Below are 72089 nucleotides of genomic sequence, written 5' to 3' on the forward strand. Positions count from 1 at the left end.
TCCCTAATGTAAATACACAACAGTGGGATCTCCCGAGGTACCGGCTCGTAGTCCCAAAAGTAAATATGCAACAGGGGATCTCCCGAGGTACCGCCTAGTAGTCCCAAAAGTATATATTCAAAAGGGGGATCTCACGAGGTACCGCCTCGTAGTTCCAAAAGTAAATACACGACAGGGGGAGCTCCCGAGATATCGCCTCGTAGTCCCAAAGGTAAATACGCAACTCATAACCTATGGAACAATGAATTTACGGTAAGGAATCATATAGTTAAAGATCGAATAAAAGATCAAGGAAGCATGTAATTCAACTAAGCATGTTTCACAAATTGCAAGTAGGAGTTAAGACACGTAGACATGCAATACTAGGCTAAACATGATAACTACACATGCTAAGGCAACGCAGTTAAGGAATTAAAGAAGACCACTCAACAAGAAGTGAAATCTCCACATTCAGCCTATGTACACACTCGTCACCTCGAGTACACGGTATTCACATATCACAAATTGTTACAACAGTACCAAATCCTAAGGGGATTTCCCCAACATAAGGTTAGGCAAGTCACTTACCACAAATCTCTCTCAATCAATCGGTAAGAATGCCTATCTCTCGACTTTACAACTCTGAACGGCCCAAATCTAGCCAAATGCGATTACATACTATAAATACAACTACAAGGAACTAATTTAAATAATGAAACTACGACTTTAGGAAAGAATTGAAAACTCGGCCCAAAAAGTCGACCCGGGCCCACATCTCGAAATTGGGTACAAGTAATAAAATACGAATACCCATTCGATCACGAGTCCAACCGTACCAATTTTACCAAAATCTGACACCAAGTCGCCACTCAAATCCCCAAACTAAAATCTCCAAATCCCTAGCCTCAAACTCCCAAATTCAACCTTAAATACACACAAACTAGGTGGGAAAATCAATGGAAAACAAGATTATTGATCAAAAATGAGTACAAGAGACTTACCTCAATAAATCCCTCGAAAATGCTCTCAAATATCGCAAAGACTCGAGCTCAAAATGTTTAAAATGAAGCAAAATCGCGAACCCATGTATTTAAGTGTTCTACCCAGCAATTCCGCTTCTTCGGAAATTTAACCGCATTTGTGGTCTCGCAGATGCGAGGTCCTCCCCTCTTCTGCGGCTTCTTACGCTTCTGCATACAAGAGGTCCACTTCTGCAGCCTCGCATTTGCGGTCTCCATTGCTGCTTCTGCGGAACCAGCTGCCACCCTTCACTCTGCATCTGCGACGCCTGGCTCGCACCTGCGGGCACGCAGATGCGGAAAGCTTTACGCATCTGCGATGCAGCCCCAGGCCAAGACCAAATCCGCTTTTGTGCCTTGCCAACCGCACCTGTGGCAGCGCACCTGTGAGAATAGTTCCGCGGGTGCGATTGCACCAGAAGGCAGAAAATCCCAACTTTGTTCTGAGTCCGATTTCGATCTGTTAACCATCTGAAACTCACCCGAGACCCCTGAGACCTCAATCAAACATACCAACAAGTCCTAAAATACCATCCAAACTTAGTCAAGCCTTTAAATCACATCAAACAATTCTAAAAAAATTAATTGCACATCGATTCAAGCCTAATGAACTTTAAAACTTCAAACTTCTACATTTGACGCCGAAACCTATCAAATCAATTCCGATTAAACTCAAATTTTGCACACAAGTCATAATTGACATTACGGACCTACTCCAACTTCTGGAATTGGAATCTGACCCCGATATCAAAAATGTCACTGTCAATTTTCACAAAAATCATCCAAATTCTCCAACTTTCGCCAAATGACGCTAAAATGACCTACGGACCTCCAATTCAACTTCTGAACATGCTCCTAAGACCAAAATCACCCTACGGAGCTATTGGTCAATTCCTAGAACTTAGACTCATAATTTAGAGACTATGTGTCCCATTCCACTGCGAAACCAAAAACAAATCCTCCCCGCAAGTCACATCACCTAAAATGAAATAGAGGGAGAAATAATTAGCGGTTCGGGGCTAATACTCTCAAAATGACCGGTCGGATAGTTACAACCTAAATTTTTGTCGTCCAATCAAAAATGACCTAAGGAATAATAGTCATCGTCTCGCCATGACCGCTCCTTATTTTTGGGCGTTTTAGGTTCTTAAAACTGGAATTCCGCTCGATTTCCCAGTTTTCGTGTGCTATAGCCCACTCCATCTACACGGGTCCGGGGGATCGAACCCTGATCACCTAAAATTTTGTCAGCCCATCAAAGAATGATCTAAGGAACAATAGTCATCGCCTATCTATGAACGTTCCTCATTTTTGGGGGTTTTAGGGCCATAAAACTGGAATTCGACCCGATTCTCAAATTTTCGTGTGTTATAGCCCACACCATCTGCATGGGTCCGGGAGACCGGACCCCGATCTCCTAAGATTTTGGAGGCCTTAAAAAATAACATAAGGAACAATAGTCATCTCCTCGCGATGATCGTTCCTCATTTTTTGGCATTTTAAGGCCATAAAACTGAAATTTCACCTCATTCCCTGATTTGCGTGTGCTATAGCTCACGCCAACGGCATGGGACCGGACCCCGATCTCCTAAAAACATTTCGGAGCATCAAAACTGACCTAAGGAACAATAGTAATCGTCTCTCCATGACCGTTCCTCTTTTTGGCATTTTATGACCATAAAACTAGAATTCTACCTGGTTCCTAGATATTCGTGTGTTATAGCCCACACCAACGGCATGGGTCCTAGCAATCGGTCCTCGATCTCCTAAAATTTTGTCAACCCATCAAAAATGACCTAAGTAACAATAGTCATCACCTCACCATGACTGTTAATCGTTTTTTGGCATTTTATGGCCATAAAACTAGAATTCCGCCCGATTTTCAAACTTTCATGAGCTCGCCCATGCCATATGCATGTCTACAGGCGACAAGAACCGGATCGCCTAAAATTTTATCGGTACATCAAAAATGACCTAAAAATTATAGTCATCACATCGTCGTGACCGTTCCTCATTTTTTGGCGTTTTAGGGCTATGAAAAATGAATTCCGTCTGATTCACATATTTTTGTGTGCTATAGCCCATGCTATCTGCATGAGTCCGAGTGAACGGACTCGGATCGCCTAAAGTTTTTTCGTCTCATCAAAAAATACCTAAGGAACACTAAGCATTGCCTCGGCATTTAGGGCCATAAAACTGGAATTACGCCTGATTTTCATATTTTCGTGTTCTACAACCTACGCCTTCTGCATAGGTCCGGGCGACTGACCCCAATCACAAAAAATATTATCAGCCCATCAAAAATGACTTAAGGAATAATAGTCATCACCTCTCCATTATCGTTCCTCTTTTTTTGCGTTTTGTGGCCATAAAACTTGATATCCGTCTGATTTTCTGATTTTCTGATTTTCATGTGCTAGCTCACGCCATCTGCATGGGTCGGGGCGACCGGACCCGGATCGCCTAATATTTTATTGGCCGATATATAGTCATCACTTCGCCATGATCGTTCCTTGTATTTTGGCATTTTAGGGCCATAAAACTAGAATCTCACCCGATTCTTAGATTTTTCTATCCTATATCCCATTCAATTTGCATAGGTCCGGGAGAACGGACCCTGATCGCCTAAAATTTTGCAGGCCCGTCAAAAATGACCTAAGGAACAATAGTCATTGCCTCACCATGACCGTTCCTCTTTTTTGGTATTTTAGGGCCATAAAACTAGAATTCCATCTAATTCCCTGATTTTTGTGTGCTATAGCACACGTATATATGCATGGGTCCGGGTCACCGAACCCCGATCACCAATATTTTGTCGGCCATCAAAATTGACCTATGGAATAATAGTCATCGTCTCGCCATGACCGTTCCTCTTTATCGGCGTTTCACGGCAATAAAATTGGAATTCTGCCCGATTTCCTAATTTTTGTATGCTATAACCATGCCATCTGCTCGAGGCCAGGCGATCGGACCACGATTGCCTAAAATTTTGTCGGCCCATCAAAAATTAACCAAGGAACAATAGTCATCGCCTGGACATGACCGCTCTTCATTTTATGGCATTTTAGGGCAATAAAATTGAAATTCCGCCGATATCCAGATTTTCATGTGCTATAGCCCATGCCATCTGCATGGGTCCGGGTGACTGGACACGGATCGCCTAAAATTTTGTCGTCCAATTAAAAATGACCTAATGAATAATAGTCATCGCCTCACCGTGATAACTCCTCATATTTTGGCGTTTTAGGGCCATAAAACTAGATTCTGCCTTTTTCTCAAATATTCATGTGCTATAGCCAATGCCATATCTGCATGGGTCCGGGCGTCTGGACCCGGATAACCTAAAAAAATTTCGACACTTACAAAATGACCTAAGGATCAATAATCATCACTTTCCATGACCGTTCCTCATTTTTGGTATATTAGTGCCATAAAACTAGATTTCCGCCTCATTCCCAGATTTTCTTGTGCTATAGCCCTCGTCATCTGCATGGTTCCGGCCGACCGAACCGGTACTGCCTAAAATATTGCCAGCCCATCAAATATGACCTAAGAAATAATAGTCACCGCCTCTCCATGATCATTCCTTATGTTTTAGAATTTTATGGCAATAAAACTAGAATTTTACCCGATTCCTAGATTTTCGTGTGTTATGCCACACCGTCTGCATGGGGGGCGACCGGACCCTGATCACCAAAAATAATTTCGGACCATCAAAAATGACCTATGAAACAATATTCATCGCCTTACCATGACCGTTCATAGTTTTAGGGCCATTCAACAAGAATTCTGCCCGATTTCAGAATTTTCATGTGTTATAGCCCTCGCCAAGTGCATTGGTTCGGGCAACCGGACCCACATTGCCTAAAATTTTATTGGCCATCAAAAATGACCTAAGAAATCATAGTCACCGCCTTTCCATTACCGTTCCTCATGTTTTGGCATTTTAGGGCCATAAAACTCGAATTCCGTCCGATTTCTAGATTTTCGTGTGCTATAGCCCACGCCATCATGGGTTTGGGCGACAAGACTCAGATCACCTAAAGGTTTGTCGGCCTATCTATAACAACCTAATCAATAATAGTCATCGCCTCGCCATGACCGCTCCTCCCTTTTTGGCAATTTTGCGCCATAAAATTGGAATTCTATTAGATTCAATAATTTTTGTGTCCTATACAAGACCCGAATCACATAAAAAGTTGTCGGTCCATCCAAAAAAACATAAGGAACAATATTCATCGCCTCGCCATGACCGTTCCTCATTTTTTGGTGTTTTAGGATCATAATACTGGAATTCTACACTATTCCCAAATTTTCGTGTGATATAGCCCACGCCATCTGAATGAGACCGGGCGAACGGACCCGGATTGCCTAAAATTTTGCCGGCCAATAAACAATGACCTAAGAAACAATAGTCATTGCCTCTCCATGACCGTTCCTTATTTTGTGACACTTTAGGGCCATACAACTGGAATTTCGCCTGATTTTCGTGCGCTATAGCCCATGCCATCTGCATAGGTCCGGCAACCGGACCCGGATCGTCTAAAATTTTACCGACCTTTCAAAACTGACCTAAGGAATAATATTCATCACCTTACCATGATCATTCCTCATTTTGTGGTATTTTTGAGCCATCAAACTGGAATTCCGCCTGATTTTCAGATTTTCGTGTGCTATGTCCCACGCCATTTAAATGGATCGGGGCGACCAGACCTAGTTCATCTAAACTTTTGCCGGCTAATCTAAAATGACATATGGAACAATAGTCATCTCCTCACCGTGACCTCTCCTCCTTTTTTGTTATTTTAGGGCGGAATTCTCCGATTTTCGTGTGTTATAGCCCACGCCATCTGCATGGGTGCGGGCGATCATACACAGATCGCCTAAAAAATTTCCAACCCATTAAAAATGACCTAAGGAATAATTTTTATTGCCTCTCCATGATTGTTCCTCGTTTTTAGCATTTTAGAGCCATAACTGGAATTCGGCCTGATTCCCCGAATTTTGTGTGCTATAGCCCACGGCATCAGCTTGGGTCGGGAAGACCGGACCTCGATTACCTAAAATTTTTGCGGCCCATCAAGAACGACCTAAGGAATAATAGTCATCTCTTCGCGATGACCAATCCTCATTTTTTGGTATTTTAAGGTCATCGAAATAGAATTCTGCCTGATTCCCAACTTTTCGTGTGTTATTGCCCACGCCATCGGCATGGGTCCAAGGGACCGGACCCCGATCGCCTAAAATTTCTCCATACCATCAAAAATGACCCAAGGAACAATAATTATTCCTTCGCCATGATCGTTCCTCTTTTTGGCATTTTACGGTCATACAACTGGAATTCCGCCTGATTCCCATATTTTGTGTGTGTTATAGCTCACGCCATTTGCATGGGTCCGAGCGACCATTCTCCGATCACCTAAAATTTTGTCAACCCATCCAAAAGTACCTAAGGAACAATATTCATCGCCTCTCCATGACCGTTACTCATTGTTTGGCGTTTTATGACCATGCCATGTTCATGTCTACGTGCGACCAAACCTGGATCGCCTAAAATTTAATCGGCCCATCCAAAACAGCCTAAAAACTATAGTCATCGGATAGCCATGACCGTTCTTCATTTTTGGAATTTTAGGGCCAATAAAATTGGAATTCTGCCTGTTTGCTAGATTTGCGTGTGCTATAGCCCAAGCCATCTGCATAGGTCAGGGCGACTGACCCCGATCGCCTAAAAAGATTTCGGCCCATGAAATACAACTTAAGGAATAATATTCATCGCCTCGTCATGACCTTTTCTCATGTTTTAGCGTTTTAGGGCCATAAAATTAGAATACTGCCTAATTCCCTAATTTGTTGTGCTATAGGACACGCCATCAGCATGAGTTCGGGCGACCGGACCCGGATAGCTTAAAATTTTATCGGCCCATTAAAAATGATCTAAGGAACAATAGTCATCGCATCGCCATAAATATTCCTTGGTTTTGGACATTTTAGGGCCATAAACTAGAATTTCGCTCGATTCCCAGATTTTTGTGTGCTATAGCCCTTCCAATATGTATGGGTCCGGACGACCGGGCCCGGATCACCAAAACTTTTGCTGGCCAATCAAAAATGATCTAATTAACAATAGTCATCACCTCTCCATGACCTCTCCTCATATTTTGGCATTTTAGGGTCTTAAAACCTGAATATCGCTCGATATCCCGATTTTCGTGTGCTATAGCCCACGTCAACTACACGGGTCCGGGGGATCGGACCCTGATCACCTAAAATTTTGTCAGCCCATCAAAAAAGACCTAAGGAACAATAGGCGTCGCCTCGCCATGAACATTCCTCATTTTTTGGCATTTTAGGGCCATAAAACTTGATTCGGCCCGATTCCCACGTTTTTCATGTGCTATAGCCCATGCCATCGGCATAGGTCCGGTGGACCTGACCATGATCGCATAAAAGTTTTCCGGACCATCAAAACCGAGATAAGAATAATAGTCATCGTCTCTCCATGAACGTTCCTATTTTTTAGCATTTTACGGTCATAAAACTGGAATTTCGACAAATTCCCAGATATTCGTGTGATATAGCCCACGCCAACGGCATGGGTCTGAGCGACCAGTCCTTGATCGCCTAAAAAATTTTCGGCCTATTAAAAACTACCTAAGGAACAATAATCATTGTCTCGTCATGACCGTTCCTCTTTTTTGGCGTTTTACGACTAGAAAACTGGAATTTCGCTTGATTCCTAGATATTCGTGTGTTATAGCCCACGCCAACGGCATGGATCTGAGTGACCGGTCATCGATCGCCTAAAATTTTATCTACCAAGCAAAAATGACCTAAGTAATAATAGTGATCGCCTTGCCATGACCATTACTCATTTTTTGGCGTATTACAGCCATAAAACTAGAATTTTGCCCGATTTTCAAATTTTCAAGTGTTATAGCCCACGCCATCTACATGTCTACGGATGACGAAAACCGGATCTCCTAAAAACTTTTCGGCCCATCAAAAATGACTTAAAACTATTTTTTAGGCAATACTGGTCCGGTTGCCCGGACCCAGGCAAATCGCGTGGGGTAGCACACGCAAATTTGAGAATCGGGCAAAATTCTAGTTTTATGACCCCCAAAACGCTAAAGAAATGAGAAACAATCATAGAAAGTGATGATTATTGTTCCTTAGGTTATTTTTTATGGGCCAACAAAATTTAAGGCGATCACAGTCTGGTAGCCCGGAACCATGCAGCACACGAATATTTGGGAATCACGCAGAAATCTAATTTTATGGCCCTAACATGCCAAAAAATGAGGAACGGTCATGGGGAAGCGATGGCTATTGATCCTTAGGTCATTTTTTATGGGCCGACAAAATTTTAGGATATCCAAGTCCAGTCGCTCAGACCCATACAGATATGGCGTGGGCTATCGCACATGAATAGCTGAGAATCGAGCGGAATTCCAGTTTTATTGCCCTAAAACGCCAAAAAATGAGTTTTCATGGTGAAGCGATGACTATTATTCCTTAGGTCATTTTTAATTGGCCAACAAAATTTTAGGCGATTCGGGTGTGGTCTCCCTGGCCCATGCAGATGGCGTGGGCTATAACATACGAAAATTTAGATATCGGGCGGAATTTCAATTTTATGGCCCTAAAATGCCATAAAATGAAGAACGGTCATGGCCAGGCAATAACTATTTTTCCTTAGTTAATTTTATGATAGGCCAACAAAATTTTAGGCAGTCGTGGTCCGGTCGCCTGGCCCCGTGCAGATGGCGTGGGTTATAGCACACGAAAATTAGGAAATCAAACGCAATTCCAGTTTTATGGCCCCAAAACTCAAAAAAAAAAAGGAGGAACGGTCATGGCTAGCGATACATATTGTTCCTTAAGTCATTTTTTACGGGCCGATAAAATTTTAGGCGATTGGGGTCAGTCGTACGAACCTATGCAGATGGCATGGACTATAGCACACAAAATTCTGTGAATGAGGCGTAATTCAAGTTTTATAACCCTAAAATGCAAAAACTGAGTATCGGTCATAGCGAGGCGATAATTAATGTTCTTTAGGTATTTTTTGATGAGCCGACAAAACTTTAGGCGATTCGAGTCTGTTTGCTCGGACCCATGCAAATGGCATGGGCTATAGCATACAAAAATCTAGGAATCAGACGAAATTCCTATTTTATAGCCCTAAAATGCCGAATAACGAGGAACGGTCACGGTGAGACGATATCTTTAGTTTTTAGGTCGTTTTAGCTTGATTGATAGCTCATTTCTCTCATTCTTGGAGTTGGCTTTTGCAATTACAATATGTCTCTATTTGGCTCCTAGCTTTTGCCAGCCCATCAGAAATGAACTAAGAAACAATATTCACCGTCTCACCATGATCGTTCCTCTTTTTTGGCATTTTAGGGTCATAAAACTAGAATTCTATCTGATTCCCAAATTTTTGTGTGCTATAACTCACACCATCTACATGGGTTCGGTAGCCCGGACCCTGATCACCTAAAATTTTGTCGGACCATCAAAAACGACCTATGAAACAATATTCATCGCCTCGCCAAGACCGTTCCTAGTTTTTTGGTATTTTAGGGCCATCAAACTAGAATTCCGCCCGATCTCAGAATTTTCGTGTGCTATAGCCCTCGCCATTTGCATGGGTCCGGGCAACAGGATCCAGATCATTCAAAATTTTGTCGTCCCATAAAAAATAACCTAAGGAATAATAGTCTTTGCCTCGCCATGACCCTTTCTCCTTTTGGCATTTTAGCGCCATAAAACCGGAATACAACCTGATTCCCTAATTTTCGTGTGTTATAGCCCATGCCATCTGTATGGTACCAGCGGTCCCGACCCGGTCGCCTAAAATTTTGCCGTCCCATCAAAAACTACCTAAGGTACAATAGTCATCGCCTCTCCATGAGCATTCCTATTTTTTTAATGCTTTACGATCATAAAACTGGAATTCTGCATGATTCTCAGATTTTCGTGTGTTATAGCCCACGCCATCTGCATGGGTCCAAGCAATCGGACCTGGATCGCCTTAAATGTTTTTGGCCCATAAAAATGACCTAAGGAACAATAACCAACACCTCACCATGACCGTTCATTTTTGGCATTTTAGGGCCATAAAACAGGAATTCCACCCGATTTCCAGATTTCGTGTGCTATGCCTATGCCATTTGCATGGGTCCGGGCGACCAGACACGGATCGCCTAAAAACTTTTTTCGGCCCATAAAAAAATGACCTAAGGAACAATAGTCATCGCCTCGCCATGACCGTTCCACGTATTTTGGCATTTTATGGCTATAAACTGGAATTCCACCTGATTCTTAGATGTTCATGTGCTATAGCTCACGTCATCGGCATGAATTCGGGTGACGGACCCGATCGCCTAAAGTTTTGCCGACCCATTGGAAATGACCTAAGGAATAATAGTCATCGTCTCTCCATGACCGCTCCTTATCTTTATGCATTTTACAACCATAAAATTAGAATTCCACCTGATTCCCATATTTTCGTATGCTATATAGCCCACGCCATATGCATGGGTCCGGGCGACCAGACCCTGATCACCTAAAGTTTTGCTGACCCATCGGAAACTACCTAAGGAATAATACTCATCGCCTCGCCATGGCCGCTCCTCATATTTTGGCATTTTAGAGCCATAAAACTGGTATTCCGCCTGATTCCTAGATTTTTGTGTGGTATAGCCCACACCATCTGCATGGGTCGGGGTGACCGGATCCAAAACACCTAAAATTTTGTCGCCCGTAAAAATGACCTAAGAAACAATAGTCATCGCTTCGCCATGACCGTTCCTCATTTTCTAGCATTTTCGGGCCATATAACTAGAATTCCACCCAATTTCGAGATTTTCGCATGCTATAGCCCACGCCATCTGTGTGGATCCGGGAGACCGAACCCGGATCTCCTAATATTTTGCCGGGCTAGAACAGTGACCTATGAAATAATAGACATCGCCTCTCCATTACCGTTCCTCGTCTTTTGGCATTTAAGGGCCAGAAAACATGAATTCCACCTAATTCCTAGATCTTCCTGTGCTATAACCCACACTATCTGCATGGGTCCGAACGATAGAACCCGAATCATCTAAAATTTTGCCGGTCCATCAAACATGACGGATGGAACAATAGTCATTGCCTCTCCATGATCGTTTCTCATTTGTTTGCGTTTTAGGGCTGTAAAATTGGAATTCCACAGATTCTTAGTTGTTTATGTGCTATAGCCTACGCCATCTGTATAGGCCCGGGTGAACGGACCCTGATCGCCTAAAATTTTGCCGGCCCGTAAAAAATGACCTAAGGAAAAATAATCATCGCCTCTCCATGACCATTCCTCATTTTAGGGCCATAAAACTTTAATTCCACACGATTACTAGATTTTCGTGTATTATAGTCATCTGCATAGGTCCGGGCGACTGACCTCGGTTGCCTAAAATTTTTCCTGCCCATAAAATATAACTTAAGGAGAAATATTCATTGCCTCGCCATGATCGTTCATTGTATTTTGGCGTTTTAGGGCCATAAAACTGGAATTCCGCCCGATTCCCTGATTTCCGTGTGCTATAACACACGCCATCTGCATGGTTCGGGCGATCGGACCCGAATTACCTAAAATTTTGTCGTCCAATTACAAACTTCCTATGGAACAATAGTCATCGCCTCGCCATGACCGTTCCTCATTTTTTGACATTTTAGGGCAATAAAACTAGAATTCCACCCCATTCTTAGATTTTCGTATCCTGTAGCCCATGCAATCTTCATGGGTCCGGGCAAACAGACCCTGATCGCCTAAAATTTTGTCGGCCCATCGAAAATGTCCTAAGGATAAATTGTCATCGCTTCGCCATGACCATTCCTCATTTATTTGGCATATTAGGGACATAAAACTAGATTTTTGCCTGATTCCCATATTTTCGTGTGCTATAGCCCTCCCATCTGCATGGGTTCGGGCAAGCGGACCCGAATTACCTAACATTTTGTTGGACTATCAAAAACGACCTAAGGAACAATTATCATCGCCTTTCCATGACCGTTTCTTATTTCTTTGGCGTTTTAGGGTCATAAAACTGAAATTCTGTCCGATTCTCAAATTTTCGTGTGTTACCACGCCATCTACCTGGGTCTGGGCGACCGGACCGTTATTGCCTAAATTTTTGCCAACACATCAGAAATGACCTAAGAAATAATAGTCACCGCCTCGCCATGATCGTTCCTCGTGTTTTGGCATTTTAGGGCAATAAAACAAGACTTCTATAGCCCACACCATCTGCATGGGTTCGGGCGAGCGAACCCGAATTACCTAAAATTTTGTTGGACTATCAAAAATGACCTAAGGAACAATTATCGTCGCCTTTCCATGACCGTTTCTCATTTATTTGGCGTTTTAGGCTCATAAAACTGAAATTCTGCCCGATTCTCAAATTTTCATGTATTACTATGCCATCTGCCTGGGTTTGGGCGACCGGACCGGTATTGCCTAAAATTTTGCCGACCCAACAGAAATGACCTAAGAAATAATAGTCACCGCCTCGCCATGATCGTTCCTCGTGTCTTGGCATTTTAGGGCAATAAAACTAGAATTCTATAGCCCACACCATCTGCATGGGTTCGGGCGAGCAGACCCGAATTACCTAAAATTTTGTTGGACTATCAAAAACGACCTATGAAACAATATTCATCGACTCGCCATGGCCATTCCTAGTTTTTTGGCATTTTAGGGCCATTAATCTAGAATTTTTCCCGATTTCAGAATTTTCGTGTGGTATAGCCCTCGCCATTTGCATGGGACCGGGAAACCAAACCCGCATCGCCTAAAGTTATGTTGGCCCATCAAAAATGACCTAAGAAACCATAGTCACCGCCTTTCCATTACCGTTCCTCATTTTTTGGCGTTTTAGGACCATAAAACTGGAATTCTGCCCGATTTCTAGATTTTCATCTGCTATAGCCCACACCATCTACATGGGTTTGGGCGACAATACTTAGATTGCCTAAAATTTTGTCGGCCTATCTAAAGCGACCTAATGAATAATAGTCATCACCTCGCCATGACTGCTCCTTCTTTTTTTGGTATTTTTGAGCCATAAAATTGGAATTTTATTAGATTCCCAGATTTTCGAGTCCTATAAAAGACCCGGATCGCATAACATATTGCCGCCCCGTCAAAAACATAAGGAGCAATATTCATCATCTCGCCATGACCGTTCCTCGTTTGTTGGCATTTTAGGGTCATAATACTGGAATTCTGCCTAATTCCTATATTTTCGTGTACTATAGTCCACGCCATCTGAATGGGTCTGAGCGACCGGACCCGGATAGCCTAAACTTTTATCGGTCAATAAAAATGACCTAAGTAACAATAGTTATCGTCTGTCCATCACCGTTCCTCATTTTTTGGCGTTTTAGGGCCATAAAACTAGAATTTCGCCTGATTCCCTCATTTTCGTGTGTTATAGCCCACGCCATCTGCATGGCTCCGGGAGACCAAACCCGAATCACCTAAAATATTGCCAGCCTATTAAAAATGACCTAAGGAATAATAGTCATCGTCGTGCTATGATCGTTCCTCATTTTTTGGCATTTTAGGGCCATTAAACAGGAATTTTGACCAATTTCCAAATTTTTGTGTGCTATAGCCCACTCCATCTGCATGCGTCCAGGCGACTGAACCCGGATCGTCCAAAATTTTGTTGGCCAATTAAAAATGACCTAAGGAACAATAGCCATCATCGCACCATGGCCGTTCCTCTTTTTGGCATTTTAGGGCCATAAAATTTGAATTCAATCTCATTCCTAGAATTTCATGTGCTATATAGCCCACGCCATCTGCATGCCCGAACCCGTATCGCAAATAATTTAGCCGACCCATAAAAATGACCTAAGGAACAATAGTCATTGACTTTCCATCATCGTTTCTTATTTTTTGACGTTTTACGACCATAAAACAGGAATTATGCCAGATTCAAAGATTTTACTATATCCCACGCCATGTGCATGGGTCTGGGCAAACGAACCCCGATCGCCTAAAATTTTGTCGACTCACCAAAAATGACCTAAGGAATAATATTCTTCGCCTCGCCATAACCGTTTTTCCTTTTTGGCATTTTAGGGCCATAAAACTAGAATTCTGCTCGATTTCCCGATTTTCTTGTGCTATAGCCCACGCCATCTACACAGGTCCAGGGGATCGGACTCTGATCGCCTAAAATTTTTTCAGCCCATTAAAAACGACCTAAGGAATAATATTCATCGCCTCCCCATGACCGTTCCTCATTATATGACATTTTAGGGCAATAAAAATGGAATTTCGCCCCAATTCCCAGATTTCGTGTGCTATAGCCCACGCCATCTGAATGGATCCGGGCGACCGAACACGGATCGTCTAAACTTTTGTAGGCATATTACAAATGACCCAAGGAACAATAGTCATCACCTCGCCATGGCCGCTCCTCATTATTTTGGCGTTTTAAGGCCATAAAACTAGAATTTTCCCGGTTCCCAAATTTTCGCGTGCTATAGCCCACGCCATCAGCATGGGTCCGGTGGACCGGTCCTCGATTGCCTAAAAACTTTTCGACCCATCAAAAACAATGTAAGGAAAAATATTCATCGCCCCGTCATGACCGCTACGCATGTTTTGGTGTTTTACGGCCACGAAACTAGAATTTCGCCCGATTTCCAAACTTTCAAGTGTTATAGCCCATGCAATCTGCATGTCAACGGGCGACCAAAACGTATCGCCTAAATTTTTTTCGGCCCATCAAAAACGACCTAAAAACTATAGTCATCGCCTCGCCATGATCATTCCTCTTTTTTTGGCATTTAGGGGCAATAAAACAGGAATTCCGTCTCATTCCCAGATTTTCGTGTGCTATAGGTCATGCCATCTGCATGGGTCCGCGCGAACGGACTTGGATCGCCTAAAGTTTTGTCGGATCATCAAAAAATACCTAAGGAACATTAATCATCGCCTCGCTATGACTAATACTCATTGTTTTTGGGGTTTTAGGGTCATAAAACTGGAATTACACCTTATTCTCATATTTTCATGTGTTATAGCCCACGTCATTTGTATAGGTCCGCGGCTGACCCCAATCGCCTAAAATTTTATCGGCCCAACAAAAATGACTTAAGGAACAATAGTCATTGCCTCGCCATGACCGTTCCTCTTTTATTACGTTTTGGGGTCACAAAATTTAAATTCCGTCTGATTTCCTTATTTTCGTGTGCAAATATTTTGCTGGCCGATAAAAAATGACCTAAGGAACGCCATGACAGTTCCGCATTTTTGGATTTTTAGGGCCATAAAACTAGAATTCCACCCGATTCTTAGATTTTGGTATCCTATAGCCCATGCAATCTACAAGGGTCTGGGCGACCGGGCCCTGATCGCCTAAAATTTTGCCGACTCATCAAAACAACCTAAGGAACAATAGTCATCATCTCACCATGACTATTCCTCTTTTTCGGCAATTTAGGGTCATAAAACTAGAATTCTGTGTAATTCCCTGATTTTCGTATGCTATAGCACACGTCATCTGCATGGGTCGGGGTGACCGGACCCCGATCACCTAAAATTTTATCGGCCATCAAAATTGACCTAAGGAATAATAGTCATAGTCTCTCCATGACCGTTCCTCTTTTTTTTGCGTTTCAGGGCCATAAAATTGAAATTTCTCCGACTTTTTGATTTTTGTGTGCTATAGCCCCGCCATCTGCACGGGGCCAGGTGACCGGACCACGATCGCCTAAACTTTTGTCGGCCCATCAAAAATTAACTATGGAACAATATTCATCGCCTGGTCATGACCGTTCTTTATTTTATGGCGTTTTAGGTCCATAAAATTGAAATTCCGCCCGATGTCCAGATTTTCGTGGGCTCGGGCGACCGGACCCAAACCGCCTAATATTTTGTTGGCCCATCAAAAATGACCTATGAAATAATAGTCATCGCCTAACCATGACCGTTCCTTATTTTTGGTGTTTTAGGGCAATATAACTGAAATTTCGCTCGATTTCTCGGTTTTCGTGTGCTATATATAGCCCATGCCAACTACACGGGTCAGAGGATCGGACCCTGATCGCCTAAAATTTTGTTAGACCATCAGAAATGAGCTAAGGAACAATAGTCATCACCTCGCCATGACTGTTCCTCATTTTTTGACGTTTTAGGGCATTAAAACTGAAATTTCACCCGATTTCCATATTTTCGTATGTTATAGCCCGCGTAATCTGAATGGGTCCAGGCGACCGGACCCGAATCGCTTAAACTTTTGTCGGCCTATTAAAAATGACCCAAGGAACAATAGTCATCGCCTCGCCATGAGCGCTACTCAATATTTGGAGTTTTAGGACCTAAAAACTGGAATTTCGCTTGATTCCCTGATTTTCGTGTGCTATACCCCTCGCCATCTATACGGGTTCAGGCGATCGGACCCTGATCGCCTAAAAAATTTTCGGCCCATCAAAAATGACCTAAGGAACAATAGGCATCACCTCACCATGATCGTTCCTCATTTTTGGCATTTTAGGGCCATAAAAGTGGAAAACGCCTGATTCTAAGATTTTCGTGTGTTATAGTCTCGTCATCTGAATGGGTCCGGGAGACCGGACTCGAATGACCTAAACTTTTTCCGGCCAATTAAAAATTACCTAAGGAACAATAACATCACCTCTCCATGACCTCTCCTCATTTTTAGCGTTTTAATGCCATAAAACTTGAGTTCCACTCGGGTCCGGTGATCAAAGCTGAATCACCAAAATTGTATCGGCCTATCTAAAATGTCCCAAGGAAAAATAGTCATCGCCTCGCCGTGACCGTTCCTCATTTTTAGAGTTTTAAGGCCATAAAACAGGAATTCGGCCTGATTCCCAGATTTTCATGTGATATATCCCATGTCATCTGCATGGGTCCGAGAGACCGAAACCCCGATCGACTAAAATTTTTGCAGCCCATCAAAAAAACCTAAGGAACATCTCCTCTCCATGAGCTTTCCTCCTTTTTGGTGTTTCAAGGTCATAAAATTGGAATTCTACCAAATTTCCATATTTTCGTGTGCTAGCCGCTACACTCCATCGGCATGGGTCCGAACGACCGATCCTCGGTCGCATAAAATTTTGTCGTCCCATCAAAAATGACCTAAAGAACAATAGTCATCGCCTTGCCATGACCGTTACTCCTTTTTTCGCATTTTACTGCCATAAAATTAGAATTCCGCATGATTTCAAGTGTTGTAGCTCCCGCCATCTGCATGTCTACGGGCAACAAAAACCGGATCGCCTAAAATTTTGCCGGTTCATCTAAAATGACCTAAAAACTATAGTCATCGTCTCTCCATGACCGTTCCTCATATTTTAGCGTTTTAGGGCCATAAAACTAGAATTTCGCGTGATTCCTAGATTTTCATGTGCTATAGCCCACGCCATCTGCCTGGGTCAGGGCGAACAGACTCGGATCGCCTAATATTATGTCATCCCATCAAAAATGACCTAAGGAACATTAATCATTGCCTCGCTACGACCAATTCCTATTTTTTAGCGTTTTAGGGCCATAAAACTGGAATTACGCCTCATTCTCAGATTTTCATGTGCTATAACCCATGCCATCTGCATAGGTCCGGGTGACTTATCCCGATCGCCTAAAATTTTGTCTGCCCATAAAAAAATGACCAAAGGAACAATAGTCATCGTCTTGCCATGACTATTCCACGTTTTATGGCGTTTTAGGGTCACAAAACTAGAATTATGCCCGATTTCCTTATTTTTGTGTGTTGTCCATCTGCATGGGTCCGGGCGACCGAACCTGAATCACCTAAAAAGAATTCGGCCAATCAAAAATGATCTAAGGAACAATAGTCATTGCCTCGCCATGACCGTTCCTCAGTTTTGGCGTATCAAGGCCATAAAACTGGAATTTCGCCTGATTCCTAAATTTTTGTGTGCTATAGCCCTTGCCATATGCATGGGTCTGGGCGACAGGACTCTGATCACCTAAATGTTTGTCGGCCAATAATAAATTACCTAAGGAACAATAGTTATCACCTCGACATGACCGCTCCTCATGTTTTGGCGTTTTAGGATCGTAAATTGGTATTCCGCTCGATTCCCCATTTTTCGTGTGTTATAGCCCACGCTATCTATACAGGTCCGGGCGATCAAAAATGATCTAAGGAACAATATTTATCGCCTCGACATGACCATTCCTTTTTTTGGTGTTTTACGCTCATAAAGATGGAATTCCGTCTGATTTCCAGATTTTTGTGTGCTCTAGCCTACGCCATCTGCATGGGTCCGAGCGACTAGTCCCTGATCGCCTAAAATTTTGTTGACCCATCTGAAACGACCTAAGAAATAATATTCATCGCCTCGCAATAACCAGTACTCATTTTTTGGTATTTTACGTCCGTAAAACTGGAATTGCGTCCGATTTCCAGACTTTCATATGTTGTAGCCCACGCCATCTGCATGTCTACGAGCGACTGTAACCGGATCGCCTAATATTTTGCCAGCGTATCAAAAACTACCTAAGAAACTATAGTCATCGCCTCACCATGACCGTTCCTTATGTTTTGGCATTTTAGGGCTATAAAACTGGAATTCCGACAGATTCTCAGTTTTTCGTATGCTATAGCCTACACAATCTGCATGGGTCCGGACGACCGGACCCGAATCGCCTAAAATTTTGTCGGGCCATCCAAAAAGACCTAAGGAACATTAATCATCGCCTCGCCATGACTGTTCCTCATTTTTTGGCATTTTAGGGCCATAAAACTGGAATTACGCCTGATTTCTAGATTTTCGTGCGCTATTGCCCATGATATCTACATAAGTCCGGGCGACTGACCCTGATCACCTACAATTTTTTCGGCCCATCAAAAATGACCTAAAAAATAATAGTCATCGCCTTTCCATGATTGTTCCGCGTTTTCTTGTGTTTTAGGGTCATAAAAATGGAATTCCACCTGATTCCTTATTTTCATGTGTTATAGCCTACGCCATTTGCATGGGTCTGGGCGACCGGACCCGAATCGCATAAAATTTTGTTGGCCTATCAAAAATGACCTAAGAAAAAATAGTCATCGCCTCGTCATGATCGCTCCTCATATTTTGGCGTTTTAGGGCCCATAAAACTGGAATTCCACTCGATTCCCCGATTTTAGTGTGATATAACCCACGCCATCTACACAGGTTAGGGCAATCGGACCCTGATCGCCTTAAGTTTTGTCGGCTCATTAAAATCGACCTAAGAAACAATAGATATTGCCTTGCCAAGACCGTTCCTCATTTTTTGGCGTTTTAAGACAATAAAACAGGAATTCCTCCCGATTCTCAGAATTTGTGTTATAGCCGAACCCGGATAGCCTAAAATTTTGCCGACTTATCTAAAACGACCTAAGGAACAATAGTTATCGCTTCGCCATGACCGTTCCTCATTGTTTGGCGTTTTAGGGCTATAAAACTAGAATTTTGTCCGATTTTCAAATTTTCGTGTATTATATCTCACGCCATATGCATGGGTCTAGGCGACTGAACCCTGAAATTTTATCGGCCTATAAAAAAACGACCTAAAAAATAATAGTCATCGCCTCACCATGAACGTTACTCATTTTTTGGCATTTTAGGACCATAAAACTGGAATTCCATCTGATTCCTAGATTTTCGTTTGACCTAGCCCACGTCATCTGTATCGGTCTGGGTGACCGTACCTTGATCGCCTAAAATTTTGTCGGCTAATCAAATACTACCTAAGGAAAAATATTTATCGCTTAGCCATCACTGTTCCTCATTTTTTGGTGTTTTGGGGCCATATAACTGGAATTTCGCCTGATTCCCAAACTGGAATAGCCCGCGCCATTTGCATGGGTCCGGGCAACCGAACCCGAATCGCCTAAATTTTGTCGGCCTATAAGAAACGACCTAAGGAACAATAGCCATCTACTCGCCCGAACTGTTCCTCATAGTTTGGCAACTTTAGGGCCATAAAACAAGAATTTTCGCCCGATTCCTAGATTTTCATGTGCTATAGCACACGCCATCTGTATGGGTTCGGGCGACTGGACACGGATCACTTAAAATTTTGGCGTCCCATCAAAATTGACCAAACGAACAACAGTACACACTTCGCCATGATCGTTCCTTTTTTGTGTTTTAGGGCCATAAAACTAGAATTCCGCTTGATTCCGAAATTTTCGTGTGCTATAGCCCGTATCCGGATCGCCTTAAATTTTTCTGGAGCATCAAACACGACCTAAGAAACTATAGTCATCACCTCACCATAAATATTCCTCATGTTTTGGCGTTTTAGGCCCATAAAACTGGAATTTTGCCCGACTCCCTAATTTTTGTGTGTTATAGCCCACGCCAACTGTATGGGTACGGGCGACCGGACTTGGATCGCCTAAAATTTTGTCGGCCCATCAAAAACGACCTGAGGAACAATAGTCATTGGCTCGCCATAATCGTTCCTTATTTTTTGGCGTTTAAGGGCCATAAAACTGGAACTCCGCCCGCTTCCCAGATTTTTGTGTGCTATAGCCTACGCCATATGCATGGGTCCGGGCGACCAAACCCGGATCGTCTAAAATTTTACCGGCCCAACAAAAATGACCTAAGGAATAATAGTCATCGCATCTCCATGACCGTTCCTCATTTATTGGCGTTTTACAGCCATAAAACTGAAATTCCGCCTGATTCATAGATTTTCATGTGCTATAACCCACACCATTTGTATGGGTCCGGGCGACCGGACCCGAGTCGCCTTTAATTTTATCGGCACATTAAAAACGACCTAAGGTCATCACCTCGCCGTGATCATTCCTCATTTTTTGGCGTTTTAGGACCAAAAATTGGAATTCCGTTTGATTTCTCAATTTTCGTGTGCTTATTGCCCACGCCACCCGCATGGGTCTAGGAGACCGGACCCAAATCGCCTAAAATTTTACCAACCCATCAAAAATGACCTAAGGATTAATAGTCATCACCTCGCCATGACCGTTCCTCATTTTCTAGCGTTTTAGGGCCATAAAAACTGAAATTCCACCCGATTCCCAAATTTTCGTATGTTATAACCCTCGCCATATGCATGGGTTCAAGCGACCGGACCCGGATCGCTTAAAATTTTACCGTTCTATCAAAACGGCCTAAGGAACAACATGATTGTACCTCATTTTTTGGTGTTTTGGTCGATAAAACTGGAATTTCGCCTGATTCTCGATTTTCGTTTGTTATATAGCACACGTCATCCCGGATCGCTTAAAATTTTGCTGGCCCATCAAAAGCGACTTAAGGAACAACAATCATCGCCTCGCCATGATCGTTCCTCGTTTTTTGGCATTTTGGGTCATAAAATTAGAATTCTACCCGATTCCCAAATTTTCATGTGATATAGAGTCATCTGCATGAATTCGGACGACCGGCTCTGAGTCGCCTAAAATTTTGCGGGACCATTAAAAACGAACTAATAAACAATAGTTATCGCTTCGCCATGATCGTTCCTCATTTTTGGGCATTTTAGGAACATAAAGGAGAAATTCAGGACGATTCCCAGATTTTCGTGTGCTATCACGAATTCGGGCGACCGGCTCTGAATCGCCTAAAATTTTGCCGGACCATCAGAAACGACCTAATGAACAATAGTCATCGCTTTGTCATGACCGTTCTTCGTTATTTGGCATTTTAGAGCCATAAAACATGAATTCAGCACGATTCTCATATTTTCGTGTGCTATATAGTCCATGGGTCCAACAATGGTAATACCTATGTATTAGTCATGTTATTACATTTACTTTAGATAGTATGTTTTCTATTGATCTTTTAGTCACGTCGGAGATTTAAATACTAAGTAGAATATAATATAAATATGTAGAATAAGACATGTCTCCATCTGTCCCCAACACATCAAATGGCCATATGTCCCTTTATTATCTTTACTTTCTGCTCAAAAAATTAAAAAAGATGAATTATCTTCTAATTGTCGCTCAACCATCCATTCACAAGTTCAAATCAAGAAATGCTAAAATCTCCACCATACAAATATCCAAGAGCAAGACAAATCAAGAATTCACATACTCATAATCAAGAAGAGATCAAACTCTACATCCAAAACCAACAGTCAGCATATCACTTCTAAACATAAGAATTCTATGGAATAATAGGAATTCACATATATCCAAATCCAGAGTAATTGCCTAGCAAAAGAAACTCTGCACAAGAAAGATCATAGATTCATACTAAACGACCTATAGTTCTATATAATACACGACAGAAATCAATAGAACTTAGCGAAAGTGCATTCCTCAGGACGGATCAAGGGTAACGCTTCCAAGCGTTGTCCTCTCTGTTGTTCCTGAAAGCACAACATCCGATAGAGTAGACGACGATGAGGAAGACGAGGAAAATGATGTTGAGTACAGCCACCCTTTTCCAGTCACTCTTGAGGTTGTCTAGTAGCCCGGCTTTGCAGGATTGGCAGCCATAGCACAAGATTTTCGGATCGTTGCTCCATGTAGTACAGTCAGGATTATTAAGGGATGAGCTTGGTGTCCTAGTCCAGTTTGTTGGGCTCACGTACTCGAAGTTGCAGTCGTTTGAGGGCTTGCAGCAACCAGACTACAAGATATTTAATCAGTGTCAGAGACATATAATAAGACAACAACAACGATTACTAATATGTGCAAGTTGGACACCAGACTCAATCACAATGTCAAAGGAAGAAACTAACATGTGCAAGTTGAAAACTAGATTCAATCACAGAATTATTTTGATAGAATAAGAGCAACTACTACTAGTAGACACTAGCAAAAGAAATTACTGCTATAAGAGCCCATCCACAAGAAAAGGCAAAAGGATTGACGATAATATTACAACCAACAGCCTATCCGTGGCGGAGACAGAAACTCTAACAAACAGATTCAAAAAGACACAGATGCCACACCTCAGATTTGAACATGTACTTCTCTAATGTCAGGAGTATTCAAAAACTTATATACATGTACAACAAAAGTACTCTTTTTTTCTCTATTTGCATAGTCAAACATTCAACATGTTGTTGCACTCGTATCGGATCCTCCAAAAATACACTAATTTTGGACGATCTGACACGCACCCACACGCATTTTTGAAGAGTTCGAGCAACATAACATCAACGATATTCAAAGATTTATATACATGTACGGCAAAAGTACTCCTTTTTTATCTATTTGCATAGTAGAACTTTCCAAAATGTGGCAGCCTAAATAAGATGAATGCTTTAAGATGTTTGCTTTTAAACAAAAAGCCCCAAAACTTTTAGACAAAATATCTTCAAGGTTTATTTTGAGGAAACAAAAAGGAATAACTCTTTATCTCAACAACCACATCTAGAAATGAATATTTAAAGGTATGTATACCTTTTTATACATAATACATAAAGCCCCAACTTTTTTGACACTACCAACAGAGTCAAAATAAAGCACTGTCTAGAAATAAAAGGCTTATCAACATTTTCACCAAACCAACTTAGATGATTTAAAAGGTGTAACCCTTTAGACAAAAAGTGCAATTATAGCCATTACCAACAGAGTCAAAGTCCTAACACCTTTTAACTTTACATAAAGTTAAACAAAAAAATTCATAACTAACTAGAGATATAAAGTTACCAAATAATTATATGTTTTCCTATAGATCATTAATCAACACAGCAAGAAGTATGAACAAAAGTAGCAGTTTGCATGACCTAACACAAACCCTCAATTTCTTAAGCAAAACCCAAACTCAGTCAAGTATAGGTCAACTACCAAAAAGTAAGTCCTTCAATAGCCAATCAAAAAAACAAACAATTGTGAACCTTTGGAAAAACCTTGAACAAATCCTTTTGTACCGTGGCGAAAGAAAGGATTTTCACTAAGGTGGTTCAACATCTACTATATATACACATTAAAAAAAAAAAAATTGAAATTATATATACAGTGTAATTTTCTAGCGAAGGGGTCCGAATAGACGAAAACCCCAAATGCACAAATAAAACCAGATTTCTGACAAGCAAAACCAAAAATCAACGTTGCTAGAACTATCTAAAAATGTTGTCACACTCGTGTTGAATCCTCAAAAAAATGCACTAATTTTGGACGATCTAACAAGCACCCGAAAGCATTTGTGGAGAGTTTGGACGACATAGCCTCTTCCATCCAGATATATAGTGCGATTTTCGAACGGACTGACAAAAAAACCCCTCCTCACAAACAATACCAGATATCAGACAAGCAAAACCAAAAAAGACATATGTTGCTCGAACTATCTAAAAATGTCGCCGCACCCCAGATCCTCCAAAAATACTCTTCCATCCGGATCTAGAACAAAAACCATACAATAAAAATCAAGTATATACACAAACATATACACACACACACATAAAAACTGACAATTTGGACTAAAACAATCAAGTGTAAACACTAAGAACCAGATTAAATTAAAAATTAAAAACTTAAAGTAAATATACCTGAAGAGCAGAAAGATGTTTCTTGAAAAAATCATCAGCTTTAGTATTCGATCCCTCAATCAAACTTTGACAAATCTTACTATCTTGCAAACAACTATGAATCCTACTCCAATGATTATCAACTCTTTTCTGCAACCAATTAGAATAATCCCCAAATCTATACTCCTTATACCCTTTACCCGAAACCACTTCACCAGCACCTTTATTAGTAACAACAAACGCAAATATCGTAAAGCAGAAAAGCAACAAAATCAACAAAAACATAACGAGTAGATAAACCCAAAGTAACCACGAAACCCTACAACAAGAACCGATTATACCGGCTAATGAAACTAAGAGTATAAAAACTCCGAGTGCTATTATGGGTTTTTCGAGAAATCTTTCGCACTCTGTGTTTGCTTGACGTGAGAGCCATATTCCTCCTGCTATAATTGGGATTGATATTAGAAATGTTACTATGTTTAGAATTCCGACTAAATTGTTGCTACAACGCACCATTTTTTAACAAAATTAAAGACAAGACCCAGATGAGAAAAGCAGAAAAAATCAATGGAAGTAGGAAATGGGTGTGAATGTGGTAAAGTTATGGAGCGGTTGAAGGAGTATATATATATATATATATATATATATATATATATATATATATATATATATATATATATTTAGATACAAAAACTGAACGCGTTGGATTATAGAGAGGAAGGGAGTAGGAAGTTTTACGAAGACGTGTGGAGCGTGGAGTAAACGTCTTAGTAATGTGGGAGTGGGATAAAATTTGGGAATTAGTATTTGTAAAGATGTAACGATCAATACTAATTTTGGTTTTGGCAGTGATTGGTTTTTGGATTACAACAACAAAAATAAAAAATTACGCTGGAGGAACTTTTTTAGAACTATTGTTTATATTTATGTTTATTCTTAAAAAACGGATAACAATTAAATTTATCTGTGATTTTAAGGATACGTGAATTAATTCAATACAAATAATAAATTGTGTTAGATTAAACAGATAAAGGACGTAATAAATTGTCAAACCAATTAATGGGAGTGATCCCGGACTCAATAACAACTTTAATGAAATGCGTGCCTTCGATCTCGGGCTCACGATAATGAAGAACTGATGAACAAAAGTAAGAACTTTGAATAACAGAAAAAATAAGAGTATATTGCATTGACACGCGTGTTACAATGATTCCTAATGAATAGTTAGACTCCACTTTATATACTAGGGGAGTTTTACCTTAAGTATAATTCCAAAAGAGGTAAAAATCTTATGTTTTACTAATCACTGATTTTCTGTTGAAACGTGCCGAGATTCACGCTGTAATATCTGGTTGGGCATGAATATCATGACCCTTTGTTTGTCGTGCTCGATTATCTGGTAATGCTCTCCGAAGTTTTGGGGTTCGAATCGGACCTAGGGGACGTGGCCCCTATTCTTCCGAGGGCAGGTGTATTGCCCGTACCCCGACTCGAGGGGCTCCTTGCCCCGAATCCGGTTCCTTACAGTCACATCTTTGCTCTGTTTACTTCATCGGGAACCTAGGCGTCCAAAAGGCTCGGTTTCACCCATATACAGATAGTCCCCTTGTTTCTCGGAGAGTAAGTTTACGGAAACGACAAATGCACCTCGATTCCTTCTTCAATACGTCGTGACAAAAACGACAAAGAATTTGAAACTTCCTGTTAGTCGTGTCATTATGACTTCAAAGACGCGTCAACCATCAGCAGGTCGTCCCTGAATGCAAACGGCGCGAAACCTCTATAAATACTTTCCTCCTTCGTTTATTTTTCACCTTTTGGCCAAGCTTCTACCTTCACGTTTTCAAGATATCACTACCCTTCTTCACACTCTAATATTTTCACCTCCATTCTTCAAAACTTCTCAGTAAGTTGCAAGTTTTTACTTATTTTCTACCCAAATCAGCGCATTTAACCTTTCATCTTTCTACCTCTCTTCATAGTTTTCAAGCTTTTTCCAGATAACACTGGCTAAAACTTTCAAATCCGTTCCCAAAAAAGTCGCTTCTTCTTCTTCACAACCGACTTTTGAAATCGATGAGACTACTCCCGGTGTGGTCGTCATCGAGGGGTCCGCTGCTGATACGGGTACCGATGAACCGGCTGTCGGGCCTCCCTTGAAAATGTTCATTCCCGGGGGTTGTTCGATTGCCGGTGACTTTAAGGTTGAGAAGCACTCGTCGGTGTAGAGCCAGTGTGAGGGAGTATCAAGATATATATGCTTCATTACCGAAGACGTCATTCCCGCGGTCCGAGAGGACTGCAATTTGGCGAGTAAGGACGTAGTAGTCCCCGGGCGTGCGGACGTCATAACTACCCACGTGGAGGGTTATCTAAGTGTTTACACTTATCCCTTTACGTTGGGGCTGGTGGACCTAGTTATCTTGGATTTCTACAAGAGGTACGAAGTATGCCTTGGTCAAATCCACCCGTCACTGTGGAGGATCGTGATCCTCCTTTGTTATTTCATGAACAAGACCGAGTCCCGTCAGTTCATCATCGATCATCGTCACCGCCTATACAATCCCCGAATCTTTTGAGAGGGACTAATAAAGCTCACACGTTAGGCCAGCAAAGCCTCATTCTCGAGCATCGATGAGGACCGGGACCGCGGCTGGCACGAATGTTTTGTTCGAATGAAAACCGAAGACTTGGTTCCCCCGAACTCATGTCGTTTCCCGAGAAGTGGAACGCATCTCGTAAGTATGGTTTCCACTTGAATGCCATTTTACCTTCATCTCCTCTTTTCTTACTGGTATTTGTGGTGGTGCAGCTGTCACTCGAGTCCCAAACGCGATCTCTCGGCTCAAGGAGTGGATCGAGGGCATTTGTTCACATATGCCTTATTCCGAGCGCTCATGGCGCAAACCCTCGAAGGGCCGTTGGGAGGCCCGTTCTCACGGTAAGGCCCTTCTTCGAATAGGTAACATCTGGCTCTTTTATTCGCATCATACTTACCCTATTTTCTTCACTTTTCCTTTTGCAGGTTTGCCTAAGACCATTGAGATTAGGCCTTTAGTAGGGGAGGAGGATACGTCCGTTGACCCCTCCACTTTAGGGCAGCTCGGGACTGCAGTAAGAAAAAAGAAAAAAAGGAAGGCTCCGGGCTCCCTGAGCTCAGAGAGGACGAAGCCAAATAAAAAGTTTGGCCCGTAAGCCAAAGGAAAGTTCTAGCTCTCGAGCGCCCGACTCGGATTTGCTTTATCGGCTCAGGGATGGGATCGGAGAAGATGATTTTTTCATGGCCCACAGGCCGACATTCCTCGAAGAGCGAGCAGCCTTTGAAGAGGAGATCCATGAGGCTGATCCCCCTCAGGCCTGGGGGGTTTGATGAGGAGACTGGGGCCAAGACTTCCCGGAATGCCGACCACGCCCCGAAATGAGGCACCCGGTGTAATAGAGATTTCAGGATCGCATTCCTATAGCGAGTCCATGCTCGAGGAGGCCCGAGCAGGAAAGGAGAGGTCTAACGAAGGGCGACCTGGAGGTGCCGAGAAAGGGGTCGTCTTCAAAAGTCGGCGGGCTAAATTTGAGCCCGAAGTTAGTCAACCAATTCCCTACCCCGAGCGTAGATCCCGACCACAAGAGGTCGATAGTCATCACCATCCTGGAGGATGCCCGGGTTCTTTCCGCTCCCGTGGGAGTAGCGAGCCACCTTCGATGTCTGGTGACCGAAGAAAACCAGGCTAAAATGAACGAGGCGGACGTGCCATGCATGTTCAACGAGGCGCAGCAGGCACTGAATCGGGTAAGATATCATTACGATCTTTCGACCTTTGACTTAATTCTTGATATTTCTCATGTCTTATTTATTTTACCCTTTAGCAGGCCTCGGTGCTCCATCACGAAAGATTTCTTCGGTACCGGGTCGAGGTTAACCAGCTCGAGGCCGAGATCAAGGAGCTTGCTGAGAAAAGAGACACGTATAAGCTTCTCAGCGAGCAACACGAAGGGGTCGTAAAGAATCTCCAAGCCGAGATGGATGCGGCTCAGAAGGAGCATGCTGACTTGGTCGAAAAGGTAAAGGTTTTCGAAGTTAGCAATGAGGATTTAGCCGTGGCGACTAACGACCAAACCTCGCAGGTTCAACAGAAGATTGACCGGATCGACCAACTCCGAGCTTAAATGAACGAGGTCCAATCCATGGCTAATGTGTAAAATATAATAGGTTATGTATAAAATTTTCGACGTGAAACATAAATTTATGTGTAAAAATTATAAAAATTGTAATAAATAGTAGATATGAATCCATAACTTTAAAAATATAATAGGTTCAATTCTAAAAATTTTAAATGTTGAACTTATAGAATTAAAATCCTAGATCCGCCGTGACTATATATGATCCTATTTGTGCAAATCGCCCCAAAGGAAAAGGCAAAAGGGAATTAGATACTGTAGCCTTTATAATTTTTGGACTATAACAATTTGTATAAACTTTAGAAGCACCAATATTTGTAGTTCATAGACAAGTGTTACCCTTTTTTCTAATATTTAATCGTATCAACTTTATTGGTAAAAATTCTACTCTGACACGTGAATGAATCGCATGATGACACGATATCCCCATTCTATTTACTTGTACGTTCGAATTCACTCTTTGCTTAAAACTATTGTACTATTACTAGGCAATCTTTCTCTCTGTTTTGCTAGCATTGTGGCTCACAACGACAATCAATAAGATCTTTCTTATTTTTTAATTGTTTAATTTTATTTATTTATTCACAACATTAATAATTTGATTCTTCAATTCATTCGATTGAACTTCGATTCGAACCGATTGCTAGTGACCTCGTTAAAAATAAATTTCATTATTTATCCTAAAATATTTTTGGATTAAACATCAACCATTCTAAATGGTCCTACAAAATTAGTAGGCGTTTGGAGACAATAATTGTAAGTTTTGAAAAAGAGTATTATTTGGAGTTAAGTTGAAAAATGATATTTGGAATTTGAAATTATATTCGGACATACATTTTACTTGAAAAAAATATTGCAATTTTGTGATTGGGAAAACAAAAATTTCCGAAATTTTTGAAAAAGTGGTTTTCAATTTTCGAAAATATTTTCAAAAACTTAGCAAAATTTCATAGACAAAACACGTTTTTTGAAAAAAAAATATTTATTTGTGGACAAACTAAAGCAAGTTTCTATTTCTATTAAAGTTGATCTGATTTGGTATAGTCCGTGTAACGTGTAAAATGTGACATTTTCGTGTTTATTTGGTATAGGATATGAATAATGAATCTGATGAACTTGCTTGGAATGTTCTTAAAAATCAGCCTTTTATTTATGGATATCTTTCTTTTCTCATTTGATTTTTACTCCTTCTCCTATCTTTGATTTGATTAAGGAAAAAAATAATATTGATTTGTTTTCTTATTTTTATTTTTATTTTTTTGAAATTTAGGTAAATTCGAGTTATATTCCTATTTAATTATTAAACTTTTAAAAAATATAAAACTATTAATATTTATTATTATCATGTGTTATTGTTCTCGCGTCATGCCTAATTTTTTCTGAAATTATGAAAGATTAGTAATTACTCCGACTGCCTCTATTTATGTGTCATAGGTCGGATTTCGAGAGTCAAATTTTTTTAATTTTTTATCATAAACTCGGATATAAAATCTTTAAACTTCTTAAAATAAAATTTACATATGTGAAAACTACTTAAAAAATATTATAAGCCACAATAATTCAAAATTCAAAATTTTTGAAAGACATGAAAGAATCACTTTATTAACTTTCGAAATTCGAACACCGCTATATAAATTGAAACGGACCAAGTACATTAGCCGAGGCATATCACATGGACAACACGGCCTAGATAAACCTAATTACCTGTTCTTTTTTCTCATAGCCTTTGACCTGGACTTGGCTTGGATTAAAGGACAAAAGTACACTTGTATATGATTCTTTAAGTATTCATTTATAATTAATTTATTGTCTTGGATTTGACCAAGACAGCAAGGAGAAGAAAGATGTATGCTAGTGTATATATAATACTTAATTAGACCTAAGTTAAGACCTACTTAGTTAAATAAGTGAATAAAAGTAAGGAATGTATCAAGAAATACCTTATTTAAAAGATTAGGCCAATAAATTAATCCTAGAATTACATATCGATTCTTTTTAACTTTGATTAATTAAAAACCGAACATTGCAAAAGAATAAATTTATATATAGTTAGTCTAGTAAATCTTTGAAGTTTGAACTCATATATATCAATTTCTTTCAACAAAGGAAACTAGAAAAGAAAAATTATAATGTTGTTTTCCAAGTTTTTCTCTCTGACATATTTATTGCAGACCTAGTAAACTCATGCAGTTTGATGTAAACTTCTCCTCTAAGATTACTAAAGAGAGACTTGTTTGTCACAACTAGGACCGTCAAATTTGCCCCAAGCCCAAATGACACACCCAATCAGTCCAACACGTTGGGCTGGTTATTGACCCACCTCTCTAACGTTGGGCTAATTTTTAGTCCAAATTGATCCATGAATAACTTTGTCAAAATATCTCAAAAATATTTTTATTTTTTTTATATGTGACGATAACAAAAGAAAAAAAAAATCTTATTTAATAATTATACAATTCATGAAAAAATAACACATTAAAGTAAAAAAGCTTAATAAGAGTTGAGCGGGTTAGATTATGACCCAAATTTTAGCTCATCTTGACCCAACTCATATCAGCCCAAGTAACTATTGGACGAGGGAGCAATTAAAAAATAGCCAGATTTACAAGTGTTAATTGAAAAATAGTCACAAGTTCAAAAGTAATCGAAATTTAGCCACTTTTCATGTAAAGATAAATCTGAACGAAAACACTGTTCAAAATTCGAAAAATATTCCAGCTCATACACAAATGCTGCAATCTCCAGTATATTATGCTGGACCGGTCCGTGTTGCAGCAGCAAAATAATGACTATTTTTCAATGACTTTGCAAATGCTGGCCATTTTTAAATTACCAATCCGAAAACTGACTAGCCCGTGCTATTTTTACATTGGAAGAGTCATTTGACACGCCCATTTATTGACTCAACATATTTTGACCTGCCCAAAATCGGCCCAACCCTCCCATTTGACATCCCTAGTCACAATTTTGTTATAAATCAGCAGGTATCTTCTTTGTCAATAAAAGAAATAAGACTGATTCCCAACATGAGAAGAAAACCAAAGCAGAAAGAACACATAAAAAAACATGTCTTTAACCTTTGAATAAACAATTATGAAATCCAAGGAATAAAAACAGAGAAACTGTATAAAGCTGCAGGGCTTTTCAAGTGATAACAAGTAGAAAGAAATTCCTTATTGATGATCCCTTGACAATTCAAAAGAAAACAAGGTTTTACCCTTTCAAACAAAAACATTAAATGGAAACCAATGTATCATAACAAGGATGCTGCAATCTGATGTTTCAAATTAAAGAGGACCCGGGAAAGTCCCGTTCTCCCTCTGTTCGTTCCACCTCTCAACCTGCAGAAACAGGCGAATTAAGATAAAGTTATTACTAGTTATGGCGAAAGATAAAGGAATTCATCGTTTCGACATAGGAAAGATGGAATAATATTACACAACCGGACTGCATTGATCAAGTGCAAGTATCAAGGACTAATAAAAGCATACGCTATGAGATGTCTAATTGCGACAAACTAAAAGACAAATTAAATCATCGCATCTTAAAGCCTTTGACTTCGCTAGAAACAGAACAGAAACAAGGGATCCAGATTGGTGATACCAACTACTTGGGATTAGTCACTGTTCTTTTTAATTTAGTTACATCCACGACTCCACATAGGGATAATTGTCAGACTTAGAGAATCTCTTCATCAAAAAAAAAAAAAAAAAAAGAGGGAATCTCTAGCTTTAGAGTATCTTAATTTGCATAGTACAGATTATTTAGGTGGCGTTGGGTTCAAAATTTGGAAGAAGAGTGTTATGCAAAGGAAGAAAAGCTTTTACAAATTGCATAGGTAGGGTTTGGTTACTAGTGATTCTTATAACCAACCCGAACTTTTTTTGAGATTAAATGGCAGTTAATTGATTTAGAGCCTTTGAACCAACTCCTTAAACCCTTCATTAAGTCATGACATGTGCCTGTCATAACCATGTCAGATGTATTGTCACCCAAAATACATAAGAACTTGTGGAAATCATATATATCCGGGTTAGATAGATGTTATTATTGTCATGTCAGAGTCAAGAGACCATGAACTTGTTTGCTAAAAAAATATATGGTTGAGATAACTTAATTATCCATCCTAGAAGAAGTGTTGAAGAAAAGAAAAATCAAGTTTGGAGATCACTGAACTTTTAGGGATCGTTTGGTACGGGGATAAGATGTGGGATTAAATTTACTGTCATGTTTGGTTGACGGTATAAATTTAGCACATGATAAATTTATACCGTCAACTAAATATAGTATAAATTTAATCCAAGACTTAATCATGGATATCCCACCTTATCCCAACAAACTTAGGATTATTTTATCCCACCTCCCAGCTGGGATAAATTAGTCCCGGACAATAATCTCGGGATATTTAGTCGCGTACCCAATGACCCCTTAGTTCCCTTAGCCCAAGTTTATAGCTCTACTCCTTCCTGGTGCACCGAAATGTCTCAAAGTTTACACAGCAGATGCTTTTAGGTGCCCAATTCTTCTAGTCTTTTCTGGTACCTTACTACCAAGGAAAATATAGGACCCATACTAGCAAAAATTAAAAAAAAAATTGATGAAGATTATGGGTAAGATCTGCGTACACACTACCCTCTCCAGACCCCACTTGTAAAAATTCACTGGGTTATTGTTATTGTTGCAAAAATTCAAATATAAAAAGATAAGAGCTACAAACTAATCTCCACTTCAAAGCTCATCAAGACTCTACGTTAACACATTCAAATAAAAGAAAGTTCATCCTTTTAAATTTCTTTAAAGAGAAGAAAAGCCAACTCTTCGCTTTTATGAATGCACAGTCAATCAAAATATACACTTGAAATGGCACCCAAGAGTATGGCCTAAATGCTAATGAAGTTGGAAAGAAAATTACGGGAGACTAGCGGTCGAATCTCAATTGAGGCTAAAAAAACAAATAACTATGTGATTTCTTGTGGTCTGCTTAACCCCTTGGTGAGCAACTTACCTGATACCTATACTAGTGGAAAGATGCCGATCCAGATACCAGACTTTAAAAATGACACTTGAAATGAGATATTAGGGCATGTTTGTTTTGGTATTTCTATTATTTTATAGTCATAGAGTGACTAAGGAAACAATCACACCTCCAGATGGTTGATTATCATGTAGCTAACAATTGCTGACTTGACTCCAAATTAGGAGGCAAAGGTATATGAATCCAACTGTGTGTTTTACGAAGCAAAAAGAAAAGGAAGTGGGAGCTTAAAATGCCTGAGAATTCTTATGGACCAAACACCATTCAGATATGTCTTTAGGAATAAGGTTAGCTCCGACTCACATATATGTGTTGAATGAACAAAATATTTAACCATTGGCCCATCCATATACCAACTCGATGTTGCGGAAGCCGAATATTTAGAGTGATTATATCACAACTACTATATCTAAAGATAGCTAATAAATACTAAGTGAGACAATAATAAAAAGAACACCAGAAGTTTACGAAGTTCGGCAAAATTTGATTTTTGCCTAGTCCTCGACTCAAACTTTATTTCACTCCAAAAATACAAGTGAAATACTACAAGATAGAAAGAAGATTCGAATGCCTTAGGAGATAAGAAGGCAAGTGAGAGATGTTTACAAATGAACAAATCTCTTGCTATTTATAGAAGGGAAATGGCCTTAATAATGTCATGCATGACATCACATTAAGCGTCATCATGCAATGTAAATGCATCTACCAATTTTCTCCTAAAAGGAGGCTTTCAAATGTTCACACTAGTTCACATTAATCTTGTCAAATTCAACACTCGAAACCAATAATGCTTCATTCGGCGTAGTTATTATGGAGGACATGCTGATATCTATAAGCCCTATGATAAAAATATATCCTGATGTGCTCTATTTGAAGAGTTAAGGAGAAGTAGTGAAGTACTTTGTGAATTTGCCTAGTACATTTCTATATTGAAATTCCCCATCATATCAAATTATGGCTTAAACTTCTGTAAAGTTTTCAAAGGCAAGTAAAGCTCCAATAAACAAGCTTGATCAAAAAAAAAAAAATCAAGGAGAGGAAGGGGAGAAGAAATAATGAGAAAACGCAAAGCGGTGAACTATGACCCACCGCAAAGTTCAAGATAACTTACAACTTGAAACACACCAAAATACAAGTTAATAAGCATAACTCACCCATTCACCGGGGCAAAGAGCACGGTAGTATTTCGCAAATTTACCACATTCAGCAGCCTCGTCACCCTTTGCAGCAACACACCTGAAATTTGTGAACAAGAGTTAGTAAAACACCACGAAAATGGTTAAGCCTCAAAACAACAGCTTCAGATAATCGACACATTGCAAGAACGATTCAACGTTGACCAGCTCACAAGGTTAGAAAGCGTTCCATCTGAAATAAACAGTATTATCTTTTGGAGGAATATTGACTTTAATCAATTGTGAGATGAAATGAATGGGATCCCAACCTGCCTAATGTTTCTATTCCCTATGCCATCAGCAATTGAGAGGAAAATTAACACACTAAGTCAGTTTTGGGAAGGTAAATCAGAAAAGACGAAAATGCATCTGGTTAAATGGCAAGTGGTTATGAGGAATAAAGAAGCTAGAGGTTTAGGAGTGAGAAAACTGAAACTCCATAATAAAAGAATACTGTAGAAGGAGTGGATTTGCTCTATGCAGCAGGTGTTTATTTTGTGAGAAAAAAGATTAAGCATCTCCAAACCATCTCTTACTCCATTGTAAATATGATAGACAGATTTAGGATCTCTTTTTAAACATTTGCAGAGTGTAATTGGTTATGCCTTACAGCATAAGAGGTCTTTTGGAAGGTAGACAAGTCAGAAAGCGGGCAAAAGAATGAAGAAGAACTGGAAAACCATCCCTTCTCTGAATCATGTGACCATTTGTTTGGAAAGAAATAGGAGATGTTTTGAAGGCAAAAGCAGTCGTATTTTCATTGTAGAGAATAGATGTTCGCAGAATTTATAATTTTGGCGTAAAGAAAGTGTAGTTGAAACCCAATTTAAGTATTTGGAAGTCTTGAATAGGCTGAGCTGATTATGTAACAGCTATCTCATAATCTCTTTGCTTGTACTTTACAATACCTCCTTGGTACTTTTTTCCCGACTAAAATGTAACCTTTTTTTAAACTAAAACAAAAACAGTATCAACTTTAACGATCTTCTAAAAGCTGATTATATTAGACCCGCAATATTTTTTTCTTTTTTCATAAGATTAAACGCATAAATTAATAGACTTTACCAGGTCTCAGACCAATTCCACGCTGTGCTGGACACTAAATCCACCATATCGTCTCTTTAAACAACTTTTTTTGGTTGGTGGATGAGGGGATGATAAGTGTGTCTACACAACTTTTTATTTTTTCATTTTTGAATCAGTAAAGAGCGTCTACACAATTTATTACATCATAAAATTTAACTATATAGTTTCACGGGAGAAAAGGCATGCATTAAGCAGAACTTCAAACCGTCTGTAGCAGCTTTTCACTATTGAAACTTGAGAGTTCAGCCCCTAGTTTTGCAGATGATTTTAATCCGGTGGAGCTATCCTAGACCAAGCCTTCATTGTACTCTTTCAGATAAGAAATAAGATAAATTCCCTAGTCTATTAAAGGGATTCTAAATCCATTAAATGTCATGTTTATACAAGCAACAATGCAACAAGTCTCTGAAGTATAAAATTGTGTAAAAGCATGGGAGCTTACCTATGAAACTCTACGTAGCGTGTGAAACAGTGCCTTGTTTGATTGGTTGTTGGGAACCTGAAATCAGCTGGAGCAGTTTTAAGTTCAATCTGAAAGGCACACAAAGGAGAAGGAAGAAACAGAATGTCAGTAACAAGTACCACAGCTCTACAAGTAATCCAAGTGAGGTAAAAGATTCACGAAGTAACAGAAAAACAACTTAAAAAGAGAGGTCATAACTGCCGGCCATCTTGCATTTTTTGTTATCAATTTGTTTTTACCTTTTTATCAACATATTACTGAAAACATCAACAATGATAAAGTTTTCTATATTCTGAAATGGAAGTTTTCTGAACACCAAATATGCAGAAACAGATGTATACAATTTAGAACTTCAATCAGAAGCAGATCTAGGATGCTGCACTCAGTGAATTTCAGAAGCCGAAATATAGCTCACACCGAAAACCAAAATATTCAGACCAAACTGAAAATATAATCGAGAAACTTTATATAACAGGTAAACATAGTCACATTATATGGAAAGGAATCAGAAAAAACAAAAACCAGTCCAAAACCAAAAAACATCTTTACCATGATGCTGAAAAAATCACAACCAATCATCACTTTGTTAGCCTTCTTTTCCCCAAATAAAGCTACCCCTCGGAGAATCAAATCCCTAAATATTAAGAGCATTAATACTTTTTTACCCAACTCCAAAATTCTAACTGATGACTAAATGAGCCTATAAATACTCAATTATAAGTGATTCCTTGTCCTCGAAAGTGAAAATCAACAGTAATTTGTGGTAACATCACATGATCCAACTCTTTAAACGCAGTGACACTTAGCAACAGAGAGAAGCTTAAGCAGTCATTTCCACTGACAAACCTCACATAATCTCTATAGTGAAAACTTTGAACGTGTTATTGGCCTTAACTGAATCGTTAACCTGAACATAACTTCAATTATCTTATAACCATCTCACTAAAAAGCAAAATACTTGAAGCTTATTGGCTACAAACTGACAATTTCTATAACTCATTTAAGATGGAGACGGAACCTCAAACCTCAATCTAAATTGCTGCTAAAGCTAAGTACTGTTTCACAAAAGTGCTAAATATTCTTCATTCGATCACCACTTCCTTATTACAGTAGTGTCCGGTCAGCTTGCGCGTACGTCTACTATTTCACATGGTACCTGCTACCTCCTATGACCATAACAGGTACCGAGTAACTCTGCCCACCAAGGCTTCGGTAGATCATTTGATCACCATTCAACACTCAAGCTGAATACAATACCCCAATCCTTTAACTATGCAATCTAGTCATTCAAATTCTTCAACTTTTTTTTCCCCTTGTTTTAGTTCATCATTTATTTTGTCACATTAAAAATGCTTAGACCTTCCCTCTTTCCTTCCTGAGCCGAGGGGCTACCGGAAACAGCCTCTATGCTTTTTTAAAGGCAGGGTAAGGTCTGCGTACACTCTACCCTCCCCAGACCCGACTCGTGGGACTACACTGGGTTTGTTGTTGTTGTTGTTTAAAAAGGCTTAGACCAAAAACTATTACAGACTGCACACCTTTCCATATACCAATTTGCATATTCATCCACAACCTATTGTAGACAATAAATTGCGTCGAGATGTATAGGAATCTTGATCTCCTAAAATTTCAGTGTCTACAAATGCCCCTGCTTCAAGGTTTGTCGGGGTGTAGGCTTGCCGAAACTTGAAGACGAGACTTTGAACTACTCGACCATCGCAACAAATAATTTTGAAACTTGGAGTGTTCGATTTACACGAGAAAGAGATGAAGGGCAGAACTGGTCCCACTGGGCGTGCCACAATTTGTTGACAATAAATTGGGTCGAGATGTATAGGAATTTTGATATGCTAAAATTTCAGTGTCTACACCTATAAAACCAATAACCTCTACAAGGAAATTCTTAAACCAAAAACTAATACTCACCTAATACACCCCACACACAGACATATCTGAGCACACATACAACTAAAGTAACCAGCAACATGGGTTCTTCAAAGAACTGTACAGATCGCCAATAAAATACAGAAATTTTCTAAAAATCGAACTTTTACATTTAATTTACCATATACAAATTGAATCTTTTGAATCTGTAAAACAAGAATGGAATTATTAAATACGAATAGAAGGAAGTTAGGAAATCTGGAATTTTTTTGGGTTACCTCGTCGGCCATGGCTGATGCAAATCAAGCGAAAAGAGCAATGAAGAAACTGCAAAGACGACTGAAAATGAAAAAAGGGGCTATATTATTAATAAGGGTTTGATTATAAGTTGATATAATCTCGGATCCGATTCTTTTGGTTTACCAATTCTGTTATGTTATATTTATTATTTTATATTTTATTATTTTATGTTCCTCCTCATTTTACCCTTTTATTTCGTTTTTTCCTTTTTTGTTTTTTTCCTTTTTTCTTCGACCAAAAAGGTATTTTTTGTTATGAAAATAATTATATTGTGTATGTTCATTTATTACTCCGCTATAGATAATCTTCCTGAAGAAGATTATGTACTCTGTTGAAGTTTATCTACAAGCAGCTGATGCAGGCAGGTTGCAAGCAGCTCAATTAAATGATTTGTAGAAACTTCTTATTAAACAGGCAGGTTGCAAGCAGCTCATGCAGACAGCTTACAAGCAGCTAAAGAAAAGCTTTGCAGCTGCTTCCTGAAAAGCCTCGCAGCTACTTCCTTTCTTCTATAAATAGAGGAGTTTTCGATTCATTATGTACATAAGTTTGAATTTGAATAATATATCAGTTTCTCTCTATACTTGTCTTTACTTTACAGTTTTTATTTTATAACACGTTATCAGCACGAGACTCTGCCATCTCGAGAAAATACTTTAAAAGTATCAGAGGTACGAACTTTCTTTTTCTAAATAATGTCAAATCTTTCTAAACTTGAGTTTGTAGCCCTGGATATATCGGGCAAAAGCTACATGTCTTGGGTGCTTGATGCCGAAATTCATCTTGATGTGATGGGTCTGGCAGACACCATCAAAGATAAAAATCAGGCATCAAACCAAGACCGTACCAAAGCAATGATATTCCTACGCCATCACCTTGATGAGGGCCTGAAAATGAAATATCTTACTGTTAAAGATCCAGTCATACTGTGGAATAATTTGAAAGATAGATATGACCACCTGAAGATGGTCGTTCTTCCACGGGCACGTTATGATTGGACTCATCTAAGGCTACAAGATTTTAAATCTATCAGTGAGTATAATTTTGCTATGTTCAGAATTATTTCCCAATTGAAACTATGTGGTGATAATATTACTGATCATGATATGTTGGAGAAAACTTTCACCACTTTTCATGCCTCGAATATGCTCCTGCAGCAGCAATATCGAGAGATGGGATTTAAAAAATATTCTGAACTTATCTCACATCTTCTTGTAGCCGAGCAACATAATGGGCTATTAATGAAAAACCATGAAAGCCGACCTACTGGTTCTTGTCCATTCCCTGAAGTGAATGAGACGAACTTCCACCAAGCTAAGCGTGGAAGAGGACGTGGCCCTAGTCGTAGTCATGGCCGTGGTCGGGGAGGAAACTCTAATCGTGGTAATAACAATGCACCAAAGAACCCTCCTCACCACCAGCAGTGGAAAAGGAAGGAACAAAAGTATGAAGCGGTGCAAGAAGCAAAGCCAGAAAATGCATGCTATAGATGTGGAGGAAAAAGGCACTGGTCACGTACATGTCGTAAGCCAAAGCACCTGGTTGAGCTATATCAAGTCTCCCTGAAGAAGACAGAGAAAAATGCTGAAGCAAATTTTATTTCTGAAGATAATTTAGACTTCATGCATTTAGATGTAGCTGATTATTTTGCACTCCCAGAAGGAGAAACAAGTCATGTGATCGGTAGTGAATCTGTAGAAATGTAAATATTTTAATTTTTGTTGTTTGTAGTAGATAGTATGGCTATGTAATTATTGTACATAAATAAAAGTTATGCTTTGATAATAATATTTACTATCATATTTATTTTGTTGATGTCATTTTGAAGAATATGGATAATCCTCAAATTATGTTTGGATCAAAGACCAATCACGAAGATATTTGTATAATTGATAGTGGAACAACTCATGCCATATTCAAAGATCAGAAATACTTTTCTTATTTGCATAAGGAAAAAGCAAATGTTTCTACAATTTCTGGTATTATAAGTTTGATTGAAGGCTCCGGAAGAGCTATTATATTTCTGTCTAAGGGAACAAAACTTATTATAAATAATATATTATTCTCCTCCAAGTCCCGAAAAAACTTGTTGAGTTTTATAGATATCCGCCGAAATAGGTATCATGTTGAGACAATAGATGAAATGAACGTGGAATATCTTTGTATTACAAAGAATATTTCTGGCCAGAAATGCATTGTAGAAAAGTTACCAACTTTATCTTCTGGCTTATACTTTTCAAAGATTAGTACAGTTGAAGCACACTCTATCGTAAACCAGAAGTTTACTGATTCAAATACTTTTGTGCTTTGGCATGGCCGTTTGGGCCATCCTGAATCAATAATGATGAGACGAATTACTGAAAATTCGAGTGGGCATCCATTAAAGAACCTGAAGATTCTTACAAATGATGAATTTTCTTGTGATGCTTGTTATCAAGGCAAAATGATCACTAGACCATCACCAATGAAGGTTGGCATTGAGTCCCCTACCTTTTTAGAACGTATACATGGGGATATATGTGGACCTATTCACCCACCAAGTGGGCTGTTTAGATATTTTATGGTCCTAATAGATGCATCTTCAAGATGGTCTCATGTTTGCCTACTATCATCTCGCAACCTGGCATTTGCAAAGTTATTAGCCCAAATAATTCGATTAATATTTCAGTTTCTCTCTATACTTGTCTTTACTTTACAGTTTTTATTTTATAACATTTTTCAATTTAATAGCTTATGTATCAATATTGGGTGATTTCTTTCGATTAGTCCAAGTTTTGATTAATAGAGTTTGCGATAGAATAATTAAGGTACCACAAATTTACCCGAACTCACATTATTATAATAAAAGAATAAGGTTATGTGTCGTTGCTAGTCAGATTTATTTATATACTAATATTAGAACTCATTTAATGCACAGACTATATTAAAGAATGGTAAGCACTTATTCGAGAACATTAGATCATATGATAAATATTAAATTCTCTTAAGCCTCATTTTGTCCGTACTTAATTAATGGAGGTCTGAATCTTAATTATTCAGATCTTAAATATTAAATATTAAGTACATTTATTTTTAAAGTCAGAATTTTAATTATTCAGATTTTAATCATTAAGTAATTTTTTTTACTTCACATTCATTTAATAAGTCTGAATAAATATGTATTTATAACAAAAACTTAATTTCATTAAGATGCTATCATCCACACTCATTATTAACTGTTGCCACCGCATGCCATTATCAATTATCACCAGCAGCACCACCGCCATCCTCAACCATAGCCGCCACCACTACCACCACCCTCATCCTCAACCATAACCACACACTCACCCACCTTAACTACCACCACCAACTACCCCATCACTATCAATAATCATAGCCGGCATCACCCACCATTATAAATCACTACCACCCACCATAACCTTCCTTAATCACAACCGCAACCACCACCATCCACCGTTACAATCCTCAACCATAATCACTATCGCTACCAATCACCACTAGCTACTACCCAAAACCACCACCATCAACCAAAATCACCATCAACCACCACCTATAGTCGGCACTCACAAGCACCTTCGTTAGCTGTCACCACCACCAACTACCATGTATATGTATATATATATATATATATATATATATATATATATATATATATATATATATATATATATATATATATATATATATATATATATATATTATTTGAATTTATATTTAATAATTATTAAATAAAGATAAATTCTATATATTCAGATGTTTAAAAAACAAACAGTCTTGGTCATTTAGTATTCATATCTTAAAACACATCTTAATATTGAGACGTATATTCAGATTCAGATGTCTTAATCTTAATACAATCATATCTCTCTATAACAACATCCCTATATAACAACTATTCACTATAAAAGCTAAGTTTTTCTCAGAATTGATTTTTTAAATTATATTTTTCCTCTCTATAACAGTTTTTACCTATAACAACAACAATAATATTTATAACATAACGCTCTTTATAAAATTACCCCTATATAACAACCATATAGAATTTTTAAGATTACTAATAATAATTCTAAAAATATGCACATAATCTTTTCTATTAAACAAAGTTCATATCTTGCATAAGATATAAGATTAGAAGATTTGCTCATGATATGTTTTTACTTTGGACAAATTCCAAAATATATTTAGATAAAAAATTTAACTGTTAAACTCTTAGCTTATCTTCAAGAGAAAACTATTGGATACATTTTTGCTGAAAATTTGGACACGAACCTTCGTCAATTCATGCATTATATCGTTAGTGAGAGAATGAAATCTACTATACAAGTTATAATAAGTTCTTCCATCGATCTTGAAAAAATTTATTTTTCTAGGTAACTTTAAAATGTCTGCCTTAGAATTTAAATCTTTATACGTTTAGTTATAAATTTATTAATAATGTATTATCTCTTTTTAATACTTATTTGGCCTATCTCTACCCTTCCTCGGACCCGTCATGGTCAAACTCTCACACCTCCTAACCGGAGCGTCTATGTACAAATTTCTCCTGAATTTGGGAAACGGACATTATCTTCGATGGTCAAGATCGACCAATGTTTTGGTGGACAACTAGAGGACAGATTTGTCTTTTTATATTCATATTTGTTTTAATCGTCCAATTTACCTTTAATGAAGTTATAAGGATTTTTATTTCATCTAATTAAAAAATCCATAACCATACTTATATACTTATTTACAACAATAATTAGTGCAAACACTGACTTAAATCTTGAGCCGAGAGTTTATCGGAAACTAACCTCTCTAGGGGTAAGGTCTGCATATACACTAACCTCCCCAGATCACACATGTAAAAATACACTGGATATATTATTATTGTACTAGCTTAAATCTTGAATTCACCTCTGTATACGGCTAAGATTGCGGTATGAGAGAATAGCGGTGGTTATTGGGTAACGTAATTTCTTTCCACCTGTTTAAGTATTTGTTGGCAAAGTTACGCAATACTTGTGCTGATCAACAATAGGCAAGTAAGAGAACTTTACATAACTGTCACAGTTTAAACGAAATATAATAAATTTTTAGCATGAAACCAATATTACAGTTGTGGCAGGAAAATATTTATATTTGTAACACACAGTTCCATTAAAATATGAATATTAATTATTAATCCCTAAACATAAGCAATTTGAATGGAAAGTCAATAATTCTTTGTACAAAAATCATGCCTTTTTTTCTCTTTATCTATTAGCTTTCCTTCTTTTTCTTCATCTTCGTAATTTTGTTTTCTGCCGAAGTCAATATATTTTCTAAATTTATTCCATTTGTTTTCTTTTTAATTATCTTTCTTAAGTTTTTCTCTTCCTTCTTTCTTCCTTTCTTAACATAAAAATCTTACTTCGATAATAATATATGTTAATATATACAAAACGCATATATAAAAAATATACATTAAATTAAAACATATAAAATATATAAAAAAAATATACATAAAACATATATCTTCAATTAAGATTACACTTGGAAATGTGAAATATACATAAAAAAAATATATCTTAAATTTAATTAAGATGGCATATAAATATACAAAAAAATATATATACATAAAAAAATACATCCTGAATTAAAATGGCACTTGACATATAAAATATACTTGAAATATACGTTAAAAATACATCTTAAAATAAGATGGCACTTCACAAATAAACATACAATTATATACATAAAATACATTTTGAATTAAAGTGATACTTGATATACAAAGTATAAAAGACGTATAAATCAATACATCTTGAATTTAGGTAGCATTCACATATGCATCAGATTTTCAAAAATGGAGTGAACAAGATGAATGTTGGAAAGGGAGAATGGAAATAGACAAAAAAGTACTTACTCTGATTAGTGAGTCAGTTAACTTATTAAATGTTGAGCTTAATTTTTATAATATGCTAATAATGAAAAAAAAAATGCTCTTTATAGAATAAACAATAAATGATGCTATTTTTTTAAAATAATAGTTAAAAAAGGATCAAACGTGTAAAAAAGCCAAATATATATATGTATTATTAAGGTACATACAACTAACCCGGATACCACCGTTATGAAGAAAAAAAGTTACTTGCAAATTAGTTTTAAAGGCCATGCCTATCAAAATCCAACTACATAGTGCATTTCTATCAGTTTGTCTAGAAGAGCTAAAGAGGCAGTCCGATACATAAGGCATCTCGCGTTCACGCAAGGTCCGGGGAGGACCGCACCCCAAGTAGTGCGATATAGCCAGTCTACCCTAAAGAAAGTAAAAGTCCTTTACTCTTGAGCCATAAGACAAAGAACTTTCATTCCCTACAACTCCCCTAAAGGCCCCAAAGCAAGTGCAGGTAAAAATAGTTGACATACTGAATAAAATGTACAATTCTATTGGAAGCTATAATCTTTTGAAACTACATAAGCATTGCTTCAAGCCTGCAAATCCTACATTGGAGCTACTAAAAGCCTCTTAATTAAACACGAAAGAAATCGCGTTGGTAAAATTTGGATTAAAATTCTATGGATGCAAAACTAGGTGACATCTCAGAAGATTCAACTCGGCCAAGCTTAACAAGCTACACATAGCAGAAAATTCAGCTCCTCGCTTGTGGAGCATCATAACCTCCTCCCCATGTAGCGTTGCCGCCAGTACCAGGAGGAGGTGGAGTTACCGCACTTACAGCTATGCTACTTCCATATGGATACATTCCCTCTCCCATTGCGCCAGCGGCCACTGGGATATGAGGTATCTGATAACCGTCTACATGGGGTGTACCGTGCATAGCAGGAGCGGGATACATGGGATCTGAATTCATGTAGGGCCGAGCATAAGGATCAAAACCTACAGAACATGAAAATACTCAGTGTGTTATGAACAATAGAAATATAATAAGGAGCCCAAAACTAGCATACATTGATGTGCCAAAAACTAGCATACTGATTACCTTGAGCTCTTTTCTCGGCATTTAACACCTCAGCGCGCAATCTCTCCACTTCTTTAGCCATGGCAATCAAGTCTTTCTCCATAAGTTTCATGTGCTCAACTTTCTCTATGTTTGAACCTTTTTCATACTCGAAGGTCTTACTGCATGTTCCATGAAGATAAAACATTAGGAAAATACTCTGTAATTCGCGTCTCGAACAATCATGATTGCAGAATGCAGGAATTTTACAAGCAACATAGTCCTCCCTTCGCCCCCAAGGAATGCAGTCACATGGACATCTTGTCAACACTGACAGGGTCCAAATCCTATACTCTAACAATCCATAGCAATATTATATTTAAGTGAACTTTAGAAGTTCGACATATTTACTGATTAAAAAAAGAAAAAGGAAGTTCGACATATCCATAATTGTAAAAACATGAATGTTTAAGATGGTTATATGACCATACAAGATTCGAAAAGATTAAAGAACAAAGTGTACAAGTAGTGCATATGGAACATAAAATGAGATAAGGTCGTCTAAGATGGTTCAACTATTTTGCATAGACCTCCATATGCATCAGTTCATCAGTGCATAGGTGGGACACCAAAATGACTGAGTAAGAGCAAACATGAAGAGATAAACCTAAAATCACATAAAGAGAATTTATCTCAAAAGACCTAAAATCTCTCAAAATCGTTCCAGACTTGGTTAAGAGCAAACAGAAAGAAACAAAGGATCCATAAAGGCAATAACAACTAAACAAAAGGTTTAGTTATTGTTGTTGCACTCACATTAGATCCGGTGTTTTTCACAAATCCCTTTATTCTAGTTAGAAACTTGTACATTCTATATGAATAAGTGTGAGATTTAGAGAACCTCTAGTTTTATAGAACCCCTAATTAGTCTTAAAAGACAAAATATTAGTACTGGAATAAATGTGTCTATACAGAGCATCATGAATACAAAGAATTCGTAAAACCGACCCCAACTAGTTTGGAAATGTGGCATAATTGATTGATATTTAGCCAGACACCTTGCCAACAAATTAACCAAGATTTTTCAAGGGTAACGGGTAGGAGAATTCTTTCATGCTTCCACCTAAACAACAAGTCAAGACAATTAAATAGTAACGACCTGTGGTTTTATCTTTTTTCCTGGAGGAAGGATTGGTAAAAAAGACATGCTTCGACTTACCGCAGCTTCTGGTGTTCTTTCCTTAAGGTATCAAGTTCAGCATGCATCTCAGGTAGCTTCTTGATATCTGCACGAGCTCTTTCCAATTCCTGCATAGCTTGATGTATTTTTCCGCTCAGCTCCATATTGGCCGTTACCAAGCTTCGTGCCTCCAAATGTGCCTCTTGCACATCCTTCCTCGCACTCTCACCGGCTCTAAGTTCAACCTCCATCTTGGCAATCTTGTCAAGCAACAATCGAATCTGGATGTCACTTTCTGTTTGGCTACTTCTTATATGTTCTTTGAGTTTCTCTACTTCTCGCTGAGCAGCAGCAAGATCCTGCTTCAAGGCAACATACGTAGCTGCCAACCGATGATTGTCTCCAGCAAGTTGTTCCAACTCTGCTGCCCGAGCAGCCAATCTATTGTCCCGAAGCTCGGGAGGAGGAAGTGGATCAATGCGACGGCGGCCAGCAGACAATTCTTCATGAAGCACCATTCCTGGAGCTTGTATTGACCGTCCATATGATGCTGGTACTTGTCTTCTGGAGGCCATCTATTCACTTGGCCCCAGAACTAAGAAGGGTCAATACTTGTTTTACGATTTCAATAATTAGGAAATATTTACCTGCTTTAGAGAGAGAATAAACTATGAGACTTTTATTTTAAATAACTGCAACTTACCAATTTTAGGCTAGGAGCTTAAGTTTCGTAAACTAACAGGGCTATAAATCATAAAAGGTACATAATGCTAATCTGGGAAAGACCAATATCATAAAACATGGTAATAGAACTAAAACAGTGCATTTCTTGGCTTGTAGAAAAATTAAGCATATAAGCATATAAGCACGTCCAATGATTGCATGCACCTTTTAGAACTCTAGGTGTACTATTAACCACACACCAGTTATGTGTCACATTCCAATTTAACCAATTAAGAATAGAAAACGAGCACGGCTTGGCAGGGATGCAGAAGCTGCAGCTAAGCGATGGAGAATTACATCAAAAGGTTAGTTATTCCATAAACAATGTGGTTTCTTCACAACCTTGAAATATTTTGCTGAGGAAGAGAAAAAGACAGATGTACAGTCACTTGGCGGCTCTTTCAGGATTACAAGTAACAGGGAGCCAAGGGTGACAAAGGAACTTCAGCAGCTTGTTAGCACATATGCATCATGAGAAGAATAACAGGTTTAATGTACTAATACCTGAGAGAGCCTTTCTCTACATAAGGAAGCCAGCGGAAGGAGCATTAAAAGATACATAGTTTTGGGAGATGAAATGGGCATCTACTGTAAGGCACATAATTTAAAATGTTGTTCTTTAGATTTTTCTAACTTGTGTTAAATTCTTGTTGAGCTTTGGTTTAAGTAGCATTAGTATTCACTAGACTATTAGCTCTAGCTTCACCTTTTCTGAAGCAAACTTCCAAACTCGTTAATAGAAATGTGTACTCTGTGTAAGAACAATTTCTCAGATGAACACCAGCAACTTAAGCACATGAAAAATGTTGATCAAAGAAAAATGTGTTGCTCCATACATCTTTTATTTCAGAACCAGCGTCCTCCTTTTTGACCTTTTACAGCTGGAATCGCTTCACTAAAATTAAATAAATAATAGCAACGGCACCAGGCATCCTTGGGAAACTCAAGCATACTTACATAGTTACACTCGACAAGATACACTGAGACAAAAGTTGAGAGATTGCACCATGTTTACCTCGCTACACTGCTCTTAGTGCTCATGCCTTTCCTCTAAATAATCAAAGTCTAATAGGCATCTGTGCCTAATGCCTCTAACTGTTAGTAAGACACTATTTATTCACCTCATATTTTCATCACAAATACATTTATTCACCTGATAGTTATCTCCGTTGTTCCTTGAGCCGAGAGTCTATCGGAAACAACCTCTCTAACTCTACAAGATAGGGGTAAGGTCTGTGTACACACTACACTTCCCAGACCCCATTTATGGGAATACACTGGGTTTGTTGTTGTTGTTGTTGTTGTTGTTGTTATTTATTCACCTGATAAGCAAAGGAAACAGGAAGATCCCGTCTTTTTCTATTTCCATTTGGAGCAACAATTGCATCTCGGATCATAAAGATTTACCAAAAAAGTAAAATGATGCAGAAAATCTAGACCAAGTTTTAGTCATATTCGTAGCAAATATAGATAGCTAACATAATTTTCCAGTACTTATTCATTTGATACGGAAAGGAAGCAGGAGCATCTGGTTTATTATTCTATTTATTCCAATCATAGAGAAAACTACAATCTTCAGTTGAATTATTCCTCAAGAAAAATTGGAGAATCTTAATTCAACTTAGAAGATATCGGCTAAGTTTTAAACGGAAGAGGGGAAACAGGTAAGTAGACAAGGATATTTTTCATACTTGTATATTTAAAGAACCAGTCGTCACCTTTTAAACATTTTAGCACCGCCACTTCAGGAAAAATCAACCAAATTCATGCCAAAAAGACGAAGCAACATTCACTAAGTGCTGCTCCATCAAACGGCCCACATTAAACCAAATCCTCCCATAAACACACATATCTGTTTGAGCCTTTTAGCTATTTATCCTATGACAAAGAAGAGGGTCAGTGACAGATCTTTTTGCCTTCTAAGTTAACTGGTTTCTTTTCTCATTTGAATGAGTGTTTTTTCTTTTGGTTGGTTGGGGGGGTGGTTAAGGCGATCGCAAAGATTCTCATGCACAATCAAACGGCCCACAGTAAACCAATCTTTCCATAAACACAAATATCTGTTTAGCCTTTTAGCAAATGGGCTTAGCTCTATGTTGCTTGGACTCTCCGAAAATGTCGATGGGTGCGTGCCGGATCCTCCAAAAGTAGTGCATTTTTGGAGGATCTGACACGGGTGCGGCAGCTGTTTTGGAGAGTCCGCGCAACATAGGCTTAGCTTACATCTGCTATTGACATTTACTACCTTGTCCCAATAGTATAATTTGGCTGCGAAAAGGTACCTAGGCAATTCTTTACTGCTTGTTTTGGTCCATTTATCCTATGACAAAGAAGAGGGGAGAAGTGACAGATCTTTTGCCTTTTAAGTTAACTGGGTTTTTTAGGTTCAATATCTTTTCTAATTTGGATGAGTGTGTGTGTGCGCGCGCGTGGGGGGGGGGGGGGGGGTTTAGGGGGTTCTTAAAGTTTGAAGATACTAATGTTCAGCAAATGTTATGGTCCCCTTCGATTACTCTTCAAACACGTTCCTCTATATTAGTTCATGACACTAATTTCAATTTCAAATAGCTATGATACTCCAGTTGCTTTCCTAACAGAGGCAAAATGATGCCTGACGAGGGGAAAAGAAAAGCAAGTTTTCTTCCCAAGTACTAGCCTTTATCTCTCAACATTCATTTGGGTTTTAATAAGAAATGCTCCCACCATAATTTCCACTATACTATCTCTAGCAATTCAAGAAAAAGCTTGCCCGCTCTGCACAAAAATACAGAAAGATTCTCATATATCAATTTCGGGAGAACGTTATGGTCTTTCCCTCAAAGTAATCCTTTTATAAAGTTGTTAATCTCATACAATTCAATCCTTCCAAGCTTTACAACTGCACAAAGTAATATTCCAACCAAAGAATAAAAACATATTGCATTTTCTTCCCCACGAAGAGAGCGATAGAAAAAAAAGAAAACTATCTTCAACCAATCAGGATAATGAAAACACTTGCACTAATTTCTTATCTAAAGAACAAACAAATAAATGTGCATCAGAAATTATTAAACTTAATACCACTGCCTCTACAATGACTTTCCAGCACCATGAGGTTTCAAGTTCAAATCAAAAGACATTAGGCGACTGCTTCTATCAGCCTAAGTCTTGCTGGGCAGAGTTACCCATTTAGTCTGTACTTATATTGGTGGGAGGTAACAGATATCCGGTGGAATATTAGAGGTGCGAACGAACACCACTGTCAATTAAAAAAATTATGACTTTCCAAAAGAAAACAGCCCCCACTACACCCCCACACCTCGTTCAGGATCATGAGGTTTCACGTTCAAAAGTGGAGTCAAAAGACACTAGGTGACTTCTTCCCATCTGTCTACGTCTCAGTGGACAGAGTTACCCGTAACCGTGCTGATGGGAGATAGCAAGTGCCCAATGGAATAGTCGAGGTGTTCGCAAACTGACACCATCAACATAAAAAAAATAATTTTCCAGAAGGAAACAGTCTCCCCACCAACAACCCCCCCCCCCCCCCCAAATAACCTACCAACCCACAAACACATGATACAAACCTTTTCAGGGTAAAATCCCAAGAGGGTCAATGCAAAACAGAGTGAACATAGCAAAAGATAAACAAAATCAAAGAGGCCATATAAACAAATAAACAAAACAAGCCCACAGCTAGAATGTACTCAATAGGTAACAAGGGCTATACATTTATACTTTATCAATGACATAAGAAAGATCAAAACATTTTAACATAACATAATCTCTTCCTTAAACTAATAAAATATTCAATTCAACAAGAACAGACTAGAAGAAAAAAATATCCTTTTTTAATCAAGAATGGGCGGAAAGATTTAAGGATTTCTAATCAAAATTAAAGCATACCCAGAAGAAGAAAAAGATCATACCTTGGTATTTATAATTTCTACCTGAAAGAAGAACTCTAAGACTTTATACCGTATAAGAGGCATTCGAGGGTTGTGTTTTTCATGAGTTCAAGATATATGAAGGAGAAAATAGAAATATCACAAAAAGTACAAAACTTTTGTTGTCTTTTTTAGTTGCATTTTCTTTAATTTTGCAAATTTGGTCCCTCTAATTGCAAAACTTGATAATGTGGACTTTTTGTTCTAAGTTTCCATATAAATAAATGTTACTTATAAAATAGACATTGTAGCACCCCTAAAAATTATTGCAAAGTATTATGTCATCTAATCCCATATTTGGAAAGTTATATAGATGATTCCCATTAGGGATAAGTAGTTTGGAGCATGTTAGAAATGATAACGGAAAAAATATGTCCAAAGTGATTTAAGGTCTAATTTCAAATTATATGTATCCCTTGAAAATAATGTTCCGTCATGAATAAGAGCGTTGGTAAACTCTTTTGTTAATGGCAGGGGCTCATATGACCCAAACTCTTGCTAATGACAGGGGTTTATCTGACCTGAGCTATTAACGGAGGATAAAATTAGATCATTTTGCATAGTTCAGAGGTAAATTTAAATATTCTCCCTATAACTTATGCTTTGTCGACGAATAAGGGCAAGTGTGAGCTCTTTTGCTAATGGTAAAGGCTCATATGACCCGAACTATTTCTACTTGCAAGAGCTTATTTGACCTGAAATAGTAATAGAAGACAAAATTAGATCATTTCGCATAATTCATGGGCAAATTTTAATATTTGTCCTATGTTAACTAATGCTTCATCGGTGAATAAGAGCATGTGTGAGCTCTTTTGCTAATGGCATGGGCTCATATGACCCGAAATATTGCTAGTGGCAGAGGCTCATGTGACCAAAATTTTTAACGAAGGATAAAATTAGATCATTTCGATTAGTTCAGGGGAAAATTTGAACATTTTTTCTTTAACTAATGCTTCGTTGGTGAACTCTTTAACTAATGGCAATGGCTCATTTGACTGAACTATTAATCGAGGATAAATCAGATAATTTTGCATAGTTCACGAGCAAATTTGAACATTTCCCCTTTAAGTAACTTACATTGTTACCTAAGTATACATGTTATTATAGGTCAAATTAATTTAATAGTGTAAAAAATGGTGCACAGTCAATGCACAAAACCTAATTAAAGTGTATTTAAATAAGAATTAAATACACAAATCAGACTCACGAGTCATCAAAACCATATATGTGAAGTAGAAGTGAAAACCTTTAACAAATATGCTTTTGTTATTTGATTCGACTTTGGTAAAGAAACACAATTTCATGATCTGTTTTTGAATAGCCAAACTTGATTATATTTTTAATTTTTGAGTTTAAGGTCAACTTTAGGTTTTGAATGGCCCATATATTTTTGGAAATTTTACCTCCTATAGCAAAGGTATTGTAACAACCCGCCGGTTATTTTGAGTATTACAGCCTCGTTCCCCCATTTACTACTCAATTTATACTTTACAATTGTTATATGACTTGCCGGTGTAATTGGTTCGGGTCCGGTGAGGGTTTGAAATGAATTGAGACACTTAGTCTCCAAGATGAAAACTTAAGTAGAAAAGGTTGATCGGATGTTGATTTATGTATAAACGACCCCGAAATAGAATTTTGATGATTTTAATAGCTCTGTATAGTGATTTTGGACTTAGTAGCGTGTCCGAAAAATTATTTGGAAGTTCGTACTTAAATTAGGCTTGAAATGGCTAGAATAGAAATTTAAGTGTAACGACCCGACCGGTCGTTTTGTGTATTACAGCCCCGTTCTCCCATTTACTGCTCTATTTCTGCTTTATAGCTGTATTATAACATATCAGATTAGTTAGTTCGGGTCCGGAGAGATTTCGGAATGAATTGAGGCACTTAGTCTCATAATGGAAAGCTTAAGTTGGAGAAGTCGACCGGATGTTGATTTATGTGTAAACGACCTTGAATTTGAATTATGATATTTCCAGTAGCTCCGTATGATGATTTTGGACTTAGGAGCGTATCCGAAAAATTATTTGGAGGTCCGTAGTGGAATTAGGCTTGAAATAGCGAAAGCCGAATTTTTGGTAAGTTTGACCGGGGTTGACTTTTTGATATCAGGGCCGGAATCCGATTCTGGAAATTGGAATAGTTTCGTTATGTCATTTATGACGGGTGTGCAAAATTTGAAGTCATTCCGGATTGATTTGATGTGTTTTGGCACAAGATATAGAATTTGAAAGTTCAAAGTTCATAGATTTTGATTTGAGGCGTGATTTGTCATTTTGATGTTGTTAGGCATGATTTGAGGCCTCGAGTAGGTCTGTATTATGTTATGGGACTTGTTGGTATGTTCGGACGGAGTCCTGAGGGGGTCGGGCGTGTTTCGGATTGATTTTGGATCACTTTTCTTCATGTTGTTATTGATGGTTGCTGCTGGTTCTCGTATGACCGCACATGCGGCTGGTTTGCGCATGTGCGATGGTCGCAGAAGCGACAAAGCAGTCGCAGAAGCGAGGGAGTGCTGGCTGGGGAGGCATCGCAGAAGCGAATCTTTAGGCGCAAAAGCGCGATCGCAGATGCGACCTTGGCCATCGCAGAAGCGGCCTATCTCGCAAATGCGAGCCTCTTTCCCGCAAAAGTGAAGGTCGCAGATGCGACCTTTTGTCCGCAAATGCGGAAACGCTGGGCAGAACCCCTTTAAGTTTGGGGTTTCATTATTTTTAGCCATTTTCGGATTTTGGAGCTCGATTTGGGCGATTTTGGAGAGGAATTTTTCTACACAACTTGGGGTAAATGTTCTTGACTCCCTTGTGATTATATTTCATGAGTTAATCTTCGTTTTCGGCGTTAGATTATTGATTTTTTAAGAAAAATCGGAGGAATTTTCTACAATTTCATAAAATAAATTTTCGAGATTTGAACACCTATTCGGAGTCGTATTTTAGTGAAATTAGTATGCTTGAACTTGTAATTGGATGGGTTATCGGATTTTGTAAGTTTCGTCGGATTTCGAGACGTGGGCCCCATTGTCGATTTTTCGAGCGGAGCTGGGAATTTTCATAAATTGTTAATTTGTAAGTATTGGAGTAAATTGTGATTTATTTGCATGTTGTTTGAATAGAAACAGATCGTTTGGCTTGAATTGAGGAAATATGAAGCGTTCAGAAGTTGATACGTGCAAAATGGAATTTCTGGAGCATTGTTTAGCTTACTCGATATTGGATTCGTCTTGTTTGAAGTAAGTAATTCTTCTAATCTTGGAGCCGAGGGTATGAACCCTGAATATACATGTTATGTGTTTGGTGTTGAGATGACGCACATACTAGGTGATGGGTGTGTGGGCGTGCACCGTGTGAACTGTGATTCCGTTATTTCTGTGGTACTGTGTAGTTACCTGAACTTGTCTGTAATCATGAAATCTCTACGTACTAGAGTTATCGAGCTATGATTCATGTTAGAAACCATGTTTAGGCTACATGCCTATTCTGTTGGGACCCATTGGGGTTATTACTGCTGTTGAATTATTTGTTTACATTGCAATGTCATACTCAGTCATATTCATTTCATTGCATATCATATCTCAGTCTCTATTGTTATTTATTGATAGATCACATCATCATTTTTGGGTTAGTTCATGTCATTGTGAGCCCGAGAGAGTGGAGAGGTTGATGACTAAGTGAGGCCGAGTGCCTAATTATGAGTGACATTTATGGGATCGGGCTGCACAATGCAATGGTTATACTGATTTGTGATAGCGCTTGGGCTGAAGGAGCCCCTCCGGAGTCTGCACACACCCCCAGTGAGCGCGGTTGATTTATATTGAGGGATAGATCTTCCCCACGGGCTGGATTGGCCCTACTTGGTACTGAGTGACTGATGATCAGTTGATGTGTATATTCCGTGATGGATCTTCCCTGGGCCGGATTGGCCATATACAATACCGAGTGATTGAGCATGATGAATAGAATGTGTGACACAGTGAGATTGAGTACTCTGAGAGTGTGAGTACATGAGTTCATCTCTGAAATACATTGCATTGACATGCACACATGACATACATGCATAGAGATATATTTTCCTCATGCTGTACGGTATCGCGTCATTCATGATTTCTCACATATATTGGCATATGGGCATAGTGATGCATTTCACACTGGCTATCTAGAAAGCAAATGAAACATCTTATTTATTATTGAAAGGATTTTTGGGAAAATTACTGTTTTCAAACTTACTCATATTTTTGGCAATTTCGGTAAACGACTTGCGTTTTCACTGATATGCTTGAAAGGCAGAACTGTTTTTCAGAAATCATAATTAAGCTGAGCATTTTATCTATAAGTCACTTCTTTTATTACTTGTTTTATGTCGTTATGAACTATTATTGGTTATTGGAGTTGGACTCTGACCTTGGTACAAGCTCGTCACTACTTTCAACCTAAGGTTAGGTTTGTTACTTATTGAGTACATGGGGTCGGTTGTACTCATACTACACTTTTGCATCTTGCATGCAGATATTGGATGATGATGTTGCCGTGCTCGACGGGAGCTAGAATTGAAGACGTACCTGCGTTCTAGTTGTAGCTGCCTCTTGTTCATGGTAGCCTTAGATTTATAAAAAAAATCTAGTCATGTATATTTCGAACAGATGATGTATTTATTTCATACCATCTTTGTAAATTCTAATCTTAGAAGCTCATGATTTGTACTACCAGTCCTTGGAAAATGTATCAGATTCAAATATTTCTTTACTTAATTACTTTATTAATTGTTATTAGAATTGGTTAGTAGTTAATTGGCTTACCTAGCGGGTTGGGTTGGGTGCTATCACGACTAGTCAGATTTTAGGTCGTGATATTAAGTTTGGAAGTTTGACCGGGGAGTTGACTTTTTGATATCAGGATCGGCATTTGATTCAAGAAATTGGAATAGGTCCGTTATGTCATTTATGACTTGTGTGCAAAATTTGAGGTCAATCGGACTTTATTTGATAGGTTTCGGCATTGAATGTATAAGTTAAAAATTCGTAGTTTCATTAAGCTTGAATTGGGGTATGATTCGTGATTTTACCGTTGTTTGATGTGATTTGAGGTTTCGACTAAGTTCGTATGATGTTTTAGGACTTGTTGGTGTATTTGGTTGACGTCCCGAGGGTCTCGGGTGAGTTTCGGATGGTTAACGGATCAAATTCGGACTTAGAAGAAATCTCAAAATTTCTGCATTCTGGTTCAATCGCACCTGCGGAATTTGACTCGCTGGTGCGAGCTCGCAGAAGCGGGATGGGCATCGCAGACGCATGAGGTCCGCAGAAACACACGGATTCTCGCAGAAGCGACACCAAGGTCGCAGAAGCAGAGGCAGGGGGAGCTGGGCAAGACCGCAGAAGCGAGTCCATATAAGCGGACTCTTGTCCGCAGAAGCGAGAATTTGTGCAGAAACGGTTAAAAATTCCGCAGGTGCGGAACCTCTAGGCAGTGTACAAAAACATAGGGATCCGAGATATTCTCATTATTGGACATTCCCAACACGGGTTGAGGCAAATTTTCAGAGAGAATTCACGGAAAAACTTGAGGTAAGTCACTTATGATCATTGTTAGTCAATAGTATTGGATTATCATTGAGTATTTCGACTAGATTACGTGTTTTTGTGATGAAATTAAAGGAATTGGGCCTAGGGATTTCAAAATAAGAATTTACGATTTGGAGGTCGAGTTGATATCATAATTTAGTAATTTTGGTATGGTTGGACTCGTGGTTGAATGTGCGTTCATATTTTGTAACTTTTGTCGGGTTGCGAGACGTGGGCCCCACGAGCAAATTTTTAGTGCAATTTCGAGTTTTGTTGAAAAATTAGTATTTTCATATAGAATTAAATTCCTATAATTTGTATTGACTGAATCAAATTATCTGTGACTAGATTCGAGGCGTTTGGAGGCCGATTTGCGAGGCAAAAGCATAGCAAAATAAAGAATTATACGGTTTGAGGTAAGTAACAGTTCTAAATTTGGCTCTGAGGGTATGAAACCCCAGATTTTGTGTTATGTGATCAGTTTTGAGGTGACGCACATACTAGGTGACAGGCGTGTGTGCGTGCACTGTAAGAATTGTGACTTGGTCAAATTCCATGGAACTGTGTAGTTGAATAATCTGTTTCTATCTGTATATTCTCCATGTAGTAGAGAAATTTAACCACAAATCATGTTTAGATTATGTGTTGGCACTGTAGGGACCCACAAAGGTCGTGTACATATTGAATTGTCTGCTAAATTATTATTTTGTACTCAGTCACAGTTTACTTATTTATTTTATCTCAGCCTCTATTGTCCCTTGTTGATACATTATATCATTTCTGTTGGGGCTGAATTTCATGACTACTGATAGCCCGAGAGACTGGAGAGATCTATGACCGAGTGAGGCCGAGGGCCTGATTGTGAGATATTATACTATAGCACGTGAGTTGTCCGTGAGGATCCAAATATTATACTATAGCATGTGAGTTGTCTGTGCAACACGTGAGTTGTCCGTGCAGATCCAGATATTGATACTATAGCACGTGAGTTATCTGTGCAATATGTGAGTTGTCCGTGCGGATTATAGAGCTTGGGCTGAAGGAGCCCCTCCGGAGTTTGTACACCCTCCAGTGAGCGCAGGTACATACTGAGTGCGAGTGCCGAGTGTTGAGAGAATGGGAGGACTGAGTGACTATTGCTCTGAGAGGATGTACTGATTTCATTATTATTGTACTTCAGTTATCATATATCACTATTTTTGGAATTTCTAAGAGATATTATCTCCTGTTTCAGTCGAACTTGATATGAAATTACTATTTGGGCCTTAATTTTTGTACTTGCAAGCATGTCTACTTTCTTATGTTGGAAATTACTGTAATTTTTGACTTAGCTGTGAAGTTCGTCACTACTTTCAGTTCTTTATTTAATATTGTTACTTGATGAGTTGGTTGTACTCATACTACACCATGCACCTCGTGTGCAGATCTAGGTACTTCCGGATACGGCGACTGTTAGATCTCAGAGTGTTATCAGTTGGAGGCTATCAAGGTAGCTGCTTGCCGTCCGCTGACCTTGAGTACTCTCTTCCTTTCAGTTATTGTACTGTTCTATATTTTCAGATAGTGTTTTTATCAGTCAAACTTTGTTATGATTTAGATGCTCATGTACTCAGTGACACCGAATTTTGGGAATGTATTTTTATGTCAGTAATTTGTGAGATTTTCTATGAAATTCAAATATTATGTTTTCAAACTTAAAAGAAATTATGGTTTATTGAGGTTGTCAGCTTGCCTAGTATTGAGATATGCAGCATCACGACAAGTTAGGATTTTGGGTCGTGATAAATTAGTATAAAATCCTAGATTACATAGGTCTCACGAGTCATGAGCAGGTTTAGTTGAGTCTTGCGGATCGGTACAAAGACGTCTCTACTTATCTTCGAGATGGTGCCGAACCCTTAGGAAAATTTTAGTTTCTTGTATTCTGTCGTGCGAATTTGTTGATTCCGGAAACTAATTTTTTGTTATTTTATTCTCTCACAGATTGTGAGGACACGTACTACTGGATCAGACGGTCAGCCACCAGTGCCACCAGTTAGGGTCGCGAAAGGTCAAGGCTGTGGTAGAGGCCGGGTCCGAGATAGAGGTCGAGGTGTAGCTCGTATATCGTTGGAGCAGCACCTGTAGCACCACCAGTTGCTCCAGCTCAGGAGTAGATTCCAGATATAGTTTAGCAGGCGGGACCAGCTATGGCACCAGTTGTGCCCATTGTGATTCCAGGCCTTCAGGAGGCTTTGGCCCAGATATTGACAGTTTGCACTGGCCTTGCTCAGGTGGTTTCAGCTCAGACCATACCATCCACTTCTCAGGCAGAGGGGGTGCTCATTCCCCTTTTGCCTGTACTCCAGAGCAGGTAGTGCAGGGACTTCAGATACTGGGGATATTACTAGCCCAGCCGGCTACAGCTGCTCAGGCCCCGGTAGTCCCCATTATGGAAGATGGTGAGCAGAGGAGACTTGAGAGATTTGGGAGGCTTCGACCTTCATCATTTAGCGGTGTTGAGTCAGAAGATGCTCATGGTTTTCTGGATAAGTGTTAGCGGATGCTTTAGACATCGGGTATTCGGGAGACCAGTGGGTCTCGTTCACTACTTTTCAGTTTTTTGGGGCTGCCTTCAGATTGTGGGAGGCTTATGAGAGGCGCATGCCGGTAGGTGCAGTACCATTTACATGGAAGGAGTTCTTTGTTCTCTTTTTGGAGAAGTTCATTCCGCATTCTCGTAGGGAGGAGTTACGCAGACAGTTTGAGCAGCTTCGGTAGGATGGCATGTCTGTGTACGAGATGAGGTTTCTTGAGTTAGCTCGTCACACAGTTTGGTTGATTCCCACTGATAGGGAGAGGATTAAGAGGTTCATTAATGGCCTCACGTATCAGCTACAGTTGCTTATGATTAGGGAGAGGGTATCTGGTACCACTTTTGATAAGGTGGTTGACATTACTCGGCAGATAGAGGTGGTCCGTAGCTAGGAGAGTGGTGAGAAGGAGGCCAAGAGGCCTCGAGGTTTGGGCGATTTTGTCACGACCCAAACCGATGGGTCGCGACGGGCACCCGGTACCTTACTTAACCGAGTACCAACATAACGTATTTTTTTTATTACATCATCATAAGTAATTGGGCCAGAAGGGGCGTCATGAGATAAACAGAGTAAACGTGAGGGAATTACCCGACATAGAACGACCAACCTGATATAAAAGCTCATACACGTGACATACGGGCCTATAAGGCCAACATGATGATTTATAAACTCAAAACATAGGCCGACAAGGCCATACAAGTATCCGTACACATGACATCTGTCTATAAGCCTCTAAGAATACATAATTGTCATAAAGGTCGGGACATAGCCCGACCATACCAATCAATACATGTCCTAATGATACTGACCAAATAGAAACTCCGAAGCAAATGAAGCGCACCAACATCTTCCGCTGAGCTGATAGCCTACTTGGAGGGCTCTCAACCTGTCTATTGGGACCTGCGGGCATGAAACACAGCGTCCCTAGGCAAAGGGATGTCAGTACAAATAATATACCGAGTATGTAAGGAATGAAAATCAGTAAACAATAGACATGAGAAAAGTATAGAGTAAAAGACTCGACATGTATGTCTGAATAACTCTGTGAATCATTAATATTTACAATGTCATGCATATGTGTAGAAATATCATACCATGCTTAGGTATATGCATTCATAATATCATCAAGCATCTAAGGGAATCCCATCATATCATCTCGACCACTGTGGGCAAATCGTCAACGTATACCAGCTGATCAGGTGGTGGTGCGTATATAACACCATAAACTTTTCCCATATCCCATATACATATAATATACGCGTATATAACGCCATCTGGTCATGGGTCAATGTACATGTATAAATGCATGAAATGCATAAGAATTACGTTAATAAGATCTCTCGGAACGTCATAAGACCATTATGCCTCTGATCAATGTCATGAAATAAACTTTATCAACTTACGTATTTTCTGAGACCCATGAACAGATGATAGAATAATATGACATATGGGGAATCAAAAACATAAGCATCTCTAGCATTTCTATGAATAGAGTCATTTATGAAAGTTGCGTATTTTGCTTGTTTCGTTTGTATCATTTGGATCATGCCAAAAAGAAATAAGGGATAGCATTAACATACCTGGACCGATTCTCTTGACAATCCTTCTAACACATGTCAATCGCGACGAAATACGTAACGGCAGATCAGAGTGGGGGAAAATCCGTATGATATTCTTGATATCATAGCACGCTATTTCTTATCCGACTAATATTCACTCCATAATCTACATCACCAAACAATTCTTTCGGCCTTCTTCTATCATGTCTTCAAATTTTCTCCAAGTTATATCAGTACTAAAGAACCCAAACAAAGGTAAACAAGGACTCATTATGCACATTGGTATTATGTCCAAAACAAAGTCATGTCCAAAGAGTTTCACATGTAAAGAAAGGTTCTTATGTGTTATGTCCAAAACAAAGTCATGTCCAAAGACTTGCACGTGTAAAGAAGGGTTCTTATGTGTTATGTACAAAACAAAGTCATATTCAAAGACTTGCACGTGTAAAGAAGGGTTCTTATGTGTTATGTACAAAACAAAGTCATATTCAAAGACTTGCACGTGTAAAGAAGGGTTCTTATGTGTTATGTCCAAAACAAAGTCATATTCAAAGAGTCACAATAACTTAAGGCTTTGCTGCCACGTTGAAACTTATCTAAATGTCTTAATTAAGCTTATCCACAAATTTTTTAATTAACTTGTTAATCTTTCACTAACCAATAATTAATTAATTACCCACATAATTACGAATTACCTCAAATTACTTAAAATACCACTCACTTTTAATACACTTTATTCATCTTATAATCACGGTCATATGGTACCTTGTATGGCACTAGTCTATAAATACGAGGTATTATAGCTTGGACCGTATTTTATCCCCAACTTGCCAAACTTCGACGAAACTCATTTTTTTGATTTGCTTACCCTCTCACCTTCACGAATTTACTTATTACTTATTTGAAATACCGTAATACTTATAATCCCAAGGTAATATCATTCCCGAACTTTCATCAATTTACTTATGGCTCTCTTTCACGTACGAAAATATGGGGTGTAATAGGTTTTGGTGGGGTACCTTCTGGGGAACAGTCCTACCACAACAGGGGTCGCCCTTATAGGCCCGCTCAGATGAATCGTCCAGCTCATCGTGGTGCATCAGCTAGCCACGGTTCTTACAGTGCTCACTCAGGCCAGTATTCATTTAGTGCACTACCAGCGCAGAGTTCTCACCATTCCTCGTTCGCTCAGGCTTCTACGTGTAATTCCTCAGGTTATCAGGAGCAGCAGTTCCGTCAGAGGAGGGGTTGTTTCAAGTGCAGAGAATTTGGTCATATCAAGAGAGATTGTCCTAGGTTGTTGAGTGGGGCTCCACAGCAGAGTTCTCGGCCGACGGCACCAGTACCAGTAGTTACACCACCCGCCCAGCCAGCTCGGGGTGGGGCTCAGTCAGCTAGGGGTCGCCCAAGAGTGGGAGGCCGATCAGGTGGCGGTCAGGCCCGATTCTATGCATTTCCTGTCAGGCTAGATGCTGTTGCTTCAGATGCAGTGATCACAGGTATTGTCTCAGTGTGCCACAGTGAAGCTTCTATATTATTTGACCCTGGTTCCACTTATTTGTATGTATCATCGTACTTTACTCATTATCTGGATATGCCCCGTGAGTACTTAATTTTAACTATTCGTGTATCTACGCCGGTGGGCGATACTATTATTGTGGACCGTGTGTATTGGTTGTGTGTGGTAACTATTGGGGGACCAGAGACTAGAGTTGATCTTTTATTGCTCAGTATGGTTGATTTCGATGTAATCTTGGGTATGGATTGGTTGTCTCCATGTCATGTTATTCTGGACTATCACACAAAAACCGTGACATTGGCGATGCCGGGTTACCGAAGGTCGAATGGAGAGGTTCTCTAAATTATGTTCCCAGTAGGGTAATTTCTAATTTGAAGGCCCAACGTATGGTTGGGAAGGGGTGTTTGTCATATTTGGCCTTTGTGAGAGATGTTGATGCAGATACTCCTACTATTAATTCAGTACCGGTAATGCAAGACTTTTTGGGTATATTTCCTACAGACCTGCTAGGTATGCCACCCGACAGGGATATTGATTTCGGTATTGACTTGGTGCCGGGCACTCAGCCCACTTCTATTCCTTCGTATCGTATGGCACCAACTGAATTGAAAGAATTAAAAGAGCAACTTCAGGAACTTCTTGATAAGGAGTTTATTAGGCCTAGTGTGTCACCTTGGGGTGCACCGGTTTTGTTTGTGTAAAATAAAGATGGTACTATGCAGATGTGCATCGACTACAAGCAGTTGAAAAAAGTTACAATCAAGAACAAGTATCCTTTGCCGCGTATTGATGATTTATTTGACAAGCTTCAGGGAGCGAGGGTATTCTCCAAAATTGATTTGAGATCTAGGTATCACTAGTTGAAAATTCGGGATTCGGATATTATAAAGACGACATTCAGGACTCGTTATGGTCGCTATGAATTTCTCGTGATGTCTTTTGGGCTGACCAACGGCCCAGCAGCATTTATGCACTTGATGAATAGCGTATTCCAGCCGTATCTTAATTCATTTGTCGTAGTATTTATTGATGATATCCTGGTGTACTTACGTAGCCAGAAAGAGCATGCACAACACTTGGGTATTGTATTACAGAGGCTAAGAGAGGAGAGACTTTATGCCAAATTCTCTAAGTGTGAGTTCTGGCTTAGTTCGGTGGCATTCTTGGGGCACATAGTGTCCAGTGAAGGAATTAAGGTGGATCCGAAGAAAATAGAGGCAGTTCAGAGTTGGCTCAGGTCATCTTCAGCTATTGAGATTCGGAGTTTTCTCGCCTTGGCCGGTTATTATCATCGTTTTGTGGAAGGTTTCTCGTCTATTGTATCGCCTTTGACTAAATTGACACAGAAGGGTGCTCCGTTCAGGTGGTCGGATGAATGTGAAGAGAACTTTCAAAAGCTCAAGACTGCCTTGACCACAGCTCCAGTTCTAGTTTTGCCTTCAGCTTCAGGCTCTTATACAGTGTATTGTGATGCTTCTTGTATTGATATTGGGTGTGTCTTAATGCATGAGGGTAGAGTGATTATTTATGCTTCACGTCAGTTGAAGCCACATGAAAAGAACTACCCTGTTCATGATTTGGAGTTGGCAGCTATTGTTCATACATTGAAGATTTGGAGGCATTATCTCTACGGTGTGTCTTGTGAGGTGTTTACATATCATTGGAGTCTCCAGCACTTGTTCAAACAGAAGGATCTAAATTTGAGGCAGCAGCGATGGTTGGAGCTACTAAAGGACTATGATATCACTATTCTATATCATCCCCGGAAGGCCAATATGGTGGCCAATGCCTTGAGTAGAAAGGCGGTGAGTATGGGTAGTCTTGCATTCATTCCTATTGGTGAAAGGCCTTTTCAGTTGATGTTCAGACCTTAGCCAATCAGTTCGTGAGATTAGATATTTTGGAGCCCAGTCAGGTTCTAGCTTGTGTGGTTTCTCGGTCTTCTTTATATGATCGCATCAGAGAGCGCCAATATGATGATTCCCATTTGCTTGTCCTTAAGGACACAGTTCAACACGGTGATGCCAGAGATGTTACTATTGGGGATGATGGGGTATTGAGTATGTAGTGTCGTATTTGTGTGCCAAATGTAGATGGGCTGCATGAATTGATTCTTGAAAAAGCCCATAATTCGCGGTATTCCATTCATTCGGGTGCCGCTAAGATGTACCAGAACTTGAGGCAGCACTATTGGTGGAGAAAAATGAAGAAAGATATAGTTGGGTTTGTAGCTCGGTATTTAAATTGTCAACAGGTGAAGTACGAGCATCAGAGACCGGGCGGATTGCTTAAGAGACTTGAAATTCTGGAGTGCAAGTGGGTGCGTATTACCATGGACTTCGTAGTTGGGCTCCCACGGACTTTGAGGAAGTTTGATACTGTTTGGGTGATTGTATATCGGTTGACCTAGTACGCGCATTTTATTCCAGTTGGTACTACTTATTCTTCGGAGCGATTGGCTGAGATTTATATCCGCGAGATTGTTCATCTACACGGTGTGCCAGCATTCATCATTTCGGATCGGGGCACACAACTTACATCATAGTTTTGGAGAGCAGTACAACGAGAATTAGGTACACAGGTTCAGTTGAGTACAATATTTCACCCTCAGACGGACGGACAGTCCAAGCGCACTATTCAGATATTGGAAGATATGATACACGCTTGTGTTATAGATTTTGGGGGTTCTTGGGATAGGTTTCTTCCACTTACAGAGTTTGCTTACAATAACAGCTAACGGTCGGGCATTCAAATGGCTCCGTATAAGGCTTTATATGGGAGACAGTGTCAGTCCCAGGTGGGTTGGTTTGAGCCGGGTGAGGCCAGACTATTGGGTACTGATTTAGTTCAGGATGCTTCAAAAAAGGTTAAATTGATTCAGGAACGACTTCGCACGGCGCAGTCTAGACAGAAGAGTTATGCCAACCGGAAGGTTCGCAATGTTGCTTACATGGTAGGGGAGAAGGTACTACTCCGAGTTTCGTCTATGAAGGGTGTTATGAGGTTTGGGAAGAAAGGAAAGTTGAGTCTTAGGTATATTGGGCCTTTTGAAATACTTAAGAAGATTGGAGAGGTGGCTTATGAACTTACATTGCCACCTAATCTATCTGGTGTTCATCTAGTGTTTCATATATCTATGCTCCGGAAGTATGTCGGAGATCCGTCTCATGTCTTGGATTTCAGCACAGTGCAGTTGGATGGTAATTTGACTTGTGATGTGGAGCCGGTGGCCATTTTAGACCAGCAGGTTCGAAAGTTGAGGTCAAAAAATATAGCTTCAGTGAAGGTACAGTGGAGAGGCCAGCCAGTCGGAGAATCTACTTGGGATACTAAGAGGGATATGAGGAGCAAGTATCCACACCTATTTGAGACTCCAGGTATGATTCTAAACCCATTCGAGGATGAACGTTTGCTTAAGAGGGGGAAAATGTAACGACCCGGCTGGTCGTTTTAAGTATTACAGCCTCGTTCCCCCATTTACTGCTCAATTTATGCTTTACAGTTGTTATATGACTTGTCGGGTAATTGGTTCGGGTCCGATGAGGTTTTGAAATGAATTGAGACACTTAGTCTCCAAGATAAAAACTTAAGTTAAAAAGGTTGATCAGATGTTGACTTATGTGTAAACGACCCCGGAATAGAATTTTGATGATTCCAATAGCTATGTATAATGATTTTGGACTTAGGAGTGTGTCCGAAAAATTATTTGGAAGTCCGTAGTTACATTAGGTTTGAAATGACTAAAATAGAAATTTAAGTTTGGAAGTTTGACGGGGGAGTTAACTTTTTGATATTGGGGTTGGAATCTGATTCTGGAAATTGGAATAGGTTTGTCATGTCATTTATGACTTGTGTGCTAAATTTGAGGTCAATCGGACTTGATTTGATAGGTTTTGGCATTGAATGTATAAGTTGAAAATTCTTAGTTTCATTAAGCTTGAATTGGGGTATGATTCGTGGTTTTAGCGTTGTTTGATGTGATTTGAGGTTCCGAATAAGTTTGTATGATGTTTTAGGACTTGTTGATTTATTTGGTTGAGGTCCCAAGGGTCTCGGGTAAGTTTCGAATGGTTAACGGATCAAATTCAGACTTAGAAGAAATCTCAAAATTTCTGCCGTCTGGTGCAATCGCACCTGCGGAATTTGGCTCGCATGTGCGAGCTCGCAGAAGCGGGATAGGCATCGCAGAAGCATGAGGTCCGCAGAAGCGAGTCCGCAGAAGCGACACCAAGGTTCGCAGAAGCGGAGGCAGAGAGAGTTGGGCAAGACCGCAGAAGCGGACTCTTGTCCACAAAAGCGAGAATTTGCGCAGAAGCGGGAGAAAAACCGCAGAAGCAGTTGCGCAGAAGCGGTTAAAAATTCCGCAGGTGGAGAACCTCTGGGTAGTGTACAAAAACAGAGGGATCCGAGATTTTCTCATTTTTGGACATTCCAAACACGGGTTGAGGCGAATTTTCAGAGAGAATTCATAGAAAAACTTGAGATAAGTCACTTATGATCATTGTTAGTCAATAATATTGGATTATCATTGAGTATTTCGACTAGATTGCGTGTTTTTGTGATGAAATTAGAGGAATTGTGCCTAGGAGTTTCAAAATAAGAATTTACGATTTGGAGGTCGAGTTGATGTCGTAATTTAGTAATTTTGGTATGGTTGGACTCATGGTTGAATGGGCGTTCATATTTTGTAACTTTTTTCGGGTTCCGAGACATGGGCCCCACGAGCAAATTTTTAGTGCAATTTCAAATTTTGTTGGAAAATTAGTATTTTCATATGGAATTAAATTCCTATAATTTGTATTGACTGAATCAAATTATTTGTGACTAGATTCGAGGCGTTTGGAGGCCGATTCGCGAGGCAAAAGCATAGCAGAATAAAGAAATATACGGTTTGAGGTAAGTAACAGTTCTAAATTTGGCTCTAAGGGTATGAAACCCCAGATTTTGTGTTATGTGATCGGTTTTGAGGTGACGCACATGCTAGGTAACGGGCATGTGGGCGTGCACCGTAGGAATTATGACTTGGTCAAATTTCATGGAACTGTGTAGTTGAATAATCTATTGCTATCTGTATATTCTCCATGTAGTAGAGAAATTTAACCACAAATCATGTTTAGATTATGTGTTGGCACTGTAGGGACCCACAGAGGTCGTGTACATATTGAATTATCTGTTAAATTATTATTTTGTACTCAGTCACATTTTACTTATTTATTTTATCTCAATCTCTATTGTTCCTTGTTGATACATTATATCATTTCTGTTGGGGATGAATTTCATGACTACTGAGAGCTCGAAAGACTAGAGAGATCTATGACTGAGTGAGGGCGAGGGTCTGATTGTGAGATATTATACTATAGCACGTGAGTTATCCGTGCAACACGTGAGTTATCCGTGCAGAACGTGAGTTGTCTGTGTGGATCTAGATATTATACTATAGCACGTGAGTTTTTCGTGCATCATGTGAGTTGTCCGTGCGGATTCAGATATTGATACTATAGCACATGAGTTGTTCGTGCAGCACGTGAGTTCTCCGTGCAGATTATAGCGCTTGGGATGAAGGAGCCCCTTCGGAGTCTGTACACACCCCTAGTGAGCGCAGGTACCTACTGAGTGCGAGTGCCTAGTGCTGAGCGAATGGGAGGACTGAGTGATTGTTGCTCTGAGAGGATGCATTGATTTCATTATTGTTGTACTTCAATTGTCATATGTCACTGTTTTGGGAATTTCTGAGAGATATTATCTCCCGTTTCAGTCGAACTTGATATGTTAATTGTTGAACTTGCAAACATGTCTACTTTCTTATGTTGAAAATTACTGTAATTGAACTTAACTGTGAAGCTCGTCACTACTTTCAGTTCTTTATTTAGTATTGTTACTTGGTGAGTTGGTTGTACTCATACTACACCATGCACCTCGTGTGCAGATCCAGGTGCTTCCGGATACGGCGACTGTTAGATTTTAGAGTGTTATCAGTTGGAGACTATCAAGGTAGCAGCTTGGCGTCCGCTGACCTTGAGTACTCTCTTCCTTTCAGTTATTGTACTGTTCTATATTTTCAGACAGTATTTTTATCAGTCAGACTTTGTTATCATTTAGATGCACATGTACTCAGTAACACCGGATTTTAGAAATATATTTTTATGTCAGTAATTTGTGAGATTTTCTATGAAATTCAAGTATTCTGTTTTCAAACTTAAAAGAAATTGCGGTATATTGAGGTTGTCGGCTTGTCTAGTATAGAGATAGGCGCCATCACGACATGTTAGGATTTTGGGTCGCGACAGAAAATGAGATTTATCATTTCAAAATTGGGATTTTGTATATGGTAGTTATAGGGATTTATAATGGCGCCTATCTGGTTTATGTATATGGTAGTTATAGGGATTTATAATGGCGCCTATCTGGTTTATGTATATGGTAGTTATAGGAAGTTAATAGCCACTAAACAATAGTGATTTCTAAAAATTCCTTTATATTTTTAATGCTACAAATCAAGGACAAGAAGAACATGTAATTGCCTTATTTAAGTAACAAATTTATCATCGATGTCCAAATAAATGTTAAAAATTACTCGCATTTGGAGTTAACACCAAATCAAAGAATGCACGACATATTTCCTTCATAGAGGTAGAGCCATGATTTTAAGTTTATGGGTTCTGAACTTGTGTCTAAACCCATAGCTTGTTTTAATTACCGAGTTCGCAATTATATATTTATACATACTTAATGAATTTTCTAATAATAATATAAGGTTTAAGCAAAAGTTAATGAGTTCGTCTGAATCCGTACGTAATACTACAGCTCCAACCATGTTCTTTCATATGATCATTTATCACTTAGGCATAGTTAAGTAATAAATATTTTCAAGTTACCTTTAAACTGTTAAGACTAAATTATTTAATTTGACGTAAACACCGGAAGCGACCTAATTTTTACAGTATCTTTTGGACATCATGACCAAAGAAACAAGTTGCCGAGGGTCTATCGGAAACAACCTCTCTACCTCTCCAGGTAGGGGTAAGGTGTGCGTATACACTACCCTCCTCAGACGCCACTTGTGAAACTATACTGGGTATGTTATTTGTTTGTTTGTTGTTTGACCAAAGAAACAAGCTGTTATTAGTAGGTAACTGGGGTTACCTCCAGAAAACCTTTCCTTACAAAGTAAGGGAAGAAATTGTAGTTCTCACATTTGATAGTAGTAGGTATTTGCAAGAAACTAAAACTTAATCAAAAATCCTTTAAGATTACTGTATTCTGTAAAATAATGCCACGTGCATGGAACTTAATTTTGAGCTAAAGTCAGAAGTAATCAAAAAGGAAAAAAAACTTAGAAGGTAATTATCCAGAAAAGTAAGTTTCTTTCTCCATCAAATAAGCATTCAAATATTTATCTTTTAATTTGTTTATGACTAGCAAAAGGCAGGAAGGTAAGAAAGGAAAATTTTGTGTTCTTGTTTGGTTTGTTAAAATAAACTATAAGAAAATTAAAAGAGAGAAAATAATACTATATCATTTTCATTCAGTCATCACAAAATTCTGTTCCTCCCTTGAAAATTGCTACTATTACTGTCTTTTAAAAAACAATTTCCTTTCTATATATCTTTCTTTCTCCAATATTGTACTACACAAAAGATATATACAGTTAGATCTTTTTATAACAATTATCCTCGATCTATATCAACAATTCATTATAACCGCCAAGTTTTCTTTAGAATCATTTTTAATATTATATTATAATATATATTCTCTATAACAACACTTCACTATACTAACCAAAAAATATCAGAATAAACTAGGATGTTATAGAGAGGTTTGATAGTATATACTTATTTCATTGTGTGTTGATCACGCCCAACTATATTTTATAAAAAGGACTAAGCGGTCGTTGCAAATATAATCCGATTTACAAGTCCGGAGTCGAATCCCACAGAGAACTAAGGCTTAGCTACAACTGTTCAATATTACAAAGAAACACAAGTTCAAATAATTTTTTAGTTATAAAGATTTAATTTTTATTTCTACTAATTAACTAGCAAATATTATAAAGCAGTAAAATTATCAACTAACATGGATGAAATTCTAGACAAGACTAAAGAGGTCTAGAGTTATGATTTTTTCAATTGTCGAAATCCTTTCCGCTACGTTTCCTATAAATTTGCCTAAGTCTTCTCTACCGATCATGAGCACTCTAACTGTCGTAACTCTCTCCTGAGTAATTACCACAATTTACTAGACATATTCTCCTGAATTACGCTAGCTGGCATTAAGTATAGCTCACTCAGATCGCACCAAGGTTTTGTTATCCCTAATCCCACTTTTAAACCTTCCGTATTGATCCCTCATATACGTTTTGGAGTGATGTTGTTCAACAACTACCTAAATGTGCACTCTCTCCCGAGTAATATATACTAAATAGGCACAGCTAATTGAGAGTCCTTCAATCAACCACAAGAATAATATAGTTGAACAAATAGAGAAAATACCATGGCAAATCTATATTGACATAACAAGAAAATCATCCTCCAATAGGTTCCATCAAAACCCTAGATAACAAATTAGCTATTCATAATAGTATGCATAACTACAATACTATAATTCATAACCAATAATGAAAATAAGAAAAAGGAAGTGAAAAACTCGTAGAAGAATTCTCCACCTTGCTCCTAATGTGTTCTTTCCTCCTTAGGTCGAATCCCCGGTCTAATGTCGGTCTCTCTGTCCAATCTCGGTTTCCCTATCCAATCTTTGTCTCTTCCCCCAAAGTGGCGTTTTTAGGTCTATTTATATGTGTAGAAAAAGACCTAAACGTGTAAGTCAAGTGCTAGTCAAACCAGGAGACGAAATAAGCCTTCAAAACTCGGATTGGACCTGCCCCCAGGCCTGGCGTCGCCAGCCTAACGCCTGGTTCAGCCTGACTTTTGGATGGCCTCGCCAGGCTAAAGCCTGGTTAAGCTGGCCTTTGGCTGGCCTCGCCAGGTCGCTCTTTTTCACTGTTCTCGAGCACACTTTCAACGTTTAAATATCCCTTTTGCTTTACTTTCATCTCCAATTCACCTACACATAAAATAGACTTCATTATGTGCAAATAAAGTATAATTTATCATTAAAGTATGTAAAATGCAAGACACATAATGTACAAAACTGTGAAATTATATCCACATCATGTGTCTTATAAGTAAAAAAAAATAGTATATATAATAACCCGTAAGGAAAGAATTTCTATCTGAAAGAAGAACTCAATTACTTTATAGCGTATAAGAGGCATTCGAGGGTTGTGTTTTTCATGAGTTAAGATATCTGAACGTGAAAATATCACAAAAAGTACAAAACTTTTATTGTCTTTTTTTAGTTGCATTTTTTTTAATTTTGCAAATTTGGTCCCTCTAATTTACCCAGATGTGATGAATGTGGACTTTTGTTCTAAGTTTCCAAAAATATAAATGTTATAAAATACACGTTGCAGCACCCTGAAAAATTCTTGCAAAGTATTATATCCACTAATCTCATATTTAGAAAGT

The 72089-nt window shown here is 38.9% G+C and overlaps 3 protein-coding genes across 4 annotated transcripts; all 3 read right to left on the minus strand.

The window, feature by feature from the left end:
* Positions 1 to 22070: 22070 nt before the first annotated feature.
* On the minus strand, positions 22071 to 25096 carry LOC104091553 (tetraspanin-8-like). Its single transcript, XM_009596918.4, has 2 exons — positions 24496 to 25096; positions 22071 to 22628 (listed from the first exon to the last, which is right to left on the minus strand). The coding sequence occupies exons 1-2, from the start codon at positions 24991 to 24993 to the stop codon at positions 22326 to 22328; spliced, it is 801 nt and encodes a 266-aa protein (XP_009595213.1). The 5' UTR covers positions 24994 to 25096; the 3' UTR covers positions 22071 to 22325.
* A 6614-nt stretch (positions 25097 to 31710) lies between these two features.
* Positions 31711 to 38750, minus strand: LOC104095662 (cytochrome c oxidase subunit 6b-3). The gene is made up of 4 exons (XM_009601866.4): positions 38575 to 38750; positions 36392 to 36480; positions 34843 to 34924; positions 31711 to 31994 (listed from the first exon to the last, which is right to left on the minus strand). The coding sequence occupies exons 1-4, from the start codon at positions 38584 to 38586 to the stop codon at positions 31941 to 31943; spliced, it is 237 nt and encodes a 78-aa protein (XP_009600161.1). The 5' UTR covers positions 38587 to 38750; the 3' UTR covers positions 31711 to 31940.
* A 6236-nt stretch (positions 38751 to 44986) lies between these two features.
* Positions 44987 to 51449, minus strand: LOC104095739 (protein FLX-like 4). Of its 2 annotated transcripts, none has more exons than XM_009601964.4 (4): positions 51331 to 51449; positions 46739 to 47346; positions 45562 to 45701; positions 44987 to 45458 (listed from the first exon to the last, which is right to left on the minus strand). In XM_009601964.4, the coding sequence occupies exons 2-4, from the start codon at positions 47272 to 47274 to the stop codon at positions 45211 to 45213; spliced, it is 924 nt and encodes a 307-aa protein (XP_009600259.1). In that variant the 5' UTR covers positions 47275 to 47346; positions 51331 to 51449; the 3' UTR covers positions 44987 to 45210. The 2 variants fall into 2 exon arrangements, with proteins under 2 accessions (XP_009600259.1, XP_009600324.1); XM_009602029.4 differs by having other exon boundaries at positions 46739 to 47349; positions 51331 to 51426.
* Positions 51450 to 72089: the final 20640 nt, after the last annotated feature.

Source organism: Nicotiana tomentosiformis, chromosome 11, assembly GCF_000390325.3.
Source record: "Nicotiana tomentosiformis chromosome 11, ASM39032v3, whole genome shotgun sequence".
NCBI classification, from domain to species: domain Eukaryota; kingdom Viridiplantae; phylum Streptophyta; class Magnoliopsida; order Solanales; family Solanaceae; genus Nicotiana; species Nicotiana tomentosiformis.

What these genes read in the sequence shown, in the direction of transcription:
- LOC104095739 (XM_009601964.4), bottom strand. Translation starts at nt 47,274, where the DNA reads ATGGCCTCCAGAAGACAAGTACCAGCATCATATGGACGGTCAATACAA. An exon ending in AAAGAACACCAGAAGCTGCG is followed by an intron (nt 45,702 to 46,738) that starts GTAAGTCGAAGC and finishes TGGAACATGCAG; the next exon opens with TAAGACCTTCGAGTATGAAA. An exon ending in TGCCGAGAAAAGAGCTCAAG is followed by an intron (nt 45,459 to 45,561) that starts GTAATCAGTATG and finishes CATGTTCTGTAG; the next exon opens with GTTTTGATCCTTATGCTCGG.
- LOC104095662 (XM_009601866.4), bottom strand. An exon ending in CGCTACGTAGAGTTTCATAG is followed by an intron (nt 34,925 to 36,391) that starts GTAAGCTCCCAT and finishes CACAAATTTCAG; the next exon opens with GTGTGTTGCTGCAAAGGGTG. An exon ending in CTCTTTGCCCCGGTGAATGG is followed by an intron (nt 31,995 to 34,842) that starts GTGAGTTATGCT and finishes CTGTTTCTGCAG; the next exon opens with GTTGAGAGGTGGAACGAACA.
- LOC104091553 (XM_009596918.4), bottom strand. Translation starts at nt 24,993, where the DNA reads ATGGTGCGTTGTAGCAACAATTTAGTCGGAATTCTAAACATAGTAACA. An exon ending in AACATCTTTCTGCTCTTCAG is followed by an intron (nt 22,629 to 24,495) that starts GTATATTTACTT and finishes AATATCTTGTAG; the next exon opens with TCTGGTTGCTGCAAGCCCTC.